The sequence below is a fragment of the Protopterus annectens genome, chromosome 6.part0, assembly GCF_019279795.1.
Source record: "Protopterus annectens isolate FY-2018-M chromosome 6.part0, PAN1.0, whole genome shotgun sequence".
Lineage (NCBI taxonomy): Eukaryota > Metazoa > Chordata > Ceratodontiformes > Protopteridae > Protopterus > Protopterus annectens.
Genome location: NC_056737.1, coordinates 1,856,599,307 through 1,856,671,395, shown reverse-complemented (window position 1 = coordinate 1,856,671,395; position 72,089 = coordinate 1,856,599,307). Strand labels below are relative to the sequence as shown.

The 72,089-nt window shown below is 38.7% G+C and overlaps 1 protein-coding gene across 1 annotated transcript; it reads left to right on the top strand.

Moving 5' to 3' along the window:
- The first annotated feature begins 17,249 nt into the window (after nt 1-17,249).
- CAVIN2 (caveolae associated protein 2) lies at nt 17,250-59,680 on the top strand. The gene is made up of 2 exons (XM_044075209.1): nt 17,250-17,994; nt 55,692-59,680. Exons 1-2 carry the CDS (start codon nt 17,512-17,514, stop codon nt 56,526-56,528), a joined length of 1,320 nt encoding a protein of 439 aa, XP_043931144.1. The 5' UTR covers nt 17,250-17,511; the 3' UTR covers nt 56,529-59,680.
- The last annotated feature ends 12,409 nt before the right edge of the window (nt 59,681-72,089 follow it).

Genomic DNA, 72,089 nt, shown 5'->3' with positions numbered 1-72,089 from the left:
TTATAATGACTGAGGACTATTCAGAGGTAATGTCCACCTTTTGGATGGATGCAGTTCCTTCATATATGTGGTGAAACACATACAAGCAATTCCTGACAACTGTCAATACTTGTTTCATGAATTCAACTATGTTGCCATACAGGTTACCCAGGTCTCTCACCATACTCTGTGTGTTTATGGGGCTGGTGCTGATGTGGGAAATAGTGCGGACAAGTGTTGCCGTATGGCATGCTGACACTGTTGTCTGCATTCAGCTGGAGCCTAGGACCTTGACAGCATTCCATACACACTGAATGGCCCTTTGCAGTGTGTTAACAGAAGTATGTGGCTCAATGAGAGACTAAAAAATACTTAGACTTCACGCAGCCATAGGCTGTACCTACATATGAGGGTGGTGCAAATTAGTATTCATGCCTATATACATATGGATTATTGGGGGCACCAGATAGTCACAGAGCCTTCACATGTCTGCATATTGCACACACATAGGCAACATACAATGTGGGTGTTACATTATCAAATTTGGAGTGTGGGGCGCAACTTATAGTAATGTGACAGTTGGCAGGACATAGCATGCCCATGGCAAATGCAACACACAAGACTTTCTTTGTTTTGCTACTATGACACCTTCTTTGTGTGAGATTACCTTAGCTTACAATACTTCTCATAACATTAATGTGCTTCTGATGTGCAATAACTGCTCTATGCAGTCAGTACAGAACTCTGTGACATGTTTCTTGTCCTACAGTCTTGGGACCTCTTTTCACTGTTTCAGTTGTTGTCACAGGTCACACCTTGCCAAACATGGACTGCAACCTGAAGGGTGGTACAGACACACCTCTCAACTATACATATTTCCACAGAATGTCCAGATTCTTGCCTCATATCTTTGGTCCATTTTCTCATAAACTTGTGTTTTTCTGGCAAATCATTGCCAAATCATTGAGGGTTGATGTCAAAAAATAATGACAGACATTTGAGTTTTGAACTTCATACTCTTCAGAATATCTATGCTAATGCAAAGCCTGTTATTCTGTCACCTCTATAAGTTTGTAGGAGCAATATTTAAAAAGGGTCCCTATTACGTGGTGTTTGTCACTATTATTTATGGCTTTGAAAGCATTTCTTGCTCTAAGATCTTTGGAGGTATGGGTACAGATGGTGGCCATACCTCTGACATCTGCATATGTCTGCAGATTGTCCTGACGTCTGACACATAATTTCTTTCCATCTTTCATGAACTTGTGGTTTTCTGGCTAACGTTTTGGAAAATCATGACAGACTGACATTGCAGATTAATGACGGATATTGTCATATAACAACACATACCCTTTGGAAAGTGCATTCAAATGCACGACCTGTTCTGCTATCTATTGTCTATGTGTGTCATAGCAATATGTAAAGGGTGTGTTCAATGTTTGCTGTTTGCCCCAGCTTCTCATATGGCTTTAACCAGATATCTTTCTGTGAGTGGTTGAGAGGTATGCCGGTAGCCGTAGCACAGGTAACTGCTGCAAGGGGATGTATGTACATACATACATACATATATACATACAGACACACACACACACACACACACACACACACACACACACACACACACACACACACACACACACACACACACACACACACACTGCTGCACGTGGGCATGCATTGAAACACACACATGCACATAGAGTTTACACTTCTCATATTATATGACCTGCCTATCTATTTATGTACATTACACAGTGATGTGACTATTGCATGCACCATGGTGCCTTTGTATTAGAAAATGTGTAACTGTGCTTGTAAGGTGGATGACACCTGTAGGGGGCTGCAACTGGGTTGGCAATAAGGGAGTTAACAGGGTGGAAGAGGCACACAAAATGGTATAACCATTGCCTACACACAGTAAAAACAGCCACAGGGGATATGCATGCAGAAACACATACACAGTTGCCAATAGGCAGATTAGTAACCATACTTATCCATTTGTATGTGCTATAGTGCTGCATACACATTACATGCACCACAAAGATTATATGCCTGGGACATAACGTACTATCTCTTACAACAAGTAATCTTGGGATTGCCATCATGGATGGTGGGGATAAACCACCCAAAACAGTGACTGGTCTCATATATTGCACTTACAAACCTGGACAAGTGATAGAGCAACACACTTTGTATCAGAATTTTTCAGACAGGTATGAAGTCTGATGCTAACATGTCTGTCACTATGGTAACTGTGACATATTTGGCAATGATTTCTCATAAATGCCCATTATTAGGGGACATAGACCACATATAGATTCCAAACATCTGGATATTCCATATACATCTGTACAGATAACTGGTATGGTCTGTATAGTTTAACATGGTGCATGTAAGGCAGATGCAATTAACTGGGTTCTTTAAATTAATGCCATGGGGAGGGGGTCAACAAGCCTTAAAATGGTATAACTAACACACACACAATAACCACAGGGGATATGCTTCACATGGAAACACACACACAGTGCTATTGTTATCTGTATGGAGATTAGAACCCCTACCTATCTAATTATTTGTATTATAGTATTATACAGTTATTGCATGTACCACAGAACGTATAGGGCTGAAGAGTGTATAAAGGTGCTTCTAACGTAAATTACATCAGTGGGCCTTGTAAAGTAGGGCAGTGGGAAGTGTACTGGGTGGAACATGCCTCAAAATGGTATAATCCACACCCATAGGATATGGTTTTCACCCAAACACACACACACACACACACACATACACACACACACACACACACACACACACACACACACACACACACACACACACACACACACTTGTCAGTATTGGGTTTAGAACCCCTACCTATCTAATTATTTGTACAACAGTGTTACGCAGTTATTGCATGCACCGTGGAGCTTATAGAACTAGGAGCTGTCCAAAGGTACTTCAAAGGTGAATGACATCAGCAGCCCTTGTAAAATAGGGCAATGGGAAGTGTATTGGGTTGGAAAGGCCTCAAAATACTTTAATCTACAAACATGAATACTTACAAACACTTATACACACACTTACATTTGTTGAAACTGAGATTATAACCTCTGCCTATCTAGCTTTTTGTACTATACAGTTACATAGTTATCACACATGCTGCAGTGCTTATAGGGCTGACATCTGTCCAAAGGTACTTCTAAGGTGAATTACATCAGCAGGCCTTGTAAAGTAGGGCAATGGAAAGTGTACTGGATGGAACACATCTCAAAATGGTATAATCCACACCCCCAGAGGATATGGTTCTCACCTAAACACACAGACAACATGGTTTTTACACACACACAGTATCACGGTTGACAGTATTGAGTTTAAAACCCCTACCTATCTATTTTTTGTACTACAGTGTTACGCAGTTATCTCATGCGCCATGGAGCTTATAGGGTTAAAGAGGGTCCCAATGTACTTCTAAGGTGAAATACATCATCAGCCCTTGTAAAGTATGGCAATGGGAAGTGTACTGGGTGGGAAAGGGCTCAAAATACTTTAATCTACAAACATACATGCACTTATACACACACAGACTTGCCAGAACTGAGATTAGAACCCCTGCCTCTCTAGTTATTTGTACTATACTGTTATAGAGTTATCACATGCACCATATAGCTTATAGGGCTGAAGGCTGTCCAAAGGTACTTCTAAGATGAATGGCATCAGCAGCCCTTGCCTCCCTCCTGCTTACAGGTAACTTTTTTTCATGTTTTCTTTTCTTTTTTACATATTTGAAGTTTTATAACTTCGAACATATGGGTTCAACTATATGGCATTTGAAGTTGTAAAATTTCAATAACTAATATAAATCCGTTATTTGTACTACACTGTTATGTACACATTATTGCACATGCCATGGAGCTTATAGGGCTGAGGGCTGTCCAAAGGCACGTCTAAGGTGAATGACATCAGCAGTCCTTGTAAAATAGGGTAATGGTAAGTGTACTCGGTGGGAAAGGCCTCAAAATATTTTAATTTACAAGCATACACACTACAAACACTTATACTCACATTTACTAGAACTGAGATCAGAACCTCTGCCTATCTAGTTATTTGTATTATACTGCTATGTAGTTATTGCACATGCCATGGAGCTTATAGAGTGGAATGCTGTCCAAAGGTACTTTTAAGGTGAATGACATCAGCAGCCATTGTAAAGTAAGACAATGGGAAGTGTACTGGCTGGGAATGGTCTAAAAATCTTTAACCTACAAACACACACACACTTACATTTGCCAGGACTCAGATTAGAACTACTACTTATCTAGTTATTTGTACTATAGTGGCACACAGTTATCGCATGGGGCACAGAGCTTATAAAACTGACAAGTGTCTAAAGGTACTTCTAAGGTAATGACATCAGCAGATCTTGTACAGTAGGGCAATGGGATGTGTACTGAGTGGGAAAGGTCTCATAATACTTTAACCTACAAATGCACACAAAGGCGAGTGATGTGATATTACAACCCCTACCTCAGTACTATTATACAATGGAGCTCACCTTCATGGTGACACGTGACTGGTTACAACTGGTATGCAACTGTCCACAGCAGGACATGACTCTATGCCTTTCAGCGTATCCCTGTCTATGACACACTTACTGTGTGTGCCTCCTGTCTCTCTCTCTCTCTCTATCACTGTCTGTCTCTCTCTTTGCCAAGTTTATGTGTGTGTATGCTTGAAATATTGTTATATGTTGCCCATATATATGTCTCTGTATCACATGCAACAGATATATCACATGTGGGCCGCCTACCACTAGCTGAGGGTAATCCTGTCTGATGGGTGTGGGTAGAGACAGTTAAGGTGTACATAGACTTATGTCAAATACATATATGCACAATACAGTTATATACTCTGATGTGGGTTTAGACATGGGCTGTAATTTAAGTGTAGGAGGATGCCCAGTATGACCTTTTATAGTAAGAGAGGGATTGTATTCTAGAGATAGTTGTACTCCGGTCCGGGGTTTTCTGTGATACAGCCATACCTCTCAATCTGTTAGTGCAAGAAATCTGGAGATAGCCTGCCAAAATGGGGGGGCAATGGCCCAAACATAGGGAGATACTGAAAATATTGTTCTTATTAATCTAGAAAGTTGTTTTAGCAGACATTTTCTGACATATATGGCATCTGACACTGAAATGTATTGTGTCATTACTGACTGACAGAAATCCTCAGATCATCACAGTGATTTACCTGAGAAATACAAGATGTATGATGCACAGACCGAAATTATGAGCCAAACTATAGACATTTTCACCCAATCCGGCCAGTTGAGAAGTGTGGCTATACCCGATTGGCTGATGAAGCTGTGTAAACAGTCCAGCACTTCAGTGATATGCTGTCTGGAGATCTCCTGCTTGTGTGGTATTCTTCTTAACTGAAACGTCATATCCTGGTGTGGGTCAGAGTGCATTCTACTGAGCAAAGATGTCCATTGTATGTGTGGTATATTCCACATAGCACTGTGATTTCCAGGTATGTCAGGGGCAGAGCAATATAAAGTAATGTGGTGAGCCACTGGCAGACATTTGTTTATAGGTTGATAGGTTGATATGAGGTTACTAGGCTATTGCCCTTGAAGCCCTTATAACCCTCATAGATGAGAGTGTAGCCCATGTTAAGACATGTCAGTATCCAGAGCCCCTGTCCAGCAGGGACACAGGTGGCATCACAGGACTGTATTTTCTGTTTCCAATGCACTTATACAGGGAGCACTTCACAAGGGGTATTGAGGCACCCGGCTTGATGTGGACAGGGAGTGTATTCCACAGATGGGGGAGTCTGTTGGACATGTATCTGTCACACCAACAAGCCCTATTGATAGCATAGATGCTGTGCCTACAGGTTGATTAAGTGGACCTTGACTTCCAGATGTGCAACAGTTCCATCAAGGCAGGGTCTGGACTGCTTTGTATGCCAGACAGAAGTCACCTCTGAGGCGTCTGTATGGAACTGAGTAGAGGGACAGTGCTGTTAGACTATTTGTGTAGGGTAGGTGTTTAGGGTCCTGGATTCTCCTGGTGAGGAACCTCTGTGGTCTCTCCAGCTGCTGCATGTGCTTTGTGAGGTACATGCCAAAGGGGTTGTTGTACAAAATAATTGGCCTTATAAGCTTAGAATACATGAATCTTATGACCTCTTTGTCCCTGGATGAGATACCCTTATTTTTGAGTTGGCCCACCTATGAAGCTTTCTGTACAAAGGAAGCAACATGGTGCTCAGACTTCAGGTTGCTATCAACCTGGGTGGTCAAATGCCTTACTACTGATTGTGAATGTAAGACATTGTTGTTAATGTGATAATAGATGGAGACATCAGTCTCCGTGAAGGGGATGATGATACATCTGCAGGCATTCAGCTTGAGGCCATGTTTCTGTCAGCAGCCATTTGTTTTGGTGAGACCCTGTTGTAGGACGTCCACATCACTTTGGGTATTGATGACTGTTCCCAGCTTGCAGTCATCTGTCAACTTGGTGAGCCATAGCCCTGTGTTTTTAGCCTGCACCTCAGGGAAGTATATCCCATATACCAGAGGCCCCCAAACTGATCCCTGAGGTATGACACTCATTACGGGTGTACTGCTTGAGTTGGCTACCCCTATTATGACTATGTGGATTCTATCAATGAACCAGTTTGCTACCCATCTGGTAACATAAGGCTTGCTGCCTAGTTAACAGAGTTCATGTACTATGGCCAAGTGGGAATAGTGTGCAAGGCTTTGGCCAAGTCAAGGTGGCTGGAGTGCACCATCTTCCCCTCATTCATGGCTTTTCTGGCTGCCTCAGGGAAGTCATCCAGTGTTCACTGACATACCTCCCCTTGAGAAAGGCAGACTGTGTGGGGTCAAGTATTTGGAGTTTGCCAATGTCCCTGTTAATGAGGTCCATGATAATCCATTGCATAGCATTGCAGATCAGGCTAGTTAGGCTGCTGGGTCTTTAATTTCATGGATCAGCAAACACTCCACCTTGGTGTAAAGGGATGACAGTGGCTGTCCACCACTCGGCTGTGACAAAGGCAGTACTCAGGCTTTGGTTGCGCAGGGTGTGTAATGGTGCTGCAAGTTCATGCCTGGGTTCATGTAGGTTGCAGATGGGATGTATTTAGGTCCCGTGGAGGCTGTCTTCTTGGCTTTAATAGGGCAGAGATGCCCTGTTCCCTGATAAGGGTTGTGTGGTCAGGTACTGGAAATGTCCTGTTTTCCTGATGGTGGGCAGAGGGGAGACATTTCTGCTGAATATGCCAACCATTAGATCGGCTATATCTACAGCAGTTGTGTATGTGATGTCCTTGACCACCAGTTCTGCAGAGGTCTGGGAGCTTCCTTTGGGAATGCAGATATATGTGAGGAAGGCCTTATGATTATCTGTCTTAGATGTGGATAATTTGGACTCAGAATTGCCTTTAGAAGATTTCACTGGTGTTATTTGTTTGTTCAGGCTATGGGGTGATTACTTCCAGTTGTGCACCTGCTCCTTCTCGGTCCTGGACAGCAATGTTATCCTTTTGTTATATAATTCCTTTACAGCAGATGTTTGCAGACAGGTTTACTCTCCCTTGTGGGCAAAGATGTTGTCCTGAGAGGTATTCCTGATTCCATGCATCCCTCTCTCTCTCTCATATATATATATATATATATATATATATATATATAGATATATATATATATATATATATATATATATATATATATATATATATATATATATATATGCTGGCATAGTACTTTTGTGTACATTTGGACATTGATGTCTGTTCCTCCAGTGGGGTAGGGGGCTGTTCAGCTTTTTATACCATCCCTCTGGTGGTTGTGATCAGCTTAGGAGACATTTTCATTTTACCATGGCTAGAGGGGGGTCAGGAGAGCTGGTGATATCGAACGTGAACGCTTTTTTGCCGGATCTTGCCAGGGAGGATTATACCATATGAGTGCTGCAGTGGTTAATCATGTTGGTTACTGCCAAGTCTGACATATGTGTCACATCTTGTGGGGGTATCAAGTAGCTGTCCTAAGGATTTAGCATTGATAAGATGGAGGAATCTCTGTGCATTTCAGTTCTGGAATGGTTGTTTTTTCCAATCAATGGTTGGATAAAATAAGTCAGCCAGGATCAGGGTAATGGACTGAATCTTGATAGATTTGTAAAGGGCTAGATATGTGGGGTCGGTATCCTGAGTCAGATATGTTGGCCTGTAGCTACCTATAATTTGCACAGGGGTCTTGTCAATGGTTGACTGCACTTGGAGTGTCTTGTGTGTGTCAGACTGTTTGACCAGCCTGGAGGTTTGTGTCTGCCTAATATATAATTATATTCCACCTACTTTGGCTTTGCTGCCCACATTTTGGGGTCTGGCTGTGTGATAGGATGAGTGATCAGGTAAGGAATGGGTTGCTCTCTGCAGCTGTGGCCCAGGTTGCTGTGAGTGCACAAATGTCACCATCTTACAGGGTTACAAATGCTTGCAATGAGTGCATTCTCCTGTTTAGACTCCTAGCGTTTAGCTGCATGACCTTTAATTTGTGTTTTGTTGAGTGTTTTATGTTGGTAGTATTGACCCCATGACATTCCCTAAAAAGTCACTATGGGAGAGGCAAGGGCCTATGCCAGAGGCCTGAAGGCCAAGTGAGACAGATGCAGGCCATCTGTAACAAAGCAGTGTGGTCTGTCTATCATATGTTTCCAGGCTGCCAGGCAGTGGATTCCCCTGGGATGACACCCGTAAGTAAGCCAATTGTTACTGATAATCATTTCCTGTTTGTATTGAGCCATAACTCCAGGTGATGGTAGAATGCTTCTTAAGCCTAGAGACATACCTGCATGGGACAAATATTCAGCAAGCTGAATCATGTCTGTCTTCCTATAGTCGAGGGAGGTATATCTGATGTGGTTCACACCATCATGGACTAGGCCAGATTGATAACAGTACCTGTTGTGGAGTGACTTGAGTGCATGTGTAATATGGTAAATTCTGGCACCTGACTAACAAGAAAGCATGACTTTCTCCTTATCCAGCCTGGTGAGAGGCATATCTGTGTGTCTCACAATGGAGTCTCCTATGAGTAATATGTTGGGTTTATGGTAATGCCTTAGTGGTTATGGGTCACTGGTGTGTGGACTATTCATGTTCTGTGGTGTGTATGTTTGTGGAGTTCTTATGTGTTTTTGCCTCTTAGGTGTCCTTTGTTTGTGTTTTTATTTTGTTGAGGACCTCCACGTACATGGGTGTGTGTTGTGTAGTTGTGGGTGATGTTTACTGATTATATACACTGCAGGTAACCTATGTTACTTCACAATTTGTTCTGGTGTGCACATACTCCATTTGGCTAGTGGTTCCCCTTTCCCTTATGAGTGTCTCTTTGTCCTTCTGTACTCCAGTCACAGGCTTTGCCCACAGTGACTGCTGTTATGTATTCATATTTCTGGTGTGAACGGGGAAGACTCCACAGAAAAGCACAAACATTTTAACCACACACAAGGCAAGGTTGGAGCTGTAGTTGACCAACAGTTTAATGCACCACAAAATAAAATAAAAGAAACATAAGCGCTTTCGTTATATAAAATACATAACTTCATCAGATAAAAGCCAACATTCAAATAGGCACATATATATGACTTGCATTATCACATGACAAACACCAATTAATGAATTAAAGCAACAATGTATAAAAATGTATAAAAACAGTTAAAAACACACATATCCACTAGTAAAAATATATATATATATATATATATATATATATATATATATACATATATATATATATATATATATATATATATATATATATATATATACATATACATATATATATATATATATATATATATATATATATATACATATACATATATATATATATATATATACATATACATATATATATATATATATATATATATATATATATATATATATATCTGTTTATGAAAATAATGCATAAATATGAAAAAAACACATTTTAAAACCAACTAAAATATATAAATATGTGTGCATAAGTCCATTAGCACATATTTGTGTGTATAAATCTATACTATCTCAGTTCTTCCTTCATTTTTAAAACACATCCTATAGATGCAATTTCATTTAAGCCTGGGAACCCCACTGCATCCAGGTGCAGAATCCAATAAAACTCACGGTTCTCCAAGAACAATTGCCAGGGACCACCTCTTGTATTATTTTGCACACTATGTGTGTTAAAAATGAAGGCAGAACTGAGATAATATATATTTATACACACATATATGTGCTAATGGACTCATACACACATATTTATATATTTTTATTTGGTTTTAAAATATGCGTTTTTTCATATTTATGCATTATTTTCATAAACATATATATATATATATATATATATATATATATATATATATTTTTTTTTTTTTTTTCTGGGGAATTTACTAGTGGATATATGTGTTTTTAACTGTTTTTTTTTTCATTTTTATACATTGTTGTTTTAATTCATTAATTGGTGTTTGTCATGTGATAACGCATGTCATATATATATGTGCCTATTTCTATGTTGGCTTTTATCTGATGAAGTTATGTATTTTTTATAACACAAGTGCTTATGTTTCTTTTATTTTATTTTGTGGTGCAATAAACTGTTGGTAAACTACAGCTCCAACCATGCCTTGTGTGAGTGGGGATGAAGCTGTAACATCACACACAGGGTTATGGACTTCACACCTTTGAGTGTACCTATTTAGCATGTTGTCCATAATTGCACCTCTACATCTGCTTTGGTCCTCAGATGGTTTGTGTTGCCATGTTATTATGAGACTACATGTTGGCCCTAGCTGTCAACCTGTCACAGACTGACATCTGCAAGGCCCATATATGACAGTCTGACATAGGCTCACACCTGGGGACAGGGTGTTAATAATGCTTTGCCAAACACAGACAGTTGGAAGACCGGTTTGGTATTTGCTTGCTTTTCTTATGGGTATGACATCTGCTTCTCCACTGTCTGCCATTGATGTTTTTACATGAACCTTTCATGTTTTGCAAATAGTTTGGCAGGCAAATGCAATGTTAGGACAAGCAGAACAGATATATGAGGCATCCTTGTAGTCCTTCTGTGACAGCCTGTCATTCCAGGGGTATGGATGGTGGCCAGTGACTTGTTTCCAGTGGTGACACAATAAGGTAGCACCCATTTATAACCTGGCAGTACATTGACTTGCAGGTACCTGCCGTCCTACTAGGCACCATACCTCTCAACATCTTACAGCCAGAAATCTGGACAAAGCCTTAAATAATTGGGGGAAAAGGCCCGAAAATAGAGGCAAGTTTTAAATATTATTGCCCCTACAAATTTAGATAGTTGATACAATAACAGGTTTTGCATTAGCATGCATTTTTCTAAAGGGTATGAAGTCTGAAACTAAGATCTGTCATTATTTTCTGACTTTAGTCTTTATTTTCTGACTTTAGTCTTTTATGGTTTGCCAGCAATTTGCCAGAAAGCCAATATTTCATGAAAAACAGACCAAACATATGATGCAAAAATCTGGGCATTCTGCAAAAATCTGTACAGTCGACAGTTATGCTAGGCACTGTGTAGGTTACTCTGAGCTGTGTACTTTCCATATGTGTGGCCCCATGTCCCTGACTTGTCCAGCTTTCCTGCAGTAATAGATATTGACTTCTGGACAGTGTGTACAATGCCTAACATAAGTGTAGCTGACATGCAAAATAGTTGGCACAGAAAGCCTTGGAACATGGACCCTATCATCTTCTGTTCTGTACCTAGGCCACTAAACAACAACAGCCAAGAGTAAGTGCTGCCCATACTGATACCTGACAGTATTAACCATGCATATACATAGCTCATTGACCTCTGCATATTGTGGACATGCAACAAGTTATCAAGTTGATTGGAACAGCCCTGGGAATGTGTACTCTGCTGCTATTACACTACAAACATAAATGTTGCTGCGTTTCTATGGGAACATGGGTGTGTTGTGGGCATACCTGTCAACTGTACACATTTGCACAGACTGTGCAGATGTTGACTTTACATTTTGGTTCCATTTAGCATAGTATTGTGCCTGTTTTGTAGAATACTGGCATATCATTACAGACCAAAGGTTAGAAAGTAATGGCAGACATTTGAGCTTCAGATTTCTTACCCTTCAAGGACTTAATGCAACTGCAAGACCTACTGTGATATCAGTGTGTAAGTCTGTAAGAGGAATATTTTATCATTGTCCCTATTTGTGGGCCTTTGTCAGACATTTCTTTATGGTTTTCTATGGCTGACTTGCTGGGAGAGGCTGAGGGCTGAGTATAGGACCCCAACATTGACATCCATGCATGTGGTCTATGACCCCCCAGTTTGTTAGGCCCACACATACACTGCAGTGAGTTTTATCACCTAGAGGGCTACTGCATACTCTGAGGAAGCTAGTATTGGGCGGACATTTCCTGTTGTCCCACATAGCTGTCAGTTGCCTGCTGCTATCCTGGTAGGCCACCCCATTCCCTGGCATACATGCAGTGAAACCTTTGATATGCTACCAAAACGTACTACTCCATTCATTTATTGTTAAGAAGAGTGACTTACCTTGTGCCTGCAGCAGTTGTGAGGATGCTGCTTGAGGGCTGACTCTGTTGGATGCTCGCAGTGCACAGTCTATACATGGTAAGGTACAGGTAGTGTGATGTGTGTGGCATCCATTTTACTGTGTGTGCAAGTCAGAGAGAGGTGTCAGTCCCTGGGTCCCTACGGTGTCAGTATATGTGCTATGCATTGCCTCTTTGCCAAGGCTAGGGTATACTGGGTACACCTACATCTGCCTACAGGGGCAGGCTTAGGGGGTTCCTCCTCTGAGTCCCCTGTGCCTGTGGGGACCTTGTTAATGGTGGGAGCTGTCTACCCCTTTCCCTGTGATGTTCCTGCCACAGCTGTTTCTGCCAGATCATATTTTGTAGCATGGCACATACTATGAACTTGTGTGCACATGTGGTGGAGAGTACTGCAGGGCTCCACCAGATATGTCAAGGCAGCAGAACTGTGACTTGACATCCCAAGCACATGCTCTACAATGTTCCTAGTTTGTGCATGTGCCTCATTATGGCATTCTTCAGTGGGTGTGTGTGCATTTCTGATGAGTGTTATCATCCACAGTTCCAGTGCATAGGACATAGACACAAGATGGCCATATGGGATGTCCCCCCTGGAAAATGCCTGGTACAGTTGTGAGGCATGCCTGATGTGGGAGTTGTGATAACTGCCATGGCTGCAAGCACACACATTCATGATAATGCCCTGGGCATTGCACATGACCTGGCAATTGGAGTGATAGCTCTTGCAGTTGATGTACACTCTATCGTCTTCACCGGGTGGTGCTTTGATGTGGATGTGAGTGCAGTCTATGGCATCCAGTACCTCTGGATACTGTGCTCCATGGTGGAAGAGATGCATATTGCTGGTCCTCGCCTCAGGGGTGCTGTGGAAATAAATGTGCTCACTGACATGTCTTAGCATGACATCCAGGAACTGGTGGAGTATCCTGGATATAGATGCCTGTGAGACCCCTTATGATGTCCCCAGTAGATCTTTGGAAAGTACCTGTAGCTAGTATTCTTAAGGCTGCACATATCTTGGTTTCAACTGGGATGGGTTCCCTTCTGTTGGCTCTGGGTCTGAGGTGAGGCTGGCAGAGCTCGGTGACTTGCTGTAGTATGTCTCTGTCCACCCTGTAGTGCTCTAGTATCTCCAGCTCATGTAGCCCCTGAAAGGTTACCCTGGGTCTGAGCACTCTCTCCCTTCTCAATCTGGGCCGGTTGTCACCACCATCCTCATCACCACCCTCAGTCTGAAGCATGTAGATATGTAGCAAATCAGCAGTAGCCCCTGTCATTTTGTCAGTTAAAATTCCTAAGTGTGTGCTCCAATGGTGAAGAGTTTGTGGGAAAAACCAGACTGAAGGGTGTTTGTGCTGCAGATGCTGCCTGTGTGATTGGCTGACTATGATACATTCCAGCAGCCAGCTATATTATTGATGGCTTTGAACTGGCCACTGTGAGTGGCAGAGGCCTTATTAGTGAATTGTACTTGATTGACTTTATTCTGATATTTCCCCCTTTTTTATAACATTTCCTCTCCTTTTAAGCCCCACGGCCACCTGCCAGCTCTATGAATGATGGCTTTGAATAGACCAGTGTGAGTGTCAGAGGCCTTATTGCTTATTTGTAGTTGAAGGCCTTTATTCTGCTATTTCCTTTCCACCCCCATTTCCTCCTTTTTTAAGGCCAGCAGTGTGCGGCGCAACCTTTTTCAGCTATTGTAAACATTGCTGAGAAGAAAGGGCCCTCCCTTGGACATGAACACGCTCAGCATTTCTTAAACCAGCTAAGCACAGCTAAGCAACCTCAGACACACCCCTTGCTTAGCTTTGCTTAGCTGAGAGCAAATAGAAGCCACAGAGCTCCAATGCGCTTACACCAAGCATGGCACACCCCTTTTTCATGTCAGCTGCTTCTTCTGCTTACACGCATTATAGCTCCTACACAGTTAGTTACCTGCAGACACGGTCTCCCATTTTACTATTCAGTAAATTTAGCTAATTTTGATACCCCCTACTGGCTTATACCCTAGTTACACCACTACACCGGAGTCTATGTCCTTAGCAACCACTGCTACCTGTCATTGTTATGAGTCTGCATACTGCCCAGTAAAATGGCAGAATTAATGGTTTACATTTAATCGCCTTTTTAATACTTTTTTCAATTTCTGCATGATCGCATTTGATTTTTGCAATTTTGAAACACTTTGTCATGCCAATGGCCATAGTTTTGGCCATTGACATGCCTAATGAACATAATACATGCTTTACTTTAAGCTGTCATGCACCCATTTTTATTTTTGCAGAAATGTATGTGGTTACTAACCACATACATTTCTGCTGCAGACACACCTCTAACACAGATACCTGTCTGCTTACTGGATCACAAATTCACCTCATTTGCATGGTTTTCACCAGCAAATGAGGTGGTTTGCATTATTCCATTGCATCTGTGCCAGAATAGTGCTGGGAGGCTTGTGCATGCTCCCAGCTTTGTTTACTGGATTGCACAAGTTCCGGACTCTGTGCTCGAGGCATGACACTATGCTGACATGGTATGTCGGGTTTATTGAATCCTGGCCATTGTCTAAAACTCAATATCAAAGAATGAACATAGCATCTTTCAGAAAGACGGCCACCCCAGCAAACTGCTACATTGACAATAAACCCCTACAGGTAGACTCAGAAGTCAGGGAATTGGGATAAATGTAGACAGTGATTTCCAATTTGGCCATCATTTGTCTACTGTAGTGAGTAAATCATTTTATGCTGCACAACTTATACGTAAGGGTATAGCATCTAGATTCAAACATATCACCATTCCATTGTACTCTGCTCTCATAAGATCAATAATTGAGTAGAATGCCACCTTCAGTATGTACCTGGCAAGGTACAAACCTTGGCAAGGTAACAACTGAGGAGTCCACAGAGATCCCTTATCAATTGAAAACATGGTGTGGAAAACAAGCCCTATGCAGACCACCTAAAGGTCTTGTCCTTATATTCAATCTTCTGCAGGCTGCTGAGAGGTGACCTGTGAACTAGCCTTCACAGCATTCACCCTAATGCACCTGTTGCACATCCATAAAACATCTGTCAAACAAATAACACCAGAAATAACCAATCCACAAACCTAAACATTGACTGCAACATAAATATGGCATGCTGAAGAAATAGGTATGTTTTTCAGCAATGCCCCCTTTCTCTGGAATAGGCTTTCTATTCATGTAAAACAGAGTTCATCCCTGCACATATTCAAGCAAACCTTGGATCACTGAATGGGGAACCGTAAATACAAATATACATCTCAGGGAGAGGCAGCTTGTAAATGCTTGGCCAGCCATGCCAGAGAGTATATATCCAAACAAAATTCTTAGGAACCAATGCCTATCAAATTTTATTGGGAAACATGGTTAGGCTTAAAAAGGCCCCTTGGGTCAATAGTCTTGTATTCTGCTATGATAATATGAAAAAATTAAAGAGTGCATTTTGAGAAGTGAATCTTGTCGTCCATGTCAAGAATGCATAATTAAGGATTATGATCAGAGATCCAATCATAACTTTTTGTAGTGCATGGAGTTTTAAGCACTCTTTATACTTAGTTACAGAAAAAAAAAGTGTATATTGTTTTACCAGCTTTGAAAGCTGGTAAAGTCCTCAGCGACCACTATCAAATAGACAATAGCATAGTACCAGTCAGTTTATTTTTCTACCATTTGTACAGTGGGTGGGATAAGGGATCAAAAGTAAGGAGAGTTTTAAATAGTGCTCTAACTCAGTTAAAATTGTAATTGAACAACATGCTATGCTTTGTTATCCATTTATCAACAACAAGAACTGTGAAACTCTTTCTGGAACTTTTGACTGACGTGATCAGGGCAAAAATATTTCATGAACTCAGGGACAGTTGACAGGCATACACATCAAGCAGAAATTAACCTGTTTTTACTTCTGCCACTGTCATTTACTGATCAGCACTGTCAGAACTTACTGGCTACTAAGACATGGTATTAGCAAGTGTTAAGTTTTAAGCACCTTTCTAATAGCTGCTAATATCAGGTCTTGCTCTACCTTAGATTTTTCCCAATATTGGAGTGAAATCACAGCATTTCATGTACTACACACAATCACACACACACAAACACATACACACACACCCACACACACACACACACACACACACACACACACACACACACACACACACACACACACATGCAAAACATATTTACATGTTTATGGATTCAGTTGCTTATCTTTTTCCAAGCATTTATTTTTCTCTATAGTCATACACTGCTTTCTATAATGAAAAGGCAGATCAGTTTTCAAAAGTAGGGTTGTGTTTACAGAACTGCAATACATTTTGAAATCCAGTTTTTACAGCTGTAGTAGCAAAAAATGCAACAAGCAAGTGAGAAAAAAATCCATGGAATGTTAGATAATGTATGTGAAAAAAGGATACATCTGTATCAGGTCACGCATGATACTAAGTTTATGCTCTGCTGTTAACAAGAGAGATGATGGCTTCAGGCCATTGTATGTGGTTTACTTTGCCTGAATGAGGTCATCCTGGAAAAATTAACTGTACAAAAAAGGCATGTCAGTTTAGAAGAAAGGGTCTTTCTGCTGTGCATCTAGGGAGGATCTAAAGTCTGAACTGCTTCGTAAGGAGCAACTTGTATGTAGTTCACAACTTTACCTCCCACTGGGTGGAGTGTAGCCTTTAAGAGAAGTTGGAATGCAGTTGTTTTTTGAAGTTTACAGACGCCTCTACACACTGTGGACTGATTCTGTTGAAAGGGAGGGACCAGACTGTATTTCTAGAAACTGTTAGAGCTGCTGTCTGTGTGGAATAACAGCTTTAAGGAAAAAGGGAAGGTTGGGATCCTTTTAGAACACTATCATGGGTGAAGACGCAGTACAGGCAGAGAAAAGCAGCAATGATGCTGAGAAAAATTCTGTGCCAGAGACACAGGAATTGGTGGTTCCAAGTCCAAGTCCAGTCCAGCCTCCAGTTCCAAATCAAGTCTCCAATAATTCAAAGCTCGAGGGGACACAAGTACATTCAATCACAATTTTAACCCTCCTGGACAAATTGGTGAGCATGCTGGATTCTGTGCAGGAGAAGCAGCAGAAGATGGAACAGTATCAGGTGGACATGGAGAGCTCAGTGAAAGGTATCGAGAATGACATTACCAAGCTCTCCAAGGCCCACAACTCTACCAGCAACACGGTTACAAAGCTTCTGGAAAAATCACTTAAGGTGAGCGTCAACATGAAAGAGGTACGACAGCATATGGAAAAACAAGCTTCACAGGTCAAAAAGCTGGAAGACAACCATAACTATATGATGAACAGGAACAACTTTAAAGTTCTGATCTTCCAGGTTAGTTTTGTACAATTCCATTGGCACTGTGATTTACATTCCATAATAACTAATCTATAGTTTTCTATATAATAATAACATTAGGGTAGTTTTCTCAATTTTCTCAATAAGGTACCTGACAGCTGAAAGCTTAAGTTAAACCATTCTGTTTTTAGTTTTATGCTCACTCACTTCAGTCAACAGAGTAGTAAAGCATCCTCTAGCTGATCTAGGGAAAAAAAACTGATTGTACTAACAGAGTCTATATATACAACTTAAAAACAAGTGCAGTCGTTTGCAAAACTAAGTACTACATTTCTATAAGAAATGTTGCTGAACTTCAAAAATGGTGTTAAAAATGTGACATGCAATAGTTTCATTTGATAAGCTTGATCCCCGTGTGATATGTAGTACAGGCTGGCATTCAAAAAGGATCAGTGCGCCTGATTTGCTGCTAATGGAAACAAAAGAAGTGCTATACCATGTACATTATGACTGAGCAAACAACAACTCACTTTACCTTCCTCTAGCAGTTTTATGATATATGATACGGGAATATTTTTGACAATGCGTACAAAAGTATTCCCTAACTGGGCCAGAAAACAGGTTTCTAGCTCAATGTGTTTATTAAAATGGCATGTAGGGCTTTTGAACTGAATGCTTTCTATACTCATGTTGACACCCATCAGGTTTTAATAATTGCTACAAGTGACTGTATCCATTCTGCATCACAGTTAAAAAATGGCTGCAGCCTCCCATATAACTGTACAGGGGTGGGGTGATTTGTTTCCATGTGGCATTCCAGTATCCCAGAGATTTATGCACATTCACTTGTAGTATGTCTCAAAAGTGCAAAAATTCAGGAATGTTTCAACTTCCAAGTGTTAAATGCCATACGTTCCCAGGGTCAAAGAGCAAACTAACTGTCAGGATTCTCATTAAAGCATACAGACTTGATATAGAGTACTGCAGACTGACCACACCCTTTCTTTTCATACACTTCACATTTATGGCTTCACTCCTTAGACTGTGGCTGGTATCCATTAAACTGCCTCCCACATCTGTATGTATTCCATTAGTTACTGCTATATATGGTTTAGACAGCAGACATAGTTGTTTTTATTCATTTAATAATGTAAATTTGTTTAAGTGAATGGAGTTAGCCTAAGAGGCAGAACACGAGAGCATTGGCTTCACTTTATCAACAAGCCGATATGAATAACTACCCTTACAAAGTCTTTCCTCCCTTAAGCATTATGTAGTGTTTGCTTACAGAACAGTGCCCCCATCCCCACCCTTTCCCTGCTTTGTGCTACAAGTATGGGCATATCTTCAAAGACACAACTCCCATTCCAGCAGAGGCCATGCAGCTGTGGAATGCATACTTAGGAAAACTTACACAAAAAGTTATCCAGAACAGTTACTCTGAACCTTTGACTTTTATGAGTTCTTCTTTTGTTTCTTGTCTTTTTTTTTTCACAGCTGAATACTTCATATGCAAAATATAGAAGCAGGAAGATTGTGTCACACAGAATTGGCAGGATGGGATTTTTTCATTCCTGCAAACTTCTAATGACACTGTGAAAGAGAGTGAGAACGATATTTTCAGTTGTGCCTTTCATAAACAAGTCTCAAATGCCAAGCATCATTGGCTGTTAACTTACCTGCAGCAACTGCCAAAATCAGTCCAGAAAATTAAAGCCAAATTGCAAAGGAAAACAAGATTGGCGCCAAACACTTCTACTGCGTGGAACATGATTTTTCATGGCATGCTGGTGACCCACTCTATAAAATTAATTCACCAAACTGTCATAAAACAGATAATCTCACACCTGATCATACTACAGTGTGATTCTTACATCCATGCAAATTGTTTTCTCAGAAAGCTATTTGGGCAAAAACATCTACATAATGATATTCCTTTTTTTTTTTTTTTTGGTGATATCATAAGTGATGTAAGATTTTAAAGCATAATTTATTATGTCAGGAAATATGTTTTTTGGACATAGAACATTGGCTTTGATGACTTCATGACTGCTGTTCTTTTGGTCTGCATCACTTCCCAAATCTCTGGTTAAACAGTTCTCTTTGTGAAGATGGCCTTTTTTATCAGCAGAGGGCACCAATGATGTACATGTAAATTGCCTGCATCCCCCCAACCCCTGCCATAACTGTGTGTACTGTTTAAAATGACCAACCCACAGAAAGGATAATTACTGAAAAAAATATGTTAATGTTTATGTTTTAAACTTCTGGAAACCTTACAATTAGAAAGTGTTAGAAAATGGCCTAGTCAATGACCACATAGAGTAGTGGCCAAGAATTGCTTCTCGCTGTCTGGTGAGTCACTGTCCACTAACCTGGGTACACTGGAGATAAGAAGACGGGCAAAAGTAGAAACCTTGATGGTGAGTTGATGTGAAAAGACTGTAAGGAAGACAATGTCGCAAAACAGCAGCAACTCATGTACCTCTTCATATGTATGTCCAAGGCTAGTACAGACATGATGTTCAAACATCAGCCATTTGAACAGACTCAGCTGCTTTCTCTGGAGTGATGTGACCTGTTTTCTGGTGGCAGTATTTGTCTTAAGAAGCCATTTTGTAATGTGCCTAGATGGTACTCCCATTTTGGTCAATGGAGACTTCCTCTCAGTGTCACTGCCTGCGTAAACATGCAGTTAATGCCATTCTCTTCTTTCTTCAGCTCGTCACTCTCTTGCTACTCCTTTCCATTTGCCTGGCCCAGTGCCATCTCACATTATCACTATCACCTCTGGTCCTGTCATTCTTTGCTGCTCCCTGCCAACTGTAACTCCTACAGTTTAAAAATTTGCCTTGGATAATATTTAAACTCCACCAGGACCCATCCTTACACTAAGGTTGCATAGGCTAGACATGGTAACTCAGGTGGATGTTTAAGATCCAGGGGCACTTACTGAAAAGAGTAGGATAATCGCCCCAGTATACTGCACACATTTCCCTGACTGTATAAATGTCACCTCAACTCCCTCCTCAAAATTTTTGGTACAGTCCTCGTGGGACTAACCCATTCAAGAAAAGTAAATTAATAAATAACAAGGAGTAAACAAAGGGAAAAAATGCCTATGTGTCATAGCAAGATAAACCGTGTCTCCTTCTTTCTGACTGAAGGGAAAAAAGTTATTGAGTTCAGCAAGACAGTCTATTGTTTAACATTTACTTTAATGGGGTTTTGTACAGATGTCTGAAGTTGAATTAGTTTTAGTGGGCTTCACCACAAAAATTCCAGTGCATCTTTTAGACAATGAAGAGCTTTGCATTGGGAACCCTCCAGTCCCACTCACACTGGGGAAGAACCTGACATCCCTTAACTAAATATAATTTATTCTTTTGTAAGACCTGAATGTGGGCTATGTCTGCCTAAGAGATTTTGACGATATCTTAACAATTCAGCATAATGTGTTCAGTGGGCCCCTCATCATCAAATATATATTTCCCTGCTCTAGCTTCCAGTGTACCTCTAAGGAACAAACTAGTCATGTCTGTTTTCCCTGATGTACACTCCTCAACTATTTTTTGCCTGTCTTAAACTGCAGCAAATAAAAATGTGCATTTTAGCAAAGAGATTGCCTTGGTTGTCATACTACCAACTCATAACCATAGCTGGCTCATCCAATGCCAAGCAGTTTACTACAGTTATCATACTCCCACTCAAAGCCATACTGGTTTATCTAGTGCCTGGTGCCTGTCACAAATCTGGCATCCCACTTACTCATCTCTTCAGCTGAAGAGCAAAGTAATAAAAAAAAGAACTTTAATTACAGCAAGCTGATTACTACGTGCTGCATAGATCAGTAGATTACCAAACAAGAAACTCTCAAGTGCTAAAGTACATTCACAAATGCCCGTATAGAAAAGAATGCAAGAACTGCATTTCTCAATCGAGCCACCTAACACCTTGTGCCTAAGCAGGCTGCCACGTTCTGAATGTGGTACTGTAACAAAGACCCATCAGCAACTGACACTTGCACCTCCAGCACCTTGTACCCAGGACATCTGCTCCATTAACTCCACCCTGGCTATGTTTCTTTTGGTGGGCTAGTCCTCACTCCATTTTCAGCCACAACACTGGCCAGTTAGGCATGCAAAAAATTAAACGGATAGATACAGTTCTGTGGTACTGTACAATTCAATGAGTGTAACAGGTTCTTTTACAGAACAACATGTCTAATGTAAGGAAGGTACTATTAAAAGACATAGTGATTGCTATAATTATTTGATAATGTACAATTTAAAGACAGTGTGTGATTTTCATAGTACATTCTTTAGGATACAATTACATTATAAAATGTCATTTTAGCACTAGCATCATACCTTGTTTAACACACATGAAGAACTCCAGTAGGCTAGAAAATTCTGGGATTTCTTAGTTTTAATTGAAATGCTGCTGACTCTGTATAACTAGTTATCTGAATACATGTACTTTATATGGTCATTTCTAATTCACTTCATTTTAAAGTTGTGTTATTTATTTAGTCTACTTGTATCAGAAAATATGTTCCTCATTATCTCCTACCTTGCCGGTCCTTTGTTCTTTGCTTTCCTTAGCCTAGATTCCTTTAAAGAGGCAGAAGCTAATTATAGCCCCTTCCCCCAAAGTGTACATCTTCTGTCTGGGTGCAGCTGATTGGCTACTGTGTTTTGCTGAGGCCATATACTAGGTATCCAATAGGTTTTCACCTTGACTTAGCTCCTAGTTGTAAGTACTTCAACAGCATTGACAACTGATATAGATGGATGTTCTGAGTTTTGGTGCATGCCTGTAAATGCCTGTAAATCTAACTCCTGAGTTACCTGTGTTAATGATATTAAGTCCACTACCACTGATCACCATAGCTCTCAAATAATCACGGGCATAGTTCAACAGAATCAGGGACAAACCCAGAAAAAATCAAGGACAATCAGTGACATTTGTAAAATATTAATACTATTAACCTGAGACATTAGCAGAATAAAAGAATGTTAATTGTTATTCGTTTTGTGAAATAAAAGAAATCTATAATTCTTACTTACTGCCATTATTAATTGAGTATAATTCACCACCTTTCCTCCAAGAGTCACCAGTTTTAGGAGGGATTAAGAGGGACAGAGCTAAATTTTGGAGTCAAAATCAGGGACTTCCCTGGAAATCAGAGACAATTGAGAGGTATAATCTCCACCATGGAGCAGTCATGAGTCAGAATGCTTCATCCTCTCTAGTCCTTTTCAAAGCTGCAGTATTCACTATAACATTGTCATTCCCCATGTCTTAACTTTCCTTTAAAGCGATTTCTTGGAATCCGGATAATTATTCACAATGCCAAATCTCAGAGTGGACTTGTTAGTGTTTCCCAGATTCAACCATAGCAAGACAAAATATGTTAGTCAAAGGTTTAACTCAACAAAAGCCACAAAAAAAAAAAAAAAAAAAAAAAAAAAAGATTTCAGATACAGTAGGTTGCAAGCTCTCCACAAACCCTCATGTGGATGGTTAACACCTCCTATACACACACACACATATATATATATAGATATCTATACATATATATATATATATATATATATATATATATATATATATATATATATATATATATATATATATATGTATATATATATGTATACATATATGCATAACCATGGAGAAAAGCCCACTTACATAAAATATGTATAAAATCACTGCTGGTGTACAAACAGAAACTACTTAAGGAATGAAAAGCAATCAGGGAACTCAACACTAGGGAATATAGTTCAACAAATATATCTTGTCCTATCTATACTCAACTAAATGTAGGAAAACTCTTGTTAGCACAAAAAAGGACATCATGACATGTACTTAAAACTGTATTTATTCTGTGTTAATGTTGTCGAGCTAACTGGGAAACAGATTCCTTTTCCAAGACTGACCCAGAAGCTCCAGTTCCATGGATAGACCTGAAGTGCACAAAATAAAAGGCAGCGCAGTGGTGCAGCAGTTAGCGTTGTCACCTCAGAGCAAGAGATTCTCCAGTTTGATTCTCAGCTGGGGTCCCTTCTATGCAGAGTCTGCATGTCCTTACATTTGTGTGGGTTTCCTCTGGTGCTCCAGTTTCCTTCCACATTCCAAAGATGTGCCTGGAGCATTTCTCCCTAGGCCTCTGCTGAAAATGGGCTGTGTTCTAGATGGACTTTCCAAGTAAACAATTGTTAAAATAAAAATAAAATCTGTAGTTGTAGGAATTAAGCCTAGGTCTGCTGTACATAACTTCATTAGACTTATTTTCTTGTTAATTATAATATTTTGCCAATTATGTAATAGAATAGTGAGTCTGCTCAGACAGGACTGGTTATTAAGACTTGCATATTTTTATGATAAAGTTTAAACCAATGAAAGCCTGAAGAGTAGGACCATTCTACGCCAGTGTCTACAATCTGTACAGCTGAACACATCTCATGTGTAATGTGGTCATATTCTTAAATATATTGAAGAAATTATCATCACTCCTGTCCAACAGGCGATACTTGTGACATTTTCCAATGCTTGGCAATACATATTCTAGCTGCATGTAGGAGTTTTGTTGCTCATGTGTACAGCTCTAGGTATCAGTAACTTATATTACATTAAATAACACATTTGTTTATCCATACTGAAGCTTTCCAATCATCTGACACAATAAGCAGGGAAGGGCACTTGTAAACTATATGTGCCCACATTCCTTTGCAGTATCTACAGTATGTGAACTTGTTCTGGAGATTAAAGTAGACTTCCTCTTATCTGGCCTCTCTTTAACTGGCCACCAAATTTCTGCTGTAGCCCTAGCAAAAGACAACAGAGAAGAACACCTCCTCCTCTGGGCTAAATAATGACAGACATTTGAGTTTTAGACTTCATATTCATAAGAAAAATGCATACTAATCAAATCCTGTTATTTAATTTGATTCATAACCTACAAATGCTATTCTGTATGCTTTTTCTGATTAACTAGCCATTCGTTTATCCAGCCTAAGGTCCGGTCCCAGTGAGACTGGTTAAGAGGGAGTCTACTGTAGTTTGGACAGATGATTAGGAGAACAGAATGATCCATAATGAAATTTCAATGAGTAAGTTCTTCATTACGGTATTTAAGTTGTTTTGTGGCATTTCTTCAGTATGAGATCAGCTCAGAATCACTAATTTATTTTGCTTAATAATAATGTCAGTTTCAGTAAAGTGGTCTGGCATCATTTATATATTTATTATTAATGGGTAAGCAGACCCTTTTCTACCCCTTCACAGAGGGTCTATATTAGATCAGCGAATGCTTAAACAAGCGAACGCTGATTGATCGACCTTATTTAAGTGAATGTTCAAAATATCAAAGCAACAGAAACCCAAATTGTTTCCTAGGAAAATAATTCGGTTGTCCGTTTCTGTTGTTTCGGTATTTTCAGTGCTGTGGTGGAAAGTTATGGGTCGGATTCAGGTAAGTGTGTGATTGTGTGGATGTGAGTGTTAGGGTGGATTAGGTGAATTAGGGTTAGGGCACGGGTTATGTATGTGCGCGATTGTGTAGACGTGAGGATTAGGGTGGGTTTAGGTGAGTTAGGGTTAGGGAGTGGGTGAGGTGAATGTGCGATAGTGACGGACCTTAGGGTTAGGGTTTGGGTTAAGGTAAGTGGATAGTTAGTGGTGTGTGCATAGTTTAGTGTAGGGTTAGGTGTCAGATTTTAGGTGTATGTGTGTGGATTTCTGTTTGTTTGGTGTGCTTGTGTTGTGTGTATGTGTTTTGGATCAGCGATTTTTTCCCTAGGAAAAAAATCACTGATCTGACAGTTCAAGATTGTAAGGTTTCGCTTACATAAGGTCGATCAATCAGCGTTTGCTTTTTTAATATAGACCCTTCACAGAGCACAATACCAAGGTTACATGCAATTTATGTGCTATAGCCAAACAGGCATCATATTTTTGTGAGGAAACCAGAAAAGAGAAAGAAGATCAACACAGATGCAGGAAGAATGTGCAAACTCTACTCAGACAGTGGGTGGAGGATAGTATTGAACCCCCAGCCATGGAGCTCCAAGGCCAAGATATTTTCTTTGAAAAATGCAAACTCTGCTTAGACATTGGGTGTAGATCAGTAATAGAACCCCAGACCATGGAGCTGCAAGGCCAAGATATTATCTTTGATAGACCATGTTGACTCTTGCTCGTTCTTCCTTTGGACCTTTTAAAGTTCAGTTTGCTCTCTTGCAGGTCAACAGCTCAGGGTTTTCCTTTCTGGTAGCCTCTTGAGAAGTAGATGTCTCTGCTTCTTCTGCTAAAATTGGGACATGGATCTCAGTATCCCACTCTGTTCTCCTAAGAATGGTAATTCTAATTATTAGAGAACCCATCTACTTGTTCCTTCTGCTGGTTAAAGTCTAAATTTGAGGCTTGGAAATCAACTTTCTCATGCTATTTATACTGCTGTCACAGTTTTGCTTGGCAGGGATTATTATGTTCTTTTTTTTATATATTTTTTATTCTTCTTTGCCTGCATTTCCACCTGGGTTTGGAGTCGGATACAAAACTTTTTCACTACTCGTTTGCTTTCATTTTTTTGTCCAGTACCCTATGTCTAATCCTCATACTTCTTTAGTTCAATTTGGCACCTGTTGCTCATTTTCAATATCTAACAGGGTTAAAGTGTTATCTTTCTCCTGTATTCTCATTCACAGTTTTACACCCGAGGATCTAATTAGTATTAACACTGGACCATACCTCCCACATAATTTATTACTGGAAACAATGGATGCATTTGTTACAGTGGTATTGGATCCCATTTGGTCTTTATTCTTAGGCTGAGCTTCAGGAATATAGGCTATACATTCACCCTCCCACTGCCTCTACAGGTCCTTAAAATGGCCAAAGTATTTGTCAATGATCAGGTAATAGGAAAAGCATGGTACCACAACCACAGCACAAATCACTTTCCCAAAAGCTGTTTTGATCTCCACTGAGACTACAGGGTACCTCTTCTTATCCATGTGAATACTAACATCCATACAACTTCAGAAAATCAGGTTTTTGTTTGCAGATAAACTGTCCCTTAGTAAGGGATAGCATAGTATTGGAATCTAAAAGTCCCTGAAATTATTTTTCATCTATTAATATGGCACATTATTTTTTTTTAATTTTAGTGACAGAACCTTATTAAAAGGCAATGAAGACTCCAGTAGTTGTTCTGTCAAACTCCATTGACTCTAGGTTATTTACTTTCCTGTCATCATTTGCATCAGGATTTCTTTCATTGTTTATATTATTACAGAGCTTCACTATGTGTACATCCCCCCCACACACACATTATCTTTCTCTCTCTCTCTCTATATATATATATATATATATATATATATATATATATGCATGTATATTATACTTAAACGTACAGAAAGAGAAAATGTATTACACCAGTTGCATTAGCTACAGGTCTGAATACAAATCTATAAAAAAATAAGAAAGACAAAAAAATAAGTAGCAAACCATACTCTATCTCTCTCTTAAGAGATTTAAAAAAGTGTTGAACAGGATTTTCTTGAGTTAAAAAAAAAGTATAGTTTTCAGTTCCCAGTGAGGATATTCTATGTTAAATGCAGATATTATGTTGATGACACTGGTATACACAAGGAGTAGTAAATATATAAACAGTAAACTTGGCATACTGTTCTTTACATGCAGATATACAAAACATACCCACAGAGGTACCAAAACCTAAGCAGAAGAACCTTGGGTCAAGTAATATAATATCCAGCAGACATTACGGAAAAAATATGGATAGAAGGGAATGAGTGTGGGAGAAGGTGGCAGGGTGTACAGTTCAGAAACAGAGGAGGTGAACAGGAAGGTGAAGAGAGTAGATGGTAGGAATTACAAACACTAACAATGGAATACAATTTGTGAGAGTGTGAGATAGTAATGTGACTGAATGTAGGAGAATGGTCATGTAGTTATCTTAGCACTGGGTAGGAATATTAATACGTGATGAGTTGCAAGTTCAAATGAATGAGAGATAAGCTAGACTGGGAAAGTACAGATAAACTTGTGATGTATCTAAACCAGCTATAAATAGCTCTGTTAGAAAAACATCAATGCTGGTCGAGACTGGAGAGGTGATCTAAGTAACATACCATGAACAGGGAAAGAAGTGCTCAAGTGTATGTCCTTTGGTTGCACCATGGGCAAGTGTGTCTGTGCAGAACAAAAAAAAACACATACTTTAAATGATTTCCTTGAGAGACACTTTATAGACCATAAATGCAAATATAGTTTTGGTCCAACTTGCATTTATTCACCTTGAAGAGGAGTAAAGAATAAGTGTCAATGATACAGTGATTATACAGATGTATAAGCAGAAACAAAACAAGAAAGAAAGAAAGAAAGAAAGAAAAACAAACTAATGCTTTTGAGATCTTAAATACAGTTTTCACCCTTCCTCCCTTATATACTTTTTCTGTTTCTGTTCTTCTATACACAGATGAGATAGACTAATGAAACAGGCAAGCCACGGGTCAGAGCATGTACAGATGGTAGATTTTGACTGCTAAAAGAAAGGGTAACATCTTTTTTATAGTACATCTAGTGATGAAATGCAGACTCATAATAAGTCACTGCCTGACAGCACACAGACACACTCATCAAATAAATATACCATTCCATTCCATGACCAGGTCCTCCACTGTCCATATGAGTGTGGGAGAAGGTGGCAGGGTGTACAGTTCAGAAACAGAGGAGGTGAACAGGAAGGTGAAGAGAGTAGATGGTAGGAATTACAAACACTAACAATGGAATACAATTTGTGAGAGTGTGAGATAGTAATGTGACTGAATGTAGGAGAATGGTCATGTAGTTATCTTAGCACTGGGTAGGAATACTAATACGTGATGAGTTGCAAGTTCAAATGAATGAGAGATAAGCTAGACTGGGAAAGTACAGATAAACTTGTGATGTATCTAAACCAGCTATAAATAGCTCTGTTAGAAAAACATCAATGCTGGTCGAGACTGGAGAGGTGATCTAAGTAACATACCATGAACAGGGAAAGAAGTGCTCAAGTGTATGTCCTTTGGTTGCACCATGGGCAAGTGTGTCTGTGCAGAACAAAAAAAAGCACATACTTTAAATGATTTCCTTGAGAGACACTTTATAGACCATAAATGCAAATATAGTTTTGGTCCAACTTGCATTTATTCACCTTGAAGAGGAGTAAAGAATAAGTGTCAATGATACAGTGATTATACAGATGTATAAGCAGAAACAAAACAAGAAAGAAAGAAAGAAAGAAAAACAAACTAATGCTTTTGAGATCTTAAATACAGTTTTCACCCTTCCTCCCTTATATACTTTTTCTGTTTCTGTTCTTCTATACACAGATGAGATAGACTAATGAAACAGGCAAGCCACGGGTCAGAGCATGTACAGATGGTAGATTTTGACTGCTAAAAGAAAGGGTAACATCTTTTTTATAGTACATCTAGTGATGAAATGCAGACTCATAATAAGTCACTGCCTGACAGCACACAGACACACTCATCAAATAAATATACCATTCCATTCCATGACCAGGTCCTCCACTGTCCATACTGTTGATTTAACTCTGGTCACCTGAATTGTTTTTGGAGTTTTATTCACCTATGCCAATAGTGCTGTATGAATCCCTGCCAAAACATGTTTTGCTGATCTTTTAAATTGCCTGTATTTATGCTGTATGCACGCAGTATGTAAGCAAGTGTGTGTGTGTGTGTGTGTGTGTGTGTGTGTGTGTGTGTGTGTGTGTGTGTGTGTGTGTGTGTGCCCTGAATAGACAGACATAATTTCCCAAACAGCTTGCTGGTATGGGTTCTGACTCCTTTATACAAACATAAATACGATGAAGAATGATTCCATTAAATTGTCCAGTACATTTTTAATTTACTTTATTGACCAGGCTAGTCATGCTAGGTCTCTTTTCAGGAGAGACTGGAGGTGGTATTGTTACTACTTAGGGAAATTTGACCGGGGCATCAGGAAACTTCCCTTGCTTTTTTCAATAGGTGATTTTACGTCCACCTGAGCTACCACCAACTCAGGCAGATGGGCCCTTGGTTTAACATCTCATTTGTGGGATGACACAATCAGGAGTGCAGCATCCCCTTCTCCACTTATGTTACACTGCAATGTCAGCAACTGATCTACCTAGTCTGGGAATAGAATGCACATCCTTGTGCACCATGGTTAAGTGTGCTACTGTTGTACCACTGACAGTGCATATTAAATTTAAATGTTTAAATAAACTTGTCTGACTGTGCTGTCAGTAAAGCTGAGGACGAAGTGTAACATAAATACTCCATAATCATTAAATACTTAGTACAAGGTCCAATGTCATCACAAGGAATACTGTCTTCCATACTATTCTATATATAGGTTCATAGGTTCATAGGTAGGTACTAGGCTATCTGCCCGAGGGCATTTATAAGCCTAGCCAGAGTGTGTCAGCTTTCGCCGCTCCATTGATTAATTAACTGATCGTCTGTCAAGCAGAGCCAATGAAGTGATCCCAGGGGTGTATTTTCTGTTACCCATCCACTCGTCAAGGATTCTCTTGAAGAGTGTTAGTGAGGGGCTCTGCCTGATGTAATTTGGAATTTTGTTCCAAAGCATGGGGAGTCTCTCTGACAGGGATCTATCCCTTCAGCATATTCCATTTATTGTTGTGGTGAGGTTTAGCTCACTAGACCGTGTGGCTCTGAGTGACTTGGATTTCTTTAGGTGGAGCATGTCCATCAATTCTGAGTTGGACATGGCTTTGTAAGTCAGGCAGAGATCACCTCTGAGTAAGTGATATGCCACTGAATACAGCCGGAGTTTTTTCAGTCGGACTGCATAGGGCATGTGTTTGAGACCAGTAATCCTCTTGGTGAGGTACTTTTGTGGTCTTTCCAGCTGTTGGAAGTGTCTTGTGAGGTACATCCTAAATGGGGCATTGTACTCTATGATGGGTCTAATGAGTGGCGAGTAGAGGGGCACAGTAACCTTTTTATTTCTAGATGCGAACCCTTTAGTAATTAGGTGGGCCACATAGAAGGATTTCCTAACTACTTTGGCAATATGATTGTCAAAGGAGAGATTACTATCTACCTGGGTCCCCAGATCTCTTATTACCTCTTCTGTATTAAGGAGGCTGCCACCTATGTGGTAATTCATGGGTGTTTTGTTTTTCCCAAATGGGATGACTATGCATTTCTTGACATTTAGCTTGAGGCCATGACTTTGACACCAGGTGTCCATCTCAGTAAGGCCCTTTTGGAGGATGTCCATGTCAGCTGGAGAGTTAGTTATGGCTCCCAGTTTGCAGTCATCGGTGAACTTGGTTAGCCATAGTCCTCCTGTGTTTGCCTGTACTTCTGAGAAGTATATGCTGAACAGTAGGGGTCCCAGGACCGAGCCTTGTGGGACACCACTTGTGACTGGTTTAGAGTTGGACCAGGAGCCCACTATTCTTACCGTGTGAGTTCTGTCTGTAAGCCAGTTGGCAACCCATTTCGTGACATAGGGGTTTATCTTCAGGCTGGTGAGTTTTTCTGTAATACCCGAGTGGGGAATAGTGTCAAAAGCCTTGGTGAGGTCAAGGTAGGCTGTGTGAACCACCTTTCCCTCGTCTGTGGCCTTGGTGACTGTCTCGAAGAAGTCAACCAAGTTTAGTAGGCATGATCTGCCCTTAACAAAGCCGAACTGGGTTGGGTCAAGTGTTTGGAGGTTTCCAATGTCTTTGTTAATGAGTTCCATGATGATGTGCTCCATAGCCTTGCAGACCAGGCTAGTTAGGCTTATGGGGCAATAGTTACCAGGGTCAGTTGTGGCCCCTCCTTTGTGGAGAGGAATAACCATTGCTGTGCGCCATTCTATGGGCATGTAGCCTGTGGAGAGGCTGAGGTTGAACAGTGTGTTTAGGTGGGGGTTTAGTTTGTTCTGTAGTTCGTGCAAGACGCAGCCTGGGACACCATCTGGTCCCATTGATGCTGTGTTTTTGGCTTTTGAAAGGGCTGTTTACACCTGTGTATCTGTGATTTTTGGGACACTACACTTTTCCGGTATTGTTGTGGGCCATTTTGGAGGTGGGGAGTGAAGTTTGCACTGAATCTATCTGCCAGGATGTTGGCAATATAAGTAGGTTCAGTATATTTTGTGCTATTTTGCACTAGTTCAGTGCATATCTGTGAGTTGCCACTTAGATTCTTAACATAGCTAAAGAAGGCTTTGTGCTTTTATCTTTTGAATCCTTGACTATTTTTCCTTCAAAGTTAGCCTTGGATGATTTCATGAGGGGCCTCAGTTTCTTACTGATACTGATCAGGATGTCTTTCCTTCTTCGGATTTGCTTTTTTTCTGAACTAGTTTCCTCCTTCTCTTGTATATCCTGTTTATTGGAGGGGTCCACCAAACTGGTTTCCTTCTCTTAGAGGAGTGAGTCTTGGTTTTTCTAGGGATGGCACGATCCATGCATCCTTGTAGGTGCTCATGGAGTGCATTTGTAAAGGTTTCTGCATCTTGGGCAGCATTATCCTTTAGCGTGGAGGCTGTGAAACTTACCACCTCTGTCTTAAGTAAGGTGAAGTTTGCTTTAGAAAAGGTTTTTACTGTGGTTTCCTTAGTTGGGGGTGGTGGTGGGGTGTGGACATCCAGAATAATTAGTTTATGGTCTGATCTAACCAGTGATGGGTTGACCTCCGGTGTGGAACACCTGTTGCCCATGTTGGTGATGACCAAGTCCAATATGTTTTCACCTCTGGTAGGGGAGTTTACCAGCTGATCCAGGGCATTTGAGTTGATGAATTCCAGGAAGCTCTGGGCCTGTGAATTTGTACTCGAGTAGTTTTCCCAGTGAATGGTAGGGTAATTGAAATTGCTCAAAATAAGGGTGTTTGGTAGGACCTTCATCTTTTCCAGTGTCTCCAGAATGGTGGAGTGGTGGTCCTGGGTCATGGAGGGTGATCTGTAGTAGACCACAATTTGCATTGCAGATTTGCCCGATGTTAGTTGCACATGGATGATCTAGGAGGTATCATGCTGCACCACTAACCTGGAAGTGTAGGTATCCTTGATGAATATGGATACACCCCCTCATTTTGTGTTTTGGTCCGTGTTCTGTGGCCGAAACATGTGGTATGTGTTGTAGCCTGGTAGTGCTGGGGTGCTCTCTGGAGCCTTGAACCAGGTTTCAGTTACCGTACAGATGTTGACATTCTCCATACTGAGAAGTGCTTTGAGCACGTGCATTTATATCAATATTGAATGAAGGTGCATGACATTAAGAAATTCAACACAGTTTTTGTGTTAACAAAATATCTGTTAACTAGCAACAACTTCCTAGCCCATAAGTAGTGCCATGAAAAGAGAAGTCTTGTGGCAGACTAGGGTTAACATTTACTACTTCAACACGAAACATATCTGTTGCAGATGTTGAAATTTCCTAGCAATCATTTGAGGATAGTTGAATTAAAATATTTCAGAAAAAGATAGGATCCCTACTCCAAGAAAAACCTAGGCAAAGACCATTAATCAAAAAACAAAGTACTGTGTGAGTCAACATATGTCTCTTAGCTTGGAACCAGTGTTAGAGTTTCAGAAAGGTAACCACACTAGTGTTACAAAACCTAAAGCCAAACAGGACATTATAGTGCAAACTAATGTCAAGAACATGTTAATTTAGATTATGATGGTTCATTTGAACAACTCCTAAAAACTGCACTGAAAAATTACAGACATTATGTATATATGTATATTATATTATGTACCATGTGTTCTTCCTGGTTGACTGTGTAAACATTGTTTTTTTCAACCAGTTGTACATAACTACTCGTACAAAATTACTATGGTAAAGTATTAAGATAATTGTAAAGTAGACAGAATGTTAATGTAACATGTCCTTTACAAATGTACACATCTGAATGTTACAACTTCCACTTTTGTATCACAGGATCATGTATTCGTATTTGATAGTCACTGTTATGTTTCTCTTTAGAGAAAGTTAACTTTGATTTTCTGTGTGCTTGTATTATACATCTCAACCTCTTAGAATAAGTGAACTGGACAAAGCAAAAATAATGGGGGACAAAGCCCCAAAATTTGAGACTTATTTTAATTATTACTCTACAATGTTGCTAGAATAATATTTTTTTTGCATTAGCTTGCATTTTTTGAAGGGCAAGACATTTGAAACTCAAAATAATAAAAAGACAGCTAAAGGAAACAAAACCATTTAATAGGCAACAAGATAAAATAAAAGCATTAAACAGTGAGCACTTTCATCTTTAAATGTAGACTTCTTCAGACTGAATAATGCTACACATAAACAAGCTTAAGTGACATCTAGTCACATGACACATAAAGACAAAAGAACATTAAATAGCCTCCCATTATTGATGCTTCAATCTTTTCTTTTTTTAGATAAGCCACAAAATCTTCTCAATTATTAAGGCCGGGTGGGTAACAGGCATTTAATCTTACCTGGCACAAGTACTCATGCCAAACAAGCTCATCTTCTGCATCAAAACATCTATCAAAATTAGTTAATGCTTCAAGAACTAAAAATCTAAAAAAAGTTTCCATGTACCTAATTTATAATGCTTAGATAAAGCATTCCTTGCATCTCCTGTTTTAACTGCATGCTTGTGTTCATAAATACATGTATATAGGTTCATAGGTTCATACTAGGCTATCTGCCCTAGGGCATTTATAAGCCTAGCCAGAATGTGTTTGGCTTTCGCCGCCCATTTTAAATTAATTTTGCTATGCCCTTTTTCGAGGTTATTATACTGTGCCTCTGTCTAACAGTGACACAGAAGTGATACCTGGGGTAAACCTACAATCTCCCATCCACTCATCAAGATTCCTCTTGAAGAGAGTCAATGAGGGACTCTGCCTAACCTGGACTGGGATTTTATTCCAGAGTGAAGGGAGCCTTTGGGTTATGAATCTGTCCCTCCAGCATGTCCTATTTATTTCAGTGCTGAGGTTCAAGTCTCTCGAGTGCGTAGCTCGATGGGATTTGGATTTTCTGAGGTGCAGCATGTCCATTAATTTCGGGTTGGACATGCCTCTGAGCAGGTGGTATGCCACTGAGTAGAGCTGGAGTTTCTTTAAGCGGGCAGCATATGGCATCTGTTTGAGCCCTATGATCCTCTTGGTGAGGTACGTTTGGGGTCTTTCCAGTTGCTGCAGGTGTCTGGTAAGGTACATCCCAAAAGGGGCATTGTATTTAATTATGGGCCTGATGAGGGATGAGTAAAGAGGCACGATGACCTCCCCTGATCTAGATGTGAATCCCTTCATGATTAGGTGGGCTATATAAAATGTTTTTCTAACCACTTTGGCCACGTGGTTGTCAAATGAGAGATTGCTATCAACTTGGGTCCCCAGGTCCCCAATTACTTCTTCTGTACTTAATAGATTACCATCTATGTGGTAATTTGTGGGCACTTTGTTTTTGCCAAAGGGGATGACTATACACTTTTTGGCGTTTAGCTTGAGGCCATGGCTCTGGCACCAGTTGTCTGTTTCTATGAGGCCCTTTTGGAGGATGCTTGTGTAGGCTGGAGAGTTGATTATGGTGCCCAGTTTGCAGTCATCTGCGAACTTAGTCAGCCACAGTCCTTCCATGTTGGCCTGTACCTCCGAGAAATATATACCGAACAAGAGAGGTCCCAGGACTGAGCCTTGTGGGATGCCACTTGTAACTGGTTTGGAGTCTGACATGGCTCCAGCAATTCTAACCATGTGCCTTCTGTCCTTGAGCTAGTTTGCAACCCATCTAGTGACATAGGGGTTTATATTTAAGCTGGTGAGCTTATCTATAATGTCCGAGTGGGGTATTGTATCAAAGGCTTTTGTGAGGTCCAGGTAGGCTGTGTGGACCACCTTCCCCTCGTCAATGGCCTTGGTGACTGTTTCAAAGAAATCAACCAGGTTTAAGAGGCAGGATCTGCCCTTAACAAAGCCAAACTGGGTAGGATCCAGTGTCTGTAGGTCCCCAATATCTTTATTTATGAGGTCCATGATGATCCTTTCCATAGCTTTGCAGACCAAGCTAGTCAGGCTTATGGAGTGATAGTTTCCAGGATCCATTGAGGCACCACCTTTGTGGAGAGGGACCACTGTTGCTGTACGCCACTCTTTGGGTACATATCCTGTAGTAAGGCTGAGATTGAACAGTAGTTTTATGTTTGGGTTTAGCTCTTCTTGGAGTTCATGTAGGACGCAGCCCGGGACACCGTCTGGTCCCATTGATGCTATGTTTTTTGCTTTGGAGAGGGCAGTTCTTACCTGAGCATCTGAGATGTCAGGGGGGCAGCACTCTGCTGGGATAAATATTTGCCCTTTTGGTGGGGAGGGGGGGAGAAGTTTGCGCTGAACCTGTCAGCTAGGATGTTGGCAATGTCTGTGGGTTCGGTGTATTTTTTGCCATTTTGGACTAATTCTGAGCATATCTGGGAATTCCCACCCAGGTTCCTAACATAACTAAAGAAAGCCTTGTGATTATCCTTAGTATCCTGTGCAATTTTTCTCTCGAAGCTGGCCTTAGACGATTTTATGAGTGCCTGTAGTTTTTTGCTAATACTGATCAGAGATGCCTTACCTTTTTGGGATTTTGCTCTATCATGTAGTGGCTTCCTCCTTCTATTGTATAGTTTGTTTATGGCTGGGGTCCACCAGACAGGATGTCTGCCTTAGGAGGATTGGGTCTTGGTTTTATTTGTGATTGCATGATCCATGCATTCCTGAAGGTGTTCATAGAATGTGTTTATAAAGGATTCTGCGGTCCGGGCCGTAATTTTCACAGGCCCGGGGGCTTTGAAGGATTCCACCTCGGTTTTGTGGAGTGTGAAATTTATATAACTCCCTCACAGTGTGAACTACATAAAAAGAGGGACAAGACTTACACATTACTAAATAAACTACAAACTTAGTTTTACAAGTAAAACTTCCATTAACTCTAATTCTAAAATTATTTATAATAACTTCATTAGATTCAACATACAGATAATCACATCAATTATAATTAAAAGCAGTTGAACATACCCAGTTTGTTTGTCTACTGGCTGAGTTCCTGCAACTTTCAGAAGCAGTGATCTAGATGAACTTTAATAATGTGGCATACTTTTCTTGCCTTTTCCACATGGTTTTCAAGATATTTCTTCCCCATGTATTCTAGAATGCATTTTAATCTCAGTTGCCTTCATTTGATTTCATTTTATTTGGTAACTGGGGTAGAATGCTGATCCCATTGGACTATTTCCAGGTTTGGTCTTGGTCAAAGACATAGAATACAAAAGTAAAATACAGTAGAGTCCGTCTTATCCAGCCTCACTGGGACCGGACCTTAGACTGGATAAACGAATGGCTGGTTAAACAGAAAAAACATACAAAATAATATTTGTAGGTTATAAATCAGTGTTACCATGCATTTTTGTAATGAATATGAAGCCTAAAATGGTAATGTCTGTCATTATTTAGCCCAGAGGAGGCAGAAGTGTTGTTCTTCTCTGTTATCTTTTCTACAGCTATGGCAAGAATTTGATGGCTGGTTAAAGAGGATGCTGGTTAAAGAGAGGCTGGATAAGAGGGAATCTACTGTAATGGGAAATTACAGTAAAACAGATTAATTGCATAACTTGGTTTTCAGTGGAGGCTGGAAGTAGACTGAAAAGCTAGATTAGTAAAGTAAGAAAACAGAGTAGATTGATGAGGTATGAGTAGTTGTGGATAGAGTGGTGTCGCTAAGTGGATGACAGGAAGTGTAGGTGGCTGAAGGAGAATAATAGTGGAGATGGAGCACAGCGATTGAGATAGTAACAGGATGTACATGTAATGCAAAGCATTCAGAGCAGAAGAGATAGGAGTGAACAGAAGGGAAATTGGTGGGGGTGCTGATTTGGGTAAAAGAAAGGTGAATGGAGGGAGGGACATGTTATATGGCTGTGCTGTTTTGAAAACATTTGCAGAGTGCTAGTCTGTCAAGGTAGTTTCTTAGTGCATGACTGAAAGATTGAAATGATCGAGTGGATTTAATCTGGTCTGGGATAGATCTCCAGATTCTTAGAGTAAGAAAGGAGCATGCATGGTGAGAGCCAGTTAGGTTGCTTGGTGATATGAGGTTGGTGGTAGAAGTAAAGAACAATATTAATGCGTAGAGTGGTGGTTGCCCTACATACAGTCTGCTAGTGCAGAATGGGAAGGTTTGCAGATGTAACAATTGATAGATGAATGAGCTCAGGAGGGGAGTTATCCATGCTGAGATGGGGAGCCACTTGCCTTTTTTAAATTGTTGCAATGATGTTCATGTCTGAGGGAGATATTTGTGAATCTGCAGGTGCTGTTAGTTGCTGATAAATAGCACTGAGGTTTGTTGGATGCATTAAGCTGTTTAGTAGACCATACTCCAGTTGTGGAAGGAAAAGGCCCTTGCCTATGGCAGCTCTTGCTGGGAGGGGGGGCAAAAAGTGAGAGATTTTCCTAGCCCAAAATAGGAGTTTTTATTGATTTTTAATTTGATTATTTGGATATGATGTTGGAAGTTGAGGACTGGTTCTAATCAGCCTTCAGGTACATATAGGTCTGGGCAGTTTCAAGAGCCTAATCAGTGCTGTGATAAATACGTCAGTCAGCTGAGACTCTAGGGAATTTTTTCAGAAGATCATAATGGCATTGTTTTAGTCTTTGTGATATTAAGAACTTGTTTGTGTTCTGAACCCAGGAGTTGTGGGTGGATATACCTTGTTGCAATTGATTCTTGGTTTAAAGTGGTGATGGGCCAGTTCTATAGATGAATATATCACCAACAAAGAGAATAATTAGTATCTTGGGGAGAGCAAATGGTAGTTGATAAAGAAAGAAAACAGAATTAGAGACAGTTCTGAGCTTCTGGATACCCTTTTTTAATAAGGGGGCAGTGGGAGAGGATATGGAGCTGATTTATATTAGAAAATGTCAGCTGGAGAGGAATTCTTTATACCAAACTGTAGATTGTGGGATAAAGGTGAAGTCTATTAGAGACTATACCACAACTCAGTGATCCATAAACTGAAATGCTTTTACTAGGTCAGTAAAGATGGTTTGTGTCATGAGGCCTTTGTATGAGATTTTAGACGTATACGTAAGTCCATAACATTTAGCGTGCATAGTAAATAATGCCATTCAGTTACTTTTAGACTTGTAGTCTCAACCAGGAGTTCTCACTAAAGAACCCATTGGACCCGATTCATACAGTTTCCACAGTACTTGCACTTACCTGAAGGGAGCTATTATTACAATTCTTGTCTTTGATTTTCACATGAAGCTGCTAAGGTAGTCATCAGTGAAGCTAGGTTTTGCCAAGGTGGTGTGTAATTTTATATGGATTTCATATCCAACATCCCAGGAGCTCTTAGCATTGGCACAGTTAAGTTGCAAAATGAAAAGTTGTCCATCACTTCATTGCCAAAGTTGTGGTGAAGAATAGTAACGTATGTAGGTACAGTCTTTTTAACACAGACAGTATTAAAGTACTGCCAGCAGAGCTATAAGTCATACCCTTTGAATCTCATTATGCTAAAAGGTTAAACTTTCTTTTTTTCATTCTCCATTACTGGCATAGTAAAAGAGTCCAATACATACTGACTGATAGAGTGAAATTATTGTTACTTTATTTCTAATGAATGGCAACAAGAAATTACTGTCACCTATTATAACTAGAGGTGTTATCTGTCAAACATTTACAACCTATGCAAAACACTTCGTAACAAGACAGGAACATTTACTGTGCTGACAGATTTACTTATTTAACAGTCTAAGACCATGGCAACTGCTTATTTATACTTTGACACTTTGTTGGCTTATTCTTTGAGTTACGCTCAGGCAGTAGTCACCCTCGGTCACCATCCAGATCATTGTGTAGTTTCCATCTTATCCGTTATTTGGATGATTCTTATTTATATTTTTACTCTTGGAAGTAAAACATTCAAAGAAATATCTTCAGACATGACTCAGGTAAACTGGTAAGAAGTATAACATTGATGAAGATTGGGTCAGGTAAAAGTGCTATAGATATTTACAAACCTAAGAAGAATGAAAGAAATTGAATCGTCATCGCCTGCTAGATATAAATGCTGCAATCACAAAAGCTATGCAAATTGTTCTGACAGCTACGTACATATTTATGTATATTGGCTACAAAGAATTCTGTTTTCAAAGGAGGACACCGCAGACAAATACTTCAGCTCTTTTTTGACATGCAACAAAATCTCAGCCTTTTCTGTATTAAGTAAGGGGCACTCTAGATGAAGCCTTTTGGGTGGGGGGGTGCAAAATCTGTTTATGAATGTTATTGTAAACTGTAGGCTTTTAGTCACATGAAGAATTCAAGACTTATGTTTACACTAATAACACAGAACCATGTACCAAAGTAGTAGAATATGACATTATGTGGTACAGTTGCACAAAATTTGCAGGGTACTATGTATCACTTGCTTGAGCATCATAAATAATTAGCCTTAGCTCTATAAAATTTAGCATAGTAATACTGTGTCACAATACATCCATCCACAACCCTTTTTTCCCATTTTTTGCACTTGGGGTCGGTGTGTCAAAATCAACAGTGATAATCATCTAGAGCCAAGGTTTACACAGCCAAGTGGCTAGCCCTGCCATGGCTGTTATTCCACACTACACACTCATACTCACACATGTGGCCAATAGTCATATGTAAGGTCTACTAGGATTTTGTAATGTAATGTATGAGTTTATGATATATGAATCTCCCAAGATGAATAAGTAAGCCATCCTGGAATTCCTTGGGAAATTGTTCCATTTTTGGCTTTATGTATTTTGGTAGAGACACCTTGGTTGAATCCCAATACATTAACCTCAAGTGGCTGAAACGTCATTTTCTTTTTATCTGAAACAGCATGTAGTGAACTGTGTCACAGATACATTCTGTAAGACACGTAGGACAATGTGAAAATATATATAAAGAATGTTAAATGTTTAGCATGCTGTATTACAGCTGACCCCCCCCCCCCATGTGGTGGGTTCTACTCTCATGCTGTCATCTCCTGTATATACTAACTGTGAGATCATACTACTTTACAGGTTTGTTCAAAATTGAATACAAATATTCACCTAACTCCGAACTCTTGCTACTTTAAGATTAGTACATATTATAAGTTGGCATCTGGGAGATCAATTTCTCCACATTGTAGAGTACAGAGGAGTATTCTTTCTCCAAAACATGTACAATTATTTATATATGTTTGTATATGTCTCTAAATAATGTGCAACTATGGTACAGCCAACCACACGCTTCTTCAACCAAAAGAGTACTCAACTAAATGAGATGTCATTCATTCAAAAGTGTTGTATTGTCATTCAGAAAATATAAGAGTGACATGAAGGCCATTTCCCTGTATGCAGATTGGCCAGAGGTCTAAAATAATAGCTCATTCTGTATGAGATTTTGACTATTTTGTATGTGTAACTATAATGATATGCTTTAACTTTGTGCAGTTTCTTACAATCTGGGGTTTATTTCTTATGTTTCTGTATGCTGATGACATGGCCATCTGGGCAGGTAGCAATCATCTTGCTGAGAGCTGCAAAATGCTTTTAATCAAAATTTGTTTCAGCTTTGCAATAGACTACAAAATATTGGTTTGAGTTTTAGTTTCACTAAGAATAAATCTGTGATGTCTGGTATACAGAAATGTATCACTGTGCTAAAAAAATCTGTGCCCAAGTACATACCCAGATGAAAATTTTTTTGGCAGAAAAATCTTACAACTATAGGTTTACATGTAAGTACTAGGCTAACTGCTCTTATAGGCCATTGCAGGCCTAGTCAGTTTCCCTTCAATAGTGACAACCAAACCCTGTATTTTGAATCTGTGAGGTACACACCTTGACCATTATACCAAAGTCCAGTAGTTATGAGTATCAGCATCAATCTTTAACCTTTAGTACCCATCTGCAAAAATAGTAAGCAGTATCTCATCCTTACCACCCACATTCTGTATTGTTTCAAACCTGCTTAAAAAAGGAGGAAAGATTATACTTGTTAAAGGAATACAACGTCCCATACTTATAGGTTCATAGGTTCATAGGTGTGTACTAGGCTAATGGCCCTGGTGCCTTTACAAGCCTAGCCCATAGGATTACCCTGGCATCTTGCCACCTGATCTTAGTTCCCAGTGTCTCTATCAAATAAAGCCACTGGAGTGATCCCCGGGTTGAATTTTCTATTTCCCATCCACTCATCAAGATTTCTCTTGAAGAGGGCCAGTGAAGTGCTCTGCTTGACATGCATGGGAAGTCTATTCCATAGCATGGGCAGTCTCTAGGTTATGAACCTGTCCCTCCAGCATGTTCTGTTGATTGTGGTAATGAGGTTGAGGTCTCTGGAGCATGTGGTGTGGAGGGATTGGAATTACTTTAGCTCTAACAGTGCTGGCTCAGACATGGCTTTGTAAGTCAAGCAGAGATTGCCTCAAAGTAGGTGATATGAGACAGAGAATAGTCTTTACTGGTTATAGAAGCAGACTATTTCTGCAACTTAAAAATATTACAGGTTGTTCAATCAAACCTGATGTTTTTCCACTGGTGCCACAAAATGAAACACCACTGCATCACTCTTAAATAATGCAAGCTGTCTACTAATTTCTTTAAGAGGGCTATTCATTATTTATAAGTTGAGCTACAGACTGTTAAATCTTGAGCAATGTAGATCATTTTGCCACATCGTATCCATCGATCCTTGTATTTGTTCACTAAGTTGTCTAAGCCCGCTCCAGTATTCTTAGATTTTCTGCATCGGTTAGGGGCTCAGTGGCATGGAATTCCTTTGCAAATGCATTCTGATAACTTCCCAGAGTTCTTGCTTGTATTAAAAACTTGAGGCATCTCAGTGAGGAAGAATGCAAGTTTGTGGTCCTATTAGAAAACCAACCCATCATTAAGGATGCTACCCAGCTAACAATGGCAGGTCTGAATTAAATAAGGATGTCCTGTTGTCCACATTAACTCCGAATGGGAAAGGTGATGTCTCAGGCATACCTTTCAAATGTCCAGGACTTTTATGGATTCCCTGATTTTGGCTCAAAATGTTAATGTTTCCTTCCTTATCCCTCCAAAAAGTGGGGATTGTAGGAGAAAAAGTAGTGGATTATGCCATTGCTCTCAACCAGTCAGGGACAAATCTCAACAGAATCAGGGACAAATCCAAAAATAATCAGGGACAATCGGGGACACTTTTAAAATATTAGCACTATTAATTTGAGACATTGACAGAGTAAGTGAATGTGAATTAATACACTGTCTGAACTAAAAGAAGCATGTAACTCTATATCATTATTTGTTAAGTGACATTCAACACCTTTGCTCCCACAGTTGCCAGTTTTAAGAGGGATTAAGAGGATCATACTTAAAATCTGAGTCAAAATCATGGACAGTTGAGAGGTATAGATTACACTTAAATAATGACAATAATTAGAATTATAGATGTTTTTAATTCAGAAAACCCATGTTAATTCACATTCTCTTACTTGGCAATTTCAAAAGTTAATAGTACTAATATTTTTATCTCTGATTGTCCCTGATTATTTCTAGATTTCTCCCTGATTCTAGAGACAAGAGAGTGGGAGGTATGGTCTCAGGTTTGCCAGTGATTTCTGTTGTTAGACCTGAAGAAAAACTAAAAGTACTCAAATAACAGCTGCAGTTTAATTTTGTGGGATTTTTGTTACTGTGTTCATCTCTTTAACTATTACTTATATGGACTTGCTTGTTTGCTGTGTTTTGTTTCCAGGCATGCTTCTGGATAGCTAAAACCTAAGTATGGGGCAGTATCAGAATCAGGAAGAGACGAATGTATGGAAATACAGTAATTTCTTTTTTGCAGTATTCAAAAATTGGAGAAACTTGCAATTGTTTTATGCATTTTTATCTGTTCTGGTAGCTAATTTCTTTGGTTATAGATGTAACAGGTGTAGCAGGTAGGCAGTATAGCCAGAAGCTTAAGCAATGGAGATATGTGACAATAGTGTAATAGGTGTTTCCTTTATGGCTACTAGCTTATATATGTCCATTTTTTTCAAATGGGTGATTCCAAATTATGAGGAGAAGATAGTGAAAGAAAAACTGAGTGATGAGATCCCAATGTTTAACTGAAGATTATATCCAAACACTTTGGTTTTTCTCCAGGAGTATAGGCACAGAAGCCTTTTTAATGAGATGCATCTTCATCTCCTGATAATACTATGTGTTTTCCTCATTTATACATTGACACACGCATACACAAAACAACAACAACAAACGTTGATACTCTGTTTAATTGATCTTGTGAAACTTTCAAGGGCTTTAGTAGCTTGAGAAGGTTGTATGATGTGCCTGAAGACTGGTGACTGTTCAAGTCCCTTTCTGTGCCTATGATTAAGCAAAACTGACTGCTATACAGAGTAATAAAAATATGATTGTTTAATCTTGTTATATTCAGGGCAAAGGCTGTCCTGAGGAATCTATTTAGTCCTCAGTCTCTATGGAAGTGGCAGCTTTTTAAATATTTTGTAGCACATGGAGTACAATGGTTATGCTCTGATATCTAGAAAAAGGCAAATCAGTTAAGTGCTGCTAAAGTGTGAAACTCAATCTTAGCAAATGTTAGGTACCCCCTGCTTAACTCGTTAAGGTCAGGTCCTGCACTAGGCAGTCAAATCTGCCACTACTGCCAGTAAAGATAGAAACAGTATAAAAAGATTTTTTTTCTGCCTGCTGCCCATATTAGCAATGTATTCCAGACTTCCTGTTATAAACTTAGAAAGTAACTATAATAACAGGATGTGTATTCACCTGCATTTTATGAAGGATACAAAGTCTGAAACTCAAATGTATGTCATTATTTTATGAATTCATTCCTCAGTAATTTGACGAATACCATTTTGTGAGGAATAGACTAAATATATGAGACAAAAACCTGGACATTATGTGAAATCTGGAGAGCTGACAACAATGGCAAGGTGAATTTAAATGTATCAGACTGTGTTATACTGTCTTTCTGACAGTGCTCACTAAGTGTTTTCCGGCTTTAAAAGCCAGTAAAACATTTAGCTTTTTTTTGTGTATCTAGTAGATCACGGAGTGTAAAAAGCTGACATATACTACAAAGAATTATGCTCAAGTCTATGATCATAACCTTTAATTATGTGTTCTCGACATGGATGCCAAGAATCATCCCGAGAGCACTTGGCATCCATGGCTTAAACACATAATAAGCAGGTTATGATTGGCGACCTCTGTGTCATACATGGTTAAACGCATAATAAGCAGGTTATGATTGGCGACCTCTGTGTCATACATGGTTAAACACATAATAAGCAGGTTATGATTGGCGACCTCTGTGTCATACATGGTTAAACACATAATAAGCAGGTTATGATTGGCGACCTCTGTGTCATACATGGTTAAACACATAATAAGCAGGTTATGATTGGCGACCTCTGTGTCATACATGGTTAAACACATAATAAGCAGGTTATGATTGGCGACCTCTGTGTCATACATGGTTAAACACATAATAAGCAGGTTATGATTGGCGACCTCTGTGTCATACATGGTTAAACACATACTAAGTAGGTTATGATTGGCGACCTCTGTGTCATACATGGTTAAACACATAATAAGCAGGTTATGATTGGTGACCTCTGTGTCATACATGGTTAAACACATAATAAGCAGGTTATGATTGGCGACCTCTGTGTCATACATGGTTAAACACATAATAAGCAGGTTATGATTGGCGACCTCTTTGTCATACATGGTTAAACACATAATAAGCAGGTTATGATTGGCGACCTCTGTGTCATACATGGTTAAACACATAATAAGCAGGTTATGATTGGCGACCTCTGTGTCATACATGGTAAGGACTAAAGATAATGAGCTACTCCAAACCTTTATCATGATGCATGATGTCTCCAAATGACGATGATTAGAAATATGTAACAGCTTTAAGCACTACATGTAAAAGTTGCCTTCATGCTTATAATTGTGTTCATTTTGTACACCATCTTTATTTAAGTCCACTGTTGCTGGGGCAATGATTAGAATCAGATGTAATTTTTTGATCAAACCTATTAGTCTGCCTGGAGTAGCTGATATGGTGGTGGGTCAGTGTCTAGTTATCCTTACTAGTACAGGTGGGGTGCTATTTTCATGAGATGAGTTACACTTGGAAGTTTATTTCTTTAGCTTATTCTTCAAATTTTAAATTGAAGTAGACATCTAACATCTGCCCACCTCATGTCCACAGAATGGTCAATTTCTGGATCAGTGACAGTATTTCTATTTCTAGCAGAAGTTTCTCTAATATACTGGCTGCTATCACTGCCCTTGGCCAGAAAAAAATATCAACTCTGAGCATTCAGTCTCCCCCTTTCTGGTTGATCTTCTCTTTACAATCTTGGCCTAGGGCACCTTTCCTAGGGTTACAAATGAAAATCAAAATGTTGAAGTCATTCTTAACAATTCATGCTGTAGGATATTAAGCTGTCCTACCTGCAATAAAATAGTGAGAACATCTTGTAATCCAGGAAATTAAAAATTTAGCACAGGGTTTGGATTACAGCTCTGAAATGTTATTAAGTTTCATCCAGTAGTACTGGGTTTGATTATTCAGTCTCAATTTGCCTATTGCACCACTCCGAGAAAGTCACGTAATTCAACATTGCTTTTGGGCTACCCCATGTAAAGACATAATTGTGCTCATAAAGTTTACGTAGGTAGCAGATAAATAAATAATTAGTAGCAAAAGCTGCTTTTATTGTTTTAAAACCTGTATTTATGTATTTTTTAATATGGTTTGTCATTATTATCTTCTTCAACCCCCCCCCCCCCTTATTCTCATTTCTACATGGAGTCAGGATCTCATATCAACTGCTGTCACAGCTCTCAGTTCAAAGGCAATTTCCTACCTTCTTCATCAGTCATGCTTGTTTGTCATAGCTCTTCCCTCACACGATCCATGCATCTCGGCTGAATATCTTTGTCTCTTCTTGCCTTCTTCCTATTACCGGCAAGTCTTCTGTACCAAATCACATTCTGTGTTCATTTACATGTGACCAAAATACCAAAGCCTCTTTTGCTTGACCTTGTCTGCAACTGGGGCTAATTTGGTTTCTTCTGTGATGTCATCATTTCATCATCTTCTCCTCGATGTAGTATAATAATATCTTAGATACTCCCAATGTTCTTTTTTCAGCCTTATTTAGCCTTATATATTCATTGGGAGTTTTCATGGGTTTTATATAACGTTATGTGTAGTTTTATGTGCATCAATCACGTGTTTTTAAGAGATTCTCATGTTGCACATTTTACTTTTCATTATTTATTTTTTCATAGGAATTATAGGAAATACAAGGCTATTTAACCAGAGGGCATGCATAACTTGGCAATAGCAACCCATAGGCTCTACCAACTTTTTAAAGGAGGGCAAGACTTGTAAGTCCCAGAAAATATTTTAGGGTACCTATACATTTGTCTAAACTATATTTAAAAGCTGACATTGGGTCATATTGCCTGACATGCAAGGGGAGACTATTCCAGAACAAGGTGATGTAATGTGCAATGAGCATATCTCTCCATTTTGTTTTATTTATTACCAGATTTAAACTGAGATCTTTTGTTCTAGAGTTGGCTGAACTACATTTTATAATAAGAAAGAGGAGGTCATGGATAGTAGCTGACAGCATGGAAGGCAAAGCACTGGTGCCCACTCAAGAGCCTATATGACACCGAGTACAGGGATATAGAGTCCAAACATTCCTTAAAACTTAGATTTTTGAGACCTGAAATCCTTCTTGTTAGGGACCTAAGAGTTTTTTGATGCGTCTAGTAAGACACAATAGAATGATTCAGAGAATTGCTTGACCATGTCATTTGGCCATGAAGAGAAAAAAGTGCACTCTGACGTTTGATGAAGTACATCTTGTCACTCCTTTGGAGGGGGTCAGGGTTCATAATGTGACTACAGGGTGGGCACGCAAAGCCATCTGTGCGTCTGTCTGTCTGTGCGACTGTGTGTGTGTGTGTGTGTGTGTGTGTGTGTGTGTGTGTGTGTGTGTGTGTGTGTGTGTGTGTGTGTGTGTGTGTGTGTGTGTGTGTGTGTGTGTGTGGGTAAATACAGAAGGTCGCCGTGCAGGAGATTCTAACAGTGAAGCCAACTGTGTGTGTGTGTGTGTGTGTGTGTGTGTGTGTGTGTGTGTGTGTGTGTGTGTGTGTGTGTGTGTGTGTGTGTGCTTGTGTGTGTGTGTGTGTGTGTGTGTATGTGTGCATGGGTGTGCATGTGTGTGTGTGCGTGTGTGTGGGTGTATGTGTGTGTGTGTGTGTGCGTGTGTGTGTGTGTGTGTGTGTGTGTGTGTGTGTGTGTCTGTGTAAATACAGAAGGTCGCCATGCAGGAGATTCTAACAGTGAAGCCATCTGTGTGTGTGTGTGTGTGTGTGTGTGTGTGTGTGTGTGTGTGTGTGTGTGTGTGTGTGTGTGTGTGTGTGTGTTTATGTGTGCATCTGTGTGTGTGTGTGTGTGTGTGTGTGTGTGTGTGTGTGTGTGTGTGTGTGTGTGTGTGTGTGTGTATGTGTGTGCGTGTGTGTGTGTGTGTGTGTGTGTGTGTGTGTGTGTGTGTGTGTGCGCGCGCACTCACATTTTGAAAGGTAACTATACAACAGGGATGCATGGGCTGGTAGTGGGAACCCTAGTGCTGTCAAACATGACAGCATAGTATTCTATTCAGAGACATAGGAATGATCCACTTTAATAAGGTGTTGCACTGTGTGGCCTTTCTATGTCTCTGCATTTTGAATTATTGCCATTTTGCTTTTGTGTAGCAGGACTGTAACTGACTCTTCTAGTGCCCAGGACCATTCTCTGATCAGGTTCCCCATGTCTGCAGATCTTCATTTGAAGAACAGAAAAAAAAAGGAAAAAGGTCCTGCCCTCTTAGCTCTTCACTGAAAAAATAAAAAAAGGTCCTCTCTAGCATTCTCAGATCTCTTCTCATCCTCTTAGCTCTTCAGTGGAAGAGTCAAAAGAAGGTCCCTTCAGAAACACCAGGTCCTAACATTCTACACCTGTACTCATACTCAACATGAGCCAAAAAATAAAAAAATGAAAAGCTCATTTCTATAATGTGGCACTCCTTCATAATGGGATGGGGGCAGGTCCTAGCGCTCTCACTCTCTACTGTTATACACATTCACATGTGCATAGAAAATGTAAGGGAAAAAACGCAGCTCTGCCTACGATGCCTCCTAACACATTACACCCAGGGGAGCTGTCCCCTTTGCCCCACCCTATCTGCACTTCTGTTGGCAGTTCTACTTTGCCTAATTAGTACTGGCATTGGCAATCTTTCTGAATCTCAAGTTATGCTTTTTAATTAGTCTGAAAAAATGTTGTGACAGTGAAAAATTGAACCACTTTATTTGTACCTAATAAATAAATGTTTGTTGCTCTAAATAACATTTGTACGTTTTGGCTTTTTTACATTGTTTGTTATCACTGAGAGCTGAAGGCCAAGTGAAGGATTTTTCTTTGCTGTATTCCTTTTTTAAGACATGCAGTACATATATTAACCAAGAGCTTATATATCTTTTGTGACTCTAAATTGCACATTCCCCATGTGCATTAAATAAGGAAAATTATGGAGCTTCCTGTGAAAGTAAGAACTAGTTTTCTGCCCCTTGTTGTACTTGTTATTTTCTGCTTCACTGACTTTAGCAATAGCCATTGTCAGCCATTAGAAAAAAATAAGTACTGAGGTTAAATAGAACATCAAAAGACTTTGAAATGAAGCAGGTGAAAATTTAATAGGAGCTGAGCTGAATATTCTACATTTCTGGTCCCTGGAATTTATAACAATAGGTCATATTAATTACTGTATGGTAGCTCAGAGGTTCTTTTGTCATGAATTTACTCAGAAATATATTACAAATGCTTAGAAATTCCTTCATAGGGAACTGACTCAGAAATATATAACCAGCATTATAAAAATGTAGACATAAATGGCAATCATTGTACTGCCTCAGGATGACAGTAATAAGGTAGCTTTAAATAAATGTAGTTTGAGAAAGGAATGAAGCACATCATTTTTATTACAGCAGTGGGAGTATGTTCCAATCAGGAAAAAATGTTTAATACTACCAATATTTAATACATCTTGGTGGACAATGGTTTGCATTTTCGTGTGAATATACACATGTATTTATAGCTGTATCATCCATAGCTATATATTTATCTATATCTATATATAATATAAATATAAATATATATATATATATATATATATATATATATATATATATATATATATATATACATAGAGAGAGAGAGATAAGAGAGATGACTCCATTACATTGAATGGAGTACAGCAGTGACAGTTGGTTAGATCAAGGCAAAATGTAATATGTAATGTCTTCAGGTACAATGAGTATTTTGAGGATTACACTGGATTAGGCTAAACCAAAAAGAAGTGTTTTTTTCTCCCCACAGACCCTGCTAATTATATATATTAAGTCCAAGATTACACAAACCCCATGGAAAAGGAATATTCCTCTACCCAGGGATTGTCTATCAGTCATGCATGTTGACCATCTTCTCCTGTCGACTAAATGGTATCGACCAACCACCTGCTGAGTTTGTACTCCTTTTGATGTAATAGAGTATACCTATGTATCTATCTTTCTGTATGTGTGAATGTGTGTACATATAAAATATGGGTATACATAATATGGTCGAACATTCATATAATCTGTAATTAAAATATTGTCAGAAAAATATCGAAAAGCATAATATCAACAATGTAAAAAGTTGAAAAGCAGATAAGAATGAGCAAATATAATGCCATCACAAAAGGTTGACACTCATTAAATTGACAGCAGAACTCACATGCACCCCAGAGAACATACGATAGTAATACACAATTGACAGCTAATAAAGTGAGAACAAAAGGGTACACAACTTCTGCATTTTGAAAACAGGCCAATTAACTATTGCATACACAATATCAGTTGAACTGAGCATTTCCTCAAATGTTAACAATACGTGATGTTGAAATAGAAAGAATGGAATGTCACAGTTCTTAATAATCAACTAGTCTGACTGGCAGATAGTAAACTTACCAAGGGTGCCATGGTAGATGAAGACTGGCGTGTCATTCTAATCACCACAATGTTACTTAATGACAAAATATCATAGTCGTAGACTTGTCAATTGAAAAATAGATAGATGAAGGTATGTTAACACAATAGTGCCATCATATAACATACATTAAAGGTGAAATAAGACACTTCACAACAAGATCTATTAAATTTATAATAAACATCAGTCATAATACCCCACTAATTAAAAGTGCAGCATTATTAGATAATGGTGACGTACTACCTAGGAACCCTGCATGCAGCAGTTACACTACATGGCTACTTGGATATTGATTATCTAATGTACAGTACATGCCTGACATTCGTATAGATGACCAAAACATAATTCTGAGTTTAGTTGACTTGATATCCTAATACCATGAATGTAGTAATATCGGCACAACATACCATGAATGTAGCAATATGAGCACAACATGATACCATGAAAGTAATAAGATGTGTTCAACAGTTAAGTAAAGCAAAGGTGGCAAACATAAAACCTCATGACTATCTGTAATGTCACTGTGCTCTTATTAATGTGAACCACGTGGAAAGATAATTTAATACATCTTTACAAAGGATGGTTGTTTATCCTCAGTATTGCAAACATATTGTAATGACATTGTTGGTTATGAATGTATGCAGCAGTAAATGTAATACTGTTTCTAACTGAACATTGCCATACTATGCACAGTACATTTTACATGAAATCCAGTTATAGTTCTGATGATGTTGTCTTTAGGAAAGCATTAAAATATATCGGCATTGTAATAAAATATTTTTATGCACACTCATGATGAAACAACACTATTCCTGCTTGACTTGTGCAAAACTGTAGGAAACTTTCAGAAGAAGCTTTCAATGTGTTCCATCCCATAACAATCATAACAGTGTATTGTGCACAAGTGTAGCCTGTGTGTTGATCACAGTATGCGTGTCAGAGTGCACTCGATGTGAGTCATCCATGTTATGCTAATGCTTCTTTTCTGACACATACAATCAGTCTAACTGTATGTTGCCTCAGACATCAATATGACTTGCCAAATATTTTAAGTCATCTACAGTACTGTATATCTCCTTTTAAGATATGACTTGTTCCGTATAGCTTTGTCAAAATTTATATCTCTTCTTGTGAGGCGGTGAGTTGTTCATAAACTAGACACTGTGTCAAAATTGCATGGACATTCATTTATCTACATTGCAGTAATCTTTTAATATGTCTGTCTCAAGATTCTATATAATTTTCATTTCTGACAGACTTTCAGAAATCAGGTCAGAAACATTCCAAAAATTGTGATAAAATAGTGGTGAAAATCTTACAGACATGGCACAACATGTAGTGAATTTCTTTATTTTCCCAGTTAGATGTGTCTCTTCCACATATTTAAAAAAAATCAGCAGAATCATCTGTGAAACATTCCTTCAACAGTATACATGCCTGAATGTCATCAGACCTTGACAGATATGCAATGCACTTCCACATGTGACTCTGGATTTGGAAGTTGGTGTCACTCCCGTAACTAGTCCTGAAGCCTAATGACTGAACTTTCTGCCACAAACTGTGACAAAAATGAAAGAAGCACTGTTTCATTTTTGCTCTGGTAAGATTACTGGATAAACTCTTAATGGCTTGTGTGTTCAAAATCACAGATGATAAACTGTGGTGCTACATAAACATTAGATTTTCCAGTACTTCATATATCAAGTTATGCATTGTGTTACATGCTTTTAAACATCTGGTCTGCATAATACAGTAGAATAATGGCATACAAACTGTGTCACCACATCAATGAAGTATATCGTGTACTGTGTAAAGTTGTTTAAATGGCCTCCCTTTTGATAAGTACATTCCATCTACAAGCCACATCAACAATAATGCTAGTTACTCCATGTGACCCTTAGTGGTCATTACCACAAGTTCAATCAGCTACAACATCTGTATAGTTTGCTTGTGTCCATCTCTCTTCCTGTATTGACTTCATTAAGGGATTTAATGCATTTATCAGTCTGATTGATAGGCTTGACTGCCATCCTTGGGTCTAACATGCCCTGTGGTTTGTGATGGCAAAGTTGTTCTTGCATCTGTATTCGACTAGTCAAAACAGTCTAATAACATCAAGCAAGGAGGACTGTGTGAAACTGTGACTCTGTCATGTGTTCTCTGCAAGATGCATTTTTTCTGGCAAGCTGATGTCTGGAGCATGATCATGTTTTATAGACTTCCTAAGGATTTCACCACCTTTGTGCAGTGTTTTACTGCCCGACTGGCAAGCCCAATACTTAGAATCCTTTCTCCTTCTCTCCAATAGGTACAGGTAGCAATTTATATTTAAAAGACAGTTGCCTTTCTGAATTCTAGCACAAGACTATACTTGTCCTGTAATACCAGTTGCTGCTTGACTGTATAAGCATGTCTCCTGAGAAGATGTTGACATCTGAGACTACATTAGGTATTGGTCTGTACATTACAGAGTTCAGTACATTATTAATGTTACACAGAATAAAAATAAAACAAGCCAGCCAAAACACCTTGCCGATTGTTACACCAACTGTGTAGAGTCAATGTATATAAAATAAACAAATATAAACGTTGGTGTCAGCTCATGCGAACCCTCTGGTTCAATTAAGAAAAAGGTACTTGCAAAAAGCACTTGCAAAAAGTTTTCACGGTAAAAAATACCTGCAATATGACATAAAGTTACCTTTATAAGCTCTCACAGTCTTTTCACGGTCTTTGTAGGCAGTAAAAAGTAACCTTACGGTTCCGCTTATTGACCCGTTGACAGTATGGCGTACAACAACCAAGCCAAATACAGAGCAAATTTACTGTTGGAAATGAGTTTACCTTCCGTTGTAAACTCGCGCTGTATTTATCAACAGCTAACAAGTGTTCATAGTCCTTCCGTTGCTCCGCTGCACAAAGCCGTGCTCTGAAGGACTCAGGAAGCTGGAATAAAAGCAAGCCAAATAGCGTATTGAAGCCAAGGTCTGTTCAGACCAGATGATATCACCAAGCCTTCTATATGATAAACGTATCAAAACGCTGTAACAGAGTAGTTCAGGTCTATTCAGACCAAACAGCAAACAACATAAGGCACTGCCAAATATAATTAAATACTCGTGTTCACGACAGAAAGGCAAATAATCCCAGAAATTCTTTAAAAGTGAATTTATTGGATCCTGTAACTTTTTGCAAGTGCTTTTTGCAAGTACCTTTTTCTTAATTGAACCAGAGGGTTCGCATGAGCTGACACCAACGTTTACATTATTAATGTTACTTGACTTGCACTTAAATTAAAGAAAACATCCCTACCTTTGACATCGTACAGAGCACTGCTTGTGATGTATGTATCTATTTAATGGCTTCAAGCAACATGTCAGTTTAATGCCTATGGACTTAGTTTACTCTATCTAAACACAGCACATTGGTCACCCTCCCAGCAAGTCTGTATATTGTAATATTAATACAGTATGACAAGGTCATACTTTAATAAAATTGCAAACCAAGATTTTATGTATAAGCTTTCACTAATGGAACTAACACAGATAATTATGTTGCCATTAAAATGTTATGATGCATATTATTTTTCATGTGGACCATACGTATAACAATTCTGCAGATTCTGCAGATTTCTCATTTATACTTAGCATATGTTGCTTTCATTTAAGAAAACAATGCCACTCATTCAATTAGAGTGCATATGTACTAACTGACTTTACCTCAACAACTATATGTTAAGTGTAAGTCATTAGGTTAATGCTGAAGCCATAATACAAATGCTCATTTCATTAGCATTTTGTTATTCTTTCAAGTGTGGATGTTAAATAGTTTAACTGCTCTGCTTTTGAATGCAAAAGTCGTGTACTTTGACGCTACCTTTATCATCTGTTAGTTAAGTGCATCATGCATGTCCATCTGTTAGTCCAAATTCTATTTTTTTTCCTAGATTTGTTTGTACTTATCTATCAATAACATGAACTGCTTTTCAACTTTTTACATTGTCAATGTTATGTTTTCTGATATTTTTCTAATATTCTGAATGTCAGTTATGTGAAAGTTCAACCATATGATGTATACCCATAGGTAGATAGATATATTGATTGATAGATAAATATATTTGATTGATAGATATACAACTGTGTGTGTGTGTGTGTGTGTGTGTGTGTGTGTGTGTGTGTGTGTGTGTGTGTGTGTATATATATATATATATATATATATATATATATAGAGAGAGAGAGAGAGAGATATAGATATACATATATATATATATATATATATATATATATATATATATATATAGCCTATAGCTGTATCTATAGGTGTCTGTCCATCTATCTGTATACATAAGCATGTATCTGTTTATGCAGGATGCACTTTGTTTCAGGTCATGCAGAATTTAAAAGAGAGGTAGGACATTATTTGTACTCTCCTTCAAGTTACAAAGCATTAATTGGCCTTTTGAATACTGCTGACAAGTTTGATTCAGTTTATCTAAAGTGCTGTGTTTTCTTTTCAGGATCAAAATGAAATTCCGTCAACTGTGTTTACAAAGCCTCCCACACCAGTCCCTAGCATCAAGGAAGGAGAAGAAGGACAGCAGGGTAGAGAGAATATGTTCCGTGAGGAGACCTTGCAAACTGTGGACCTATCATCAGATGAAGAGGTGCTGCATGATGACGATGAGCTTGAAGAACCATTTGCTGAAGAAAAAATGGAAAAATCAAGGGCTGAGAAGATTAAAAGTTCAAGTCTTAAGAAAGTGGATAGCATCAAAAAAGCTTTCTCCCGTCAGAATATTGAAAAGAAGATGAATAAGATAAGTACAAAGATTGTTTCTCCAGAACGACGAGAAAAGATTAAGAAATCATTAACTCCTAGCCATCAGAAAACTTCCTCAACTAAGAGTTCAAAGTTTAAAGTGTCTCCAATAACCTTTGGTATAAAAAAAGCTAAAGGTGGGGAGGCTCCTCTGGAGAATGCTGAGCAGTCAATTGTCCTAGAAGAGATCCAGCCTAGCAGTCCTAATGATAATGCTACATTTGAAGAAGTGCATTCTGAAATGACTCCTGCTGCGATCGTTGCAGAGGCAATGAAAGCAATGGCTGCATCACTAGAGAAGGAGGCAGATGAGCAAAATATCCTCATCAACAATAACAATGTCAATGAGCTCTCCATTGTGGAAGACAATGAAGAAGTCGAGATGGTTGTGCGGAACTCAGGACCAGTAAGCTATGAAGTAGAAGAGATGGAGGAGGAGGAGGAAGAGGAAACAGCACTGACAGCTAATGATGAGGAAGAACATCCAGTTGAAGTACCTGAAAAATCAGTTCTTCATATTGAACAAACAGCATAAAGGGTGGCCTTCAGTATTTCAAAATGTAGACAGTTTACTTGTGAGAATGACCAGCATGGAACAGAAAACACTGATGACAGTAAATATTCTGAATCTTTGGAGCCTTGAATCAAAACCATTACAGCCTTCTCTTTCATCCATGTTAAGACACTAGAATTGTTATGCAGGACTTACTAAGATGTCATTTTTTTTAAAATAAAAATGTTATATTCCTTTATTAGTACAATCAAGTAATTCTATCTTTATGCTTAGCATATCATTCAGTATATCAGCAGTATGCTGTGTATGAATTTCAAAGGGGTATCTATACACTACCGTACTTGAAAACTAGAAATTAGATTATTAGGGATTTAGCTATAAAGACTATTCTGAACAGCAGTCATAAAAGAGGGGGACCAATTATGAAAGATTTTTTTACAGCTAGAAATCCAAAGAACGTAGTTTTAGTATTACATTGATGGAAGTCTTCTGGATAGTCATACACAGTATGTAAACCAGTAGATCACTCCATGATTAACCTGTACCCATATCAAAACTAGACAGGTATCTGTAGAAGTAGTCTGTCACAGAATTTTGCATGCATATGTAACTTTTATCAAGTCAGTTTTTGTTTTCTTTTTTCTTTTGTAGTTGAACTGATAGTTTCAGACTTGGCGCAAACTATGTAACACTGTACTGGCACAGAATAATAAGCGAAGAAAATAAAATATGTTTGTACATACAGGGTTAAAACAGCAAAATAGACAGTGACTTGCAAAGTAATAATATGAAGTATCATTTTCTTACTTTTCAACTATAGGTTAACTTTTACTCTTCTTGTTGTTGTTACCAGTATTGATACATTTCAACATCTGATTCCGTAAACAGGTTATCATAATATACATTATAAATGAGTAAAACATCAAAGTATATTGTTCTTTTTATAATTTTAATGAGTAATAAAAGTGACAAAGAAAATTTCAACCAGCATTATACCTACATTTTATATTTCTTCAAGGGTCAATCATTGTTTTGTTGTAAACATGTTGATTTGCTTGGAGATCAGATGTTTTGCAGCCCTACAATTTGTTAAGTGTAGCAAAAAAATCTCTTCCAGAGACAACTGCAGACTTTATCTTTCCATAGAGTCCTGCTGTTGGATGTACACTCCTTACTATCACAGTTCTTGTGAAAGCATTTTTGAATTTGGAAATCCAGATATGTGTGTGTCTCTCCTTGCCTGGTGTACCAGCTAAGCACTCTATGTCTAAGCTTACCAAGGCAATTACTAGATATACTAGTGATAAGGAAGATACTATTTTGTTGTGTATATTAATACCAAAAACTCTTGTAAAGGCTGATGTCTAGCAGTTACCATAGAATATTAAGGCAATGAGCTCTTAACAGACTTCTAGTTCAGTCCAGGGTTTGATTTCTGCCTCCTTTTACCTACTGTTTGGTGTGGGGCAAATGAGAAAGTGGACTAGACTGCTAAGGAGTCTGCTGGTATGCATGCTTAGCAAATACCTATCAATATATTTGCAGTGCTTGTTGGCCAGAACCATGCATGTTCATATGTTAGTCCAAACTCTCTAGTTTTCCTCACATTTCAATCAGCATGATATATCTCTATATATCATACTGACTGTTAGTAGACTGTGACTGTGCATTTCTGTCTACCTTCATAGATTTTAATTATTTATTTACAGAAAATTCAAGTCATATACAGTGATATATGGATCTAAAGGAGTCATTTTTAAATGCTCATCTTTCAATGTACAATTGAATGAAAGTGGAAATTAGAATTCTGTGATCTTTAATGTAATTGGTTTTACAGGAAAGCAGGGTAATGTCTTTCCTTCAACTTTGCTTGACCTCACAATTATAATATTTGCATAACAGGAGAACAACAGGGTAAATTAGAACTTTATCATTTCCTAAATAACTTGCCTTTGTGACTGTGTGGCACAGATTAATAAAGCCTTGACTGTAACTATAATGTCCCAGAATTAATTAATGACCCAAACTGTAGGATTAAGTAGGGGAGGGTGAGTGGCTGCCACTGACTTACCTATCATCCTTGGGAGGAAAGCTCTTTGGTTCTCAGCCATGCTGACTTTAGCAGGATGTTAGAGTCATAGCAACCTCTTTGCTACATCAGCTGGATGTTAGAATCACAGCATGCTCTACAGAGGCCAGGCACATGCCCTTGTCCCTACCAAGCTACACTTACACAGTAGCCTTCAGTGGACATGTGCATAAACATGCACACAAAGGGAAGGAAGGTTTATATGGCCCTTGCTTCAGTAGATGTGAATGTCAGGTACAATTGGGGTGGGATAGGGACACAACAAAAAATCTGAGTAAGCTAGGAAGGATAACCTTCGCCTGAATCTTTCCCCTATTGCTTGCATAAACTAAGATGATACTAAAATACTAAAAAGTATCACCATTTCCCACCAACTAGGTGATATAAGGTACTGAAGCCACAGAGAATTGGGTACAAATGGGTCAATATGTGCAAGGGGAGGCTTATGGTTATTGTTTAATTCAAATCAAAATTACTTGAGAAATTAATGATATAAAGGTTTTTAAAGCATGTGAAAGATTGCTTTTGCTGTAGTGAATTGCAGAATATGTGGCGTGTGGAAAGTGAATTTTAATGTACTTTCATAGTAACAAGATAGAATCAGCAAGTGTGGAAAGGGCTATGTACAGATACTGTAGAGGATGAAATGTAGGTGTGGCTTAGGAACAGATCATTAATGCAGACTTAAAACAAATCTGTGGGCCTTAGCAAGTGTCAAACATGGCAAACAGGTTCTCTTTCTTGTCATTTTCTACTGCTGAATATCATAAACATTTAATTTTAATGTCAATATTGCTCATATGCTTGAAGTGAATGGAAGTTTGATGTTTCAGAAGGAGTACACTTTCTATATTTGCTTATTTTTTTATTTCATTGAAACAATTTTCTGCAAATGTGCCAGCCTTAGCACAACAAATAAAAGTCTGTGTTACAGTCAGACAAATTTGTTATATATGAAAACTACTCTGTTGAATGCATACTATCAAAGAAAAATATAGTTTGTATTATAATATCGTTTTCACTAAACCACAATATTGTTTGAATCACAGTAGTACTAATGCAAATAAAATTGATTAAAGCAATACTTATATCTGTTTTAACTTGGCTACCTGCATATATTTACAGGTAAATGAAATTGACTTCCTTCCAGTACTTAATGATTTGTATGTATATTTGTTTTATAATTTCTTCAGTATCTGTCTACTCCCTTGAACAGTGTTTGGCTTGTTTTTTTCAGGGTAAGGAAAATGAGATGCTAGTCATATCTAATAATAAGTACTTTGTTAATGGAGCTAGAAAGTTACTTGCTAATAAAAGCATAGAAACGTTCTAGCTTAAACAGTAAAAAACATATTCCATCAAAACATTTTAATTCAAGTTAGATGTCAAAGGTAGAATATGTGTGCTTCTTGTTTTTAACTATTTTAATTATACTTGGGACCAGCTATTTTGAAATGCATTTGTTGGTGGGGCCTAGTATTTTTTTTCTCAGAGCTAACATTGCTTTAGTTAGGAAATGAGGCTGACCCAAAAATAGGGAGAAAACATTTTTGTTTAAGTTTATTTCCAGCTTTGAAGTGTTCTTAAATAGTTAGGTATTAGTTAGTCACAAACATGTTCTTATTTCATCCCATTAACAGCAACTTACTGACATGCTGAGTGGAAGCTACTTCTTGTTTTATATTCTTATACTTCAATTTCTCCTTCAGTAGGGAAGACTATAAACTAATGCCTTCAAGTGAAGGAAGGGGGAAGAGACAGGGGCACAGATTTTATGATTTGTAAGGAGAATATTTGAAAGAAGCCACTAGTATCTGAGGCTGACAACACTGCACCATCCAAAGTATGTGTAAAGACTGCCACAGGAGCTTGTGTGATCACTTTAGGATGCAAACTGTAATTCATTACAGTAGGCATGGTGATGTAGTACTGGACAATAGTTGGTGCAGAATAGCTCAATAACATGTAGGCCATTCAGTCCTACAACAGATGTGTCCAGACTTAAGGTGGGCCATGCTCAGGAATGCACTTATGGAGTACTAGAGCTTTGTGTCCACTTAGTGACGGTGTGCTATGAACCGACGATGTGAGAAAGTAATAAACAACTGTAAAAGATTTCTCTGAGTGACTATAACAAAAGCAGAGAAGCTACATGAAAGACATGCAGTACTTTGTTTTTTTTTTTGCTAGGCTATTCAAAAACTGTGTTACAAATTTCTGATCATAACACTGACATTATGAGCGCCTTCTTTGTGGAGTCTGCATGTCCTCCCAGCTGTCGAGTGGTGTTTGAAAGACATGCGTAGAATGGGCGTGCCTTCGTTGAAAGTTGGGCATCGAGCTGGCACTGCGGCACCCGTAACAAATCTACTGCCAATCATTAGCAGACCGGAGTTCCGTTGTGGCGACCCCTAACCAGGAAAAGCCGAAAGAAGAACAGCATTGACATTATGTACAAGTTGATAACTGGAATAAAACTGTAATTGATAAGCAGAACTTGGAGGACAATGAGCAGTAACTATGTGGCATTATATAGACCACTTCAAGTGGAGCATCCCCTTTCTCTATATCATGGCTACTGCTATCTAGTGTTTTTATCTGTACCAAAGTGTGGTGAAATTACGATAATATGTGCCATTCTTGTCAAACATGTCTTTCATTGTGGATGGAGAGATACTACTGAATGGATGAGAAATGGGACAGATGAATGGAAGATTATCAAAAGAATAGCACAATGAAAGATATGGTATACAATTTTGCAGCTTAGCTTCTCTAAAATAGCATCTAGATCCCTAAATATGTCATCTTCACATGCTGCCTGTTTCACCCATATAATATGTAAAAGTTGAACAAGTCTGTGCTGTGGTCATAAAATATTGTTTACCACAACTTATAAGGCTATGATAGAAACCATTGAATCTCTTGATAACATATAGTAGTATAGACAAGCTAGAATAACATATAACCTGAAGACAGATAAGTATAGGATGTCCCACCAAATGTTAATGTCATATCATGACCTCTTTTCTCATGCATTTTTCTTTTTAATTTTTGAAATGCAGTACTCACCATGACCCTCTCTATTCCTTTAAGACACACACATTATTTTGTCATGAACTCTTTGGTCTTCTTTTTTCACTGTCCTGAGTGCTCTTCTAGTGTCTCCTGCATGTTGTCTGATGTAGAAAACTTTCTTGCACTTCCTCTGAAGCACATTTCTCACCTGCTTTGCTCAAGAATTCTCAAAAAAAAATAATAATAATTTGGGGGGTTGGAAAAAGACCAAAATTCAGGATCAGCTTTAAAATATTTCTATAATTTATTTTAAAATTAAATAGAACAACAAAGTTTGCATCAACATGCATTTTCTGAACATTAAAAAAATGAAGCTCTAATATCAGTCATTACTGACTGAGTATAGTTCTCTGTGATTTAACATAAACTCAAATATTTTACAAGGAACAGGGCAAAAATATGAGGCAAAATCAAGCACCGTTGACAGGTGTGTTCTGTAGTAATTCTATCCTTTGTTTACACAAAACCACACAAACTACTCCAGATAGACACTTCCCAATTGTTTGTATAGGATAATAACTTCATATTTTGTACCTTATGATGCTTCATTTACGCATTCCAGCACTGTGTCACCATTATTATTACACCCTATGTGGCTTACATATATTTACATAAAGTTTTCCTTTGTGCATAAACTACCTCTTTCCCTATTTTTGCTTCCACATAAATATTTTAGTGGTCTATATTACTGGGATCACTGCATTTTCATCTAATAGTTCTGGAATTTGTATACTAATTTTGTGTATGTGTTGTTTTATGGAGCATGGGTCATGGCTGAAAAGGGTTAACCAACAACCTATTCATCTAATTAACAAAATTAATTAACGAAGTGACTGAATAATTAAAGAAGCCACAACTATCTTACTTTGTAAGCAAGGAAGAAACAATATAGGTTCATAGATTAGTACTAAGCTAACTGCCCTTGCAAGCCATTTTAAGCCTAGCCAATTATCCCTTGTGAGACTCAAACCCTGTACCTTGTGTTTGTAAGGCAAACACCTTAACCATTAGGCCACCCTCCCAACCCGTATTCTTCCTTAATAACAGGGTAAAAAACCCACAGCAATAAAATAGACTCAAAAGGTTAAACAAAGTGCTTAGAGACACAATCAAACATTCTGAGGCCAATTATTTCTTTATTATTTATTTTACATTCGTTGACTGGGGAAGTCCGGCTGGGCACAAAGCCCTCTTTTTAGTGAAAGCCTAAGGAGTAAAGCTTCAGCACATGCAGATTATTCATCTGCATGTTGTCATGCATTTTCTGAATTCAGAATTGCTTCTTCAGTCAAAGGCAATCACAAATCTTTTCTAGGCTATATCAGGTATCTTAGAAATAACATCTAGAGCTGATCAGATCTTAAAAATAGTGGCTGAACCAGCTCTTCCCTGGAAGATATAACTGACCTTTTACAAGATAAACTTATTTCAAACCCCCCTCTCCCATCTCCACCTTGTCTCCCCATGCTTAAACCCTAGTCAGCCATTCCCTTAAACATCACCCTGAAGAGGAACGAAATACAACATGCGTAATTATGCTTGGTGTTACCTTGCCAGTACAAAGTGCTGCCTCAATGACCCATTCCACATTCTGTTCAAGCTCAGCATCTCATCTGGCTTGTGTCTGAGGCTTGGAGAACTGTGGTAGTCATTCCCCTACACATGGGAGACCTACCCACTGATGCTGGTAACTTTAGTCCCATGTGCCTCATAAGTATTATCTTTAAGACAGTGGAATGTATCATACTAAGCCTCATAAACATTGTCATTGGCAACCTAATGTTCCTAGCTCAAATCAGTTTGGGTTTGTGATTGGTGAACCCTGCCTGCTTAACACAGTCAACTTCTTTAAAAAGTCACTGAGGCCTTGGATAAGAAGAAAATTGGTAAACACAGCTTACCCTGCCTTTTGGAAATTTGCTAATGCCATTCCTTACTCGGGTACCATAGGTAAATGTATCAACTTAGATGTAAATCCTTATGTTATCCAATGGATATCAAACTGGCTCAAGAATATAACCTGACAAATTAAAACTTGGGACACATTTTTCTAAAAGTAGACTTATTATCAGTGGGGCCACTCCTGTTTGGTATTTACTTCTCTGGCATCAAAACTAATGTCAAAGGCCTTTGACCTTTGGCTGACTAAATTTACTGATGCCTGTAAACATGGAGTTCTCATCACCTTCCTTGGCACACACACACACACACACACACACACACACACACACACACACACACACACACACACACACACACACACTAAAAATGGTGCCATGACCATGGTGTCAAGCTAAATGCAAGCAAATGTATTATTACATCCTTTTCCCAACTGGAGCACCATTGCTTTCGCAATTTTAATATTGATTGTTGTTTGATCATTTAGTGGAGTCTGAGTCTGTGATTGCAAAAACTTTAGCATGTCAGGCCAGTCTGCTATGAACTACTACATTAATTTCTTGGAAATTCAAATTCATTATTTCAGTAATGCTGTCTGGCCTCTGCTACTCCCTTCTTTTGCCTTCAATCTTTCCTAGCATCATTGTCTTCTCTAGATAATGCTGTCTTTTCATGATGTATCCAGAGATCATGAGTTTTCATTTCACTTGTAGGCATGCCATTGAACAATTTGTAAAAATTTCCTTAACTGATTTTGTGTTTGTTATTCACAGGATTCTGGAAAGACTTTTTCAACACCATGGTTAACTTTGATTTTTAGGTGCATGACCTTATTTATAGTCCAGCTGTCACAGTCATATGCCATTAATAGGAAAACATGACTGTACAGAAATTTGCTGACAATGCGATATCTTTGCTCATTAAAATCATATCCAGATTTGCCATCATTCTCCTTTTAAAAATTAAACACCTTTTGTTTTCAAGGCTGCAATCATCATCTGCAAAGATCTTTGAGCCCAGGAAAATAAAATGTATCACTGCTCCACTTCTTCATTTGTTTGCTAAGAATTGACAGGGCTAGGTGACATAAGATTATTTATTTATTTATTACATTCGACAACAAGATGGCTTTTGTGCTTTTTGCTTTCACCTTTATCAACAGACTCTTCAATGGTGCCCTACTCAAAACAAACACACTTATAAGAGACTTGGGCATATCTGTTGACAATGAGCTTTCTTTTGACCAACATGTAGCCATTGTTGTTAGAAATCTTTAGGTTTAGCCTAGCTGTTTGGAAAGGGAAGTCTCTCCAGATTCAAGGATTTTATATTGCTTAACTTCTTCCTTGAAGTGAATGCAATTCTCTTTTTGGAATGCACCTTTCCAGACATATGATCTAACTTGAAAGGCCCCAAATTTGCCTTAAAATGAAAAATCAAAGCCCTGCATTCCATTACCTTTGCAAAACATCTTATAGCAATATTATTATTCTCTGTGTCATACAGACCCTTTAGAGGTGACCCCTGCCTAGCCTACAAGTCTGTAAAATACCTTATCCTGAATAACATCCATCATGTTCACAAAACTAGCAATGGAATAAACACCTATACTAAAGACATTAATCTTCACGATAATATAAAGTGACATTACTGGTATGATAAATACCTCATTTAAATCACCCCCTCTTCTCTGGAACATACTCTATTTTCATATTAAACAAAATATTTCCTTCACTCATTTACAGCTTTGATGACTGAATGGGTAACTGCAAATTCTGTCCTGGTTTTGCCCTTCAAATTCCCATACAAAGGGGTAGTAAGTAACTGTAATTGTGGTGGCTAGATTGCAGTGTATCCATCTGATCAGTTGCCTATTAATAATTTATGGAACAATTGTGTTGTTTCTGCCCCAAATGCAACTTTTTTCAGGAATCCTTACTGCTCAAATTCTTTATTTTGCATTTCTGTGACAGAATATAGACACATGACTGATCACGTCTAGGCACAAGAAAGGGATAAGTAAACTATATAGATAGGTATACTATACATGTACTAGGTGGCTCAGCTGTTAAAGAAAATGGACGACTTACTTTTTCAAGGCAAATGGCTGCTATGCCTGTTGTGGATATTAACCCTACAGATTAGCCAAGGTTATTCTGAAGGCAACTACCACGTACATTCAATCAACCCACGTGTGTGCCTCCAACAGAATATTGTGGAAACCATGGAAACCTGACTGTACAGTATTTTAATATTAACCCTACAGATTAGACAAGGTTTTTCTGAAGGCAACCTACACGTACATTCAATCTAGCCATGTGTGTAGCTCCAATAGGAGACTGACTGTACAGTATTTGTACGTTTTTATAGTTGGTTAACTATTGTTGCCTTAAACTGGTGTATCTGACCCTTGTACCTACTGCACATCACCAGAATGGCTACAATCCCTTCTGTTTATTTCTTTTTACAGGTGTCACTCCCCTTCTTTGTCACCCATAGTACTCTTGTCTGTTTAATTCTTCCTGCAACGTTCTTCCAATTACCGAAGCCTGTCTGTACCAGTTTACACTCTCACCACTTACCTCCAGTCTACCATCTCTTGTTCTTTCCTACTGTTCATATACCCTTACCTATATCTTAGTTGCTCTTCCTGGTAGTTTAGAATGATTTATGAGCTGCAAGCATTACTTCTACACATGCTGATTATTGTCCTCACTTTCTGATTCAGTGGGATAATCAGTGACTTACAGATAGTCTCTGGAAAACATCCGACCTAAACTTGGTCCTTCCACTTAGTCTCTTACATATATTCCTTTATTATTTGTGACCTTTACAGCATGGCACTGTAATCCTGCTGTTAATATCTTAGGTTACTTCTCTTTCTTCCTATAATGCACTGGCAGGTCTAAAAACCCTGCTTTGGTGTTCCATGTCCTTTTTAATATACACTTTTCCCAAAGTATCTCTGATGCTATGGTGATGCATGGTCGGAGAGTGATTGCTAACTAATTGCTGTTCTCAGTAAGGGGCACAGCCCTCTATTTCATTTTTGTATAAGACTCGCTGTTGTCTAGCTACAGATAAGAAGTCACTACTAGTGCAATATGGTGAAGGACTTTAATAAAATAGCAAAGCGACTGGTCTTTCTAGTTATTAACCTCTGATGCAATCTTTACCTCAAAATTTCACTCTAGCGATAGCTAGTATTATAATGAATGTATAATTGTGTTAGTCTATCTTATTTTCCCTGCATTCTTCGGCTTGTAATACTAATGTAATTTACATGTTTTGTTGATTTTGGTTAACACTAGGACTGTTCAGACCAGAGTCCTGAGTGCAGTTTATTTCCAAACTCTCGCCTAGATTATTTTCTGATGTTGTATATGTTTACATGGATCGCTAGATGGTTATTGCCTGCATTTTCTCTGATTTTCACGGTATGAACTCTGTAGGGTAGCTGTTGTATTAATGTGCAGTCCATACTAAACTAAGCTGTTGTTTTTCATGTCTAATATATATATATATATATATATATATATATATATATATATATATATATATATATATATAGTGACTGCTGATATTTTGCTTCTACAACTGTGAATGAACATTGTTACTAGCTTATTTTAGTCCAAACTGTGCTGTGTTTGTTGCAACATTGTTCTTTTATTGACTTAAGTTGTTCACTTGTATTTACAATATAACTTGTCGGGTGCAGCTAATATCTACTATGTTTGGCTGACCATCAACTTTCTGCCTGTCTTCTATATTACTTCTGCATCTATGCAGCCTGCATATCATTTCACAACTCGCTGCCTCCTTCTACTAATCTTTTCTGCATTGTGTAGTCTCATATTACCTAAACAGTTTTAACACTACCTTACCTTTCTACTCTCCCTCTCATATTTATCCATTGTTTATAACATTTTCCTTTTTTCTCTAGGATTTTAACCATACAGATTAGCTGAGGTTTTTCTGAAGCCAACCTCTGCATACATTCCATCAACCCACATGTGTGTCTCTTAACAGAATATTGTGGAAACCGTGGAAACGTGAATGTACAGTATTTGTACATTTTACAGCTAGTTAACTATTGTTTCATTAACTGGTGTAGCTCACCCGTGTACCTGCTGCACATTAGCAGAATGCCTACCACCTCTCCCATTTATTTCTCTTTACAGGTGTCACTCCCCTACTTTTTTACCTACAGTGCTTTTTACTGTTTAATTCTTCCTACAACATTCCTCCAATTACCGAAGCCTATATGTACCAGTTTACACTCTCACAACTTACCCCCAGTCTACCATATTTCATTCTTCCCTACTGCTCATTGACACTTACCTGTATCTTAGTTGTTCTTCCTGGTAGTTTAGAGGGATTTATGAGCTGCAAGAGTAACTTCTACACATGCTGATTATTGCCCTCACTTTCTGACTCAGTGGGATAATCAGTGACTTACAGATAGTCTAACATCTGACCTGAACTTGCTCCTTCCCAGTCTGTTCACTCTTGCTGTGCTCAGGCTCACTTTACTCCCCGACCCTACCCCATTTTCACCCATCCCGCATCACTTTCCTTTATAGGTAACCATCTCCTACCCCACCTCTTCCAACCCCCTACCTAACCAAATCAGATCCAACTTCTCAAGCTAGGTCTCTCCTACCGCTGAACACTCTCTAATCACACCCCCACCTACACTCTCTTGACTCATTCTCACTCCCCACCTTCTACCCACCACTACTACTTGCTCAAACTCCACCCTCCATATCTTATCCCACCCTCTTCATAATGGTCCTCTATCTTCTCCTATCCCTTCTCTTTCTTTGCTTCCCTCACCTCACCTACTATCACACTCCACTTCACCCTTATCCAAACTCCCCTACATCGTCCTTTCCTTCAGGCACCATCAGACAGTACTCCTATCCCATGTCACCGTCTCTCTTCCCTGTCACAGTATTCACTCTCCCTAAAATCAAAATCCCTACCAATACCTTTCCCCATCACAAACATAGCACTCCGACCATACCTCTCTGCAACACCCTTTATCTCTCAGGTGATATTAATCCCAATCCAAGACCAAACCACAACTCATAAACTTCCTTCATCACAACTCACACACTCCCACAAAAAACAAACCCAAACTTTAAATATCTCTCCTATTACTCACTTAATATTCACAGCATCCTTAATAAAATATCTAAATTTAATTCCTGGATAGCCCAGCACTCCCCCGACATAATCTTTATTTCTGAGAAATAGCTAAAACCTCATTTCATAGACAAAGAGTTTCTTTCTCCTGACTACAACATCTTACGTCTCGACACACAAAAATGAGGGAAGTGTAGCCATAATGTACTCAGATCACCTTAATCTGTTTCCTCTTACTAATCCACCCACTTCTTTCCACCCAGCTGAACTTATCCTGAAAACTAAATAACCATAAAACCTTTCCAATAGCTGCTATCTATATACCCTTGGTGATAACATTCCATTGCTAGAACAAATTCTTCACTAGACTGCTGACATTTTTTATCATGAAACTAGCATACTAGGTGATGTTAATATCAGTTGGTTGACCCTCACATCTAATTCTTCTTCCACCAGCGTTCATCTCTTTGGCTATACCCAACTTATCTCTCCCCCCACCTTTCTTCACAAGACCACAAACACCAGTTTAATTCTTGACTGAATTTTTGTCTCCCATCCTAATCTCTACCACCACCCAATATCCCTGTCTGACTCTATTAGTGATTATTCCCCTATTTGTGTCCAAAGATTCTCCCCCCACCTCCATTTTCCTTACAAATTCAAGCAATGCTGTAAACTAACCAACGTTAACCCTGAGACTTTTAACAACTACCTGTCTGCCATTCACTGGACCTTCCTTTATCACCTCTCTCTTGATGATGCAGTCCTCCAATTCAGCTCTTTCTTCCTTAACATACTGAAATCCCTAACCCCCCAGAACTGTTAGAATAAAATCTCATTTTTTCACCCTGGCTCACAAAATCTACTTTATCTCTCATCCAAAAGAGAGACTCCACATGGAAACTCTGGTTAAAGACAAAATCTCACATACACCTCCACAAATATAGGGAACTCAGTAAGCTGGCCAAAAAACACATACACTAGGTTTATAGGTCAGTACTAAGCTAACTGCCCTTGTGAGTCATTTTAGGCCTAGCCAATTATCCCTTGTGAGACTCAAACTCTGCACCTTGTGTATGTAAGGCAAACACCTTAACCATTAGGCCACCTTGACGCCAATGATATCAAAGGGTCCAACAGTAAAGGCAATAATCAGCACAAATGTCCCAAAGATGTAGCCACGGTCCAAACAATTTTCCTTTTTAAAAAACAGCTTTTATTACGCCAAAAACAAACACACAATACTGGTTAAGCGCTTTCATGTATGTCCATACACTTCATCAGAACAAAGATAAAGTAAAAAAAAACAATTTAAATACTTAAAAAACCGCCAAAATTTCACCTTAATTAAATAATTGCACCTTTGCACTTAAAGCAATGACATCATTTCTCCTAAATATGCATTTACACAAATTTTAAAACCTACCATAAATCAATGCTTTTTACTACGTCATACTCATTAAAATATGGTTTTCTTTAAAAAAAAAAAAATATATATATATATATATATATATATATATATATATATATATATACAGTATGTCAATGCATCAATATAATAAATCATTCATCACATGAAACATTGCATATTCAATTTCATATTTAGATTCAAGTATGAGTTGCCATTACCTTGAATATAACTACCAAATGCTGTACTTAAATGTGTTAATACTCAATATAAAAATATATAAAAATATATGTGTATAAATATAAATATATATAAAAGCAAACTATTAGTATGGAAAATATTAATATTGAGAATTACTAAAAAATGTGGAGTTAACAAAAAATACAATCAACCACATAAACCCAGTCAACTTTTTATAAGGGGCTTAGTAGGAATCATTTCGTTAAGACCCGGAGCACATGCTGCATTTAATTTGATTTGCCATTTGATTTCCCTTTCTCCCACAATACTTTTAATATCACCACCCCTTGGATTGGGCTTAACAATTTCCAAAATAGCAAATTTAAAATTACGACAAGTATTATTACTAATCACATGACAAAATAAAGCATTGTTCTCATCTTTTTCTTTATGCAGTGCATGTGATCGTAAATTCTGTTCTTAAACTGCCTGTCGGTTTTCCCGACGTAAAAACAAGGACAAGAACAACACATGGCTAAATAAATCAAGTGTCGAGATTGAGGCCCCCTCCCAACCCCAATTAGACAAAATAACTTCTATCACACACTCATTACTACACAACCTACAAATCCCAAAAAATTCTGGTACAAAATTGTCCACCCTGGAAATCCTCCCAACTCCAAACCCCTGCCGAAACAATTCACCCCTGGAAACTGCCTCCATCTTTAACATATATTTCATAGATAACATTAGCAAATGTATGCCTACAGCCATCCTCAATCAGTATAAACCTCCAGTCACCACTCAACTACAGAACTGCCCTCTGTCGCTTCAACCCATACCTACCAGCTACATTAAAAGTCATCTCCTCAAACCTAAACCTTGTTCCCCTTCTGCAGACAACTTGCTTCCTCTCTTCCTAAAACCTGCTGCCTATTCCATAGCTTACCCAGTCTCTATACTTATTAACCATTCAATCTGTGACTCCATTGTCCCTTCTCTTTGGAAAAAATTCCATACATCCCAATTCACAAAGGGAGTATTTCAGTAGAACTTTTAAACTATCACCCTGTTACCATACTCTCTCCCCTCTCCAAAATTTTTGAGCACTGTGTTCTTAAGCAACTTATGTGTTATCTCACACATGAAAACCTTATCACCCCTACCCAGTACAGCTTCCACCCCCACCACAACACCACAACTGCTCTCCTCTCCTTCACTCTAGCCAGAGACAATAACAATCTGGTGTCCTGCCTTTTCTTGTATCTGTCAAAAGCCTTTGACACTATATCCCTCTCTATCCTTTTCTCCTAACTTTCTCAACTCAACATCTCTTCTACTAATATCTCTTGTATTTCTAGCTACCTCACTAACAGACAGCAAGCTGTTAAATGGCTCTCTGCTCTTTTGGCCTTCATTCCAACAAAAATGGGAGTTCCACAAGGCTCAGTACTTGGCCCCCTTCTCTTCAACATTTTGACTAATCAACTGCACTCTTCCTGTCCTCAGTCAGACCTTATACAGTATGCAGATGACTCGGCTATCATCACCACTGCTGACAACCCCTGTGACCTGCTCACCTTAACACAAACCTCTTTCAGTCTCACAGAAACTTGGCTTTCTAACAACCAACTCATCCTAAATCCTAATAAGACAAAACTCCTCTTTTTTCTACCCAAATCTCTCCATCATCTTAAATCCACTTTCACCATCTCCTCCCTGAATAACAATACTATCTCATCCAAACCCCACAAAAAGTTGTTTGGAGTAATCATTGATGACC

Excerpts from the sequence above, each read along its gene's own strand:
- CAVIN2 (XM_044075209.1), top strand. The coding sequence starts at position 17,512 with ATGGGTGAAGACGCAGTACAGGCAGAGAAAAGCAGCAATGATGCTGAG. Across the intron at positions 17,995-55,691 it reads TTAAAGTTCTGATCTTCCAG|GATCAAAATGAAATTCCGTC; the intron begins GTTAGTTTTGTA and ends TTTTCTTTTCAG.